Source organism: Lathamus discolor, chromosome 5, assembly GCF_037157495.1.
Source record: "Lathamus discolor isolate bLatDis1 chromosome 5, bLatDis1.hap1, whole genome shotgun sequence".
Classification (NCBI taxonomy): Eukaryota; Metazoa; Chordata; class Aves; order Psittaciformes; family Psittacidae; genus Lathamus; species Lathamus discolor.
In genome coordinates this window covers 13,411,222-13,483,310 of record NC_088888.1, presented here as the reverse complement: position 1 = coordinate 13,483,310, position 72,089 = coordinate 13,411,222, and the positions used below count along the sequence as shown (strand labels likewise).

The 72,089-nt window shown below is 41.4% G+C and overlaps 1 long non-coding RNA gene across 1 annotated transcript; it reads right to left on the bottom strand.

Moving 5' to 3' along the window:
- Positions 1–39,293: 39,293 nt before the first annotated feature.
- On the bottom strand, positions 39,294–56,241 carry LOC136016016 (uncharacterized). Its single transcript, XR_010613462.1, has 3 exons — positions 56,157–56,241; positions 44,877–44,970; positions 39,294–39,365 (listed from the first exon to the last, which is right to left on the bottom strand). It is a non-coding gene; the product is annotated as an uncharacterized LOC136016016 (long non-coding RNA).
- Between the last annotated feature and the right edge of the window lie 15,848 nt (positions 56,242–72,089).

Genomic DNA, 72,089 nt, shown 5'->3' with positions numbered 1-72,089 from the left:
TCTCCATGGAAAATGGAAATGAGAAAAAATGGCCAAAAAAGCATCAGGAGAGATTGATCAGCTGAAAGATGGAGTGAAAGACCCAGATTCCTGGCTGCTGGACCTCATAGAAACCAAAAGTACTAGCGAATTCTGCAAGGGATGAGACAAATTTATTAAGGATAGGTCAAGCAGTGATTCTTCAAAGTGATCGTCCATGTGTAACCTCTACCTCAGGAAATCCAAAACTATTGCTTCTCAGAAACTGGCTGAGTGTAATGGGGATGAATCACTCTGTGATATGTGCCCTAGTTCTTCTGTACTTTCCCTAAACATCTGTTCCTGGATAGCAGGGCAATTCTTAGTCACATACTCAGAATACTGGACTCTCCATGATAAACTAAAAGGTCAGAGTCCACATCTCCTATATTGACCAGTTTCTATTAGTGATGTTACCATGGAAAGTCCTTTCGTTTTGACTTGTGTGATGAGTGCTGTCTTCTAGCAGTAAAATTACAGATGAGGATAATATTAAGCAAAACTAAACAAGCCCTAATGAGACAGGCAGAAGTTTACTCACACTCAAAAAGCAATCATTAATATTTATTTCCAAATGTGGCAAAAGATATCTTAGTGCTTTTATCAACTTTTAAACATACATAGACTAACTCCTCCTTCCCTGGGAACTTCCAATATCTAAACCAGCAAACACAACTTTTACTTACGAGGAAAGAAAAATAATTCCTTGGGAAAATCTACCGGTTATTTTTAAAAATGAACCCTAAGCTTTGTCTTGTATGTCAGTTATGTCAGCGCGGATGTTTCCAATTTGAAGATGAAGACTGAGTTTTGTCTGAAGGCAAAGTCTATGAAGAGCCAGCTCCTCCTTCCTTTTATAGCAAAGAAGCTGGTCTCCAGTTTGCAGGGAGAAATCAGAGTCCAGGAGGGTTAAGAAGAGATCAGCTTAGGTTCTGATTATGAGGAAGGGATTTGATGCAGCTGGGAAACTTAGGAAAGGCTTTACAATGAGGGTAAAAGAAGGATGCACAAACGTGATCCTCATTGTTAGAGAAGCCTGTCAGATGTGGAGAGTAGTTAAATTAGACATTGTGATATTGCATAAATGGAGTCCAATATTCTGAGATCACGAACAAGGACTTAATTGTCTCAGAATAAGGATGCTGGTGTTCACTGCCTAGGAATAAATTTGGGTTCCTTCACGGCTCAAGTTGACCGCAGAGGCATCTCTATGGTCTTCAGCTATTAGTGTCTTTACACTGATCTCATGTAAGAAAGGAAAAAACTCCTGAAATTACTGTGTATAAGCTACCACTAAGGCTCTCTGCTATCAGCAGTGTGGGGCATTGTTGAAGGGGACAAGCTTTGCACATTTGTATTGGTCTTCTGAGATCCTGGGAACTCAAGCAAGGTAGAGCTTTCTCCATGGACTCAGACCACAGTCGGTTGGCCCAGGACCAGAGAGTGCATTGCTAAGCAAGAACTGCCCCTCCAGGTATCCAAAGGTTGTGCTGTGGGCCACACGGGACCACTGCTAGTGTCCTGTGCCTGCCGACTGCTGTGACTGTGAATATGGTTGCCTATTAGAAGGGGAGATAATGATCTGCATCTTACGTATAAAAGAGCTATTCTCATAATAAGAAAGCAAAGAAAATGCATTTTTCCTCTTCAGCTGAATATTCCACTAATTTCTTTCTGCTCTAGGGCTTCCAGCTTTCTAACCTGATGAGTTATGGACAGTCATTCTTTCCAGCATTAGCTGAATTCTTTTCTAATTATACATGTTCTGAATAGCACAAAGCAGACCTGCTGGTAGAATATTTGGTGCAGAGAGCATAATAAATTCCACAGAGAGCTTGACATGCCTTGCCATAGATGCAATATTCATTTTCATCACTACAGAAGAGATGAGATGCTGAGCCAGAGTTTAAAAACCCGTTGTGCTCCTTTACTAGGATGTGTGGGTGGGATTAACATCGGCTGTTCAGTTAAAAGGGCTGCATTGTAAGACAACTTCAGTAGAATTAATATCTAGACATTTGTAAACCATATTTTATGAACGCAAAAAGAATGAAGATGCAATTAAAACCAGATCTAGAAGATACAGAACTGTCATAATTTTAGCACTGTTTTTATTTTGGGACAAAACTGAAAATAACACATAGAAAGCATGAACTATGTCAAGAAATGATCTTTTACTCAAAGATCTCTCTGGAAATTAGATTGTAAATGCTTAGGGTAAAAAACAATTCTGAAAAGAGAGTGGGTTTATTGTCAGGCAATGATTTACAGAATGAATATATTCAGATTTAAAGTAAAAACATTTAATTTTTGCAAACACCAGGCCTGCAAATCCATCTTGGGACCTCCAAGCAGATTCTTTTCTTGCTTCTCATCGATAGTAATAAAGTTTCTAAAGACCATCTGTGGAAAAGGCCTGACATGTCTACAGACTGTGCAAGATGAGTATTCAGATTTTGGAAAAAGGTGGAGAACATATACATAGACATGGAAATTTCCCTTCTTTTTACAGATTATCCATTATCCCCAATTAATAAGATGTTAAGAGAATATTTACTGGAAAAACAGGAAACCAGCAGCAGAAGGAAAGAAAGGGAGGTGTTGTTTGGTCTCCTGCTCAATGCATTAGGACACTTTACCTGGTACATGTACAGTGGGATGTTTGTTTTAAGGAGAGTCAAGGAGATGGAAAAGTTGCAGCTCTTCCTCCCTGTTGTTTGCTGGGGTTTCCATGTATCATGACAAGCTGCTGGTCACTGGGAGATTGGAAGATGTATTGCCGGTGCACAGCTCCTACCTGCTACAAATGAAAGGGTGCTGTGGAGTGAAGCTGTTTGAAGACAGCCTTCTCGTTCTCTCCTGGAATGAACAAAGCTGCTTGGACAGACAAGTCCTTGCTGCAGTGGCACAACTGGCAGGCAGTGTGCACTGCTAGTGCAGAGTCAAAGGCTGATCGGAGCTTAACAACTAGGGCTGGGCTTTGATGCATCTTGGAAAGATGACAAAAGGGCTCCTGATACCTTAAGTGTGAGTCTCAGTAACCACAAGCTATTGCAATCTAACAGCAGACTCTCCCAGAGAGCCCATCTAAGCCCCCATACCACTGTACCATTTGCCCCTGGTGCTGTGGACACCTTCCTGGTGACTAGAAGTGTCCAGGTGTGCCCGCCTTTCCTGCTCTGCAGTGCAGTGTTGCTTCCCTGCTGCTTCTTTCCAAACATCCAAGATAGCTCTCCTGGCCAACCTGCTCCTGCCTGCCCATCTCCCCCTTTTCAGGCAGTGTTGCTTACCTGAAGGAGACATCCCTTGTATTGGCTGGATCCTTTTCCCTCTGCCCAGATGGCAGACATGTATTGATCACTGTATAACTAGATAAAAACTCGTAAGTGAAAAGATACTTTACTTTTCTGAACCACAGCATTTGTGCTGTGTGATTCACATGGCTCCACTCTGATGCATCTCTGCACTTTTATCATGATTCTGTGGCCAGGGATGCTTGAGGCTGGCAAACAATTTCCTTTCAAGGCTGCTATCAGGAGGTGGCAGCCACATTTCATCCTCTCACAGAGATGCTACTTTTGTTCTCTCTTGCTTTGTTGTTTCCCTTTATATGTAATACAAGTCATTCAGTCAGCGTAAATGTTTGTTCAGAAAAGGGCATGTAAAAATGTAAGAATAATTCTGGTAATGGAAGTAGAATATAAACAAAGAGCTTAGAGAAAGTGGAGAAGCAGTGGAGAGGTTTCCTGTTTAAAAAAGGAAAATGGAAAAATTAAAATGGCTACTTATGGAAATGTAGAATAAACCTTCCACAGTTTAATGAACAAGGAAGAATTTGGATCTGCTCGCAGGTCCACAAGGGATTTTAACACAGTGGCAAAAAAAGATAATCTTGCTTCTGCCTGGAAAATGACTTCTGTAGTACTTAACCCCACATGATTTTCATAGACATGAAATAGAGCATAAGTGTTTGACGGCGCAACGTAGACATAAAGGTGTTGCACCATTCTGACAGCACTGGAGTGGGGAAGGAAAATCACCGTGCTTGTTTCAGTCCTTTCTTATTTTAGTCCAGTTTACTGCCAGGAAGGAGCCTTTTAAATACAAGTATGAAGGTAATCAGTGGCAGGATTCCCACCATAGATCCTCACTTCCTCCCTGAGATCCTAACGTCCTAAGACCCTCCCAAGACCTAAATCTTGCATCTCACCAGGCTTGTGGGACACTTGTTTTGGAGGATGAGATGTATTTCAGAGCTTCACAGTCACCCTGATGCTGCTGTGTTGACTGTTTCTAATGTGGTAAAGGAAAGAATATTTCCAAGGATTATTTTTTTGCTGAAGTGCATGTGTTTCACTTGTTATTTCAGATTTATTGCTGTTTATTTATTGCTGAATAATGAGCCTGAGGGCAATTGGAATCTTAATAGGCTAAAAAATTGGAGCCAGTGTCATCAAAAGCTTCCTGTTCTTTACTGGTGCAGTGTTGCCACTTTATTTGCTTACTCTGGGGACAAATGTGTTTGTTGCAACGTTTTGGCTGAAATCCTGATTCACGCTCACAGTGGGGCTGGGATTCCATCCTATGAGCTCTCTGTCTGCCTGTGGGAAAATATGAGGGAGATGGCTGTCACTCAGCCCCACAGCACAAAGGGCTGTGTGTATGTGTCACCATGAAGGTCCCAGGGTGTGCTAAGTGGTCGGTGACACTGAGCAGAGCTGAGCTCTTGTTATCCTGACAAAAGCTGGCCATTTAGGTGATGCCGGTCAGGAAACATGGTATGAGTTGTGGGGAACCCCTGTGATGCTGTGGGGGCATGCAGAGGGGTAGGTCATGGCTCAGATGTCCCTCTGTATGATGCAGCCGTGGCTAAAATGTCACATGTAGCCTGCAGATGTTCATGTGGTCAAGTCAAGGTGAAACTCAACAGTTTTGGTGGTAATTTTACCACCTGGTATGGGCAGCTGATCAACATTTCTAGAAGCCATAGGATAGTTCGGTTTTACTGCTGCCACTGGTAGCTAAAGACCCTTGGTTATTTTAGCTATGGGTGTTTCATGGAGGACCACCACTGCCTGAAGAGCGAAAGACTACACCAGCTACCCAAGAAATGGAAATGACTTCTTGCAGCCTGCATGTTGTATTGTGTTTCTTTGGGCTAGCTGATACCCCCAAGATGTGGGTCTCTCTGAAGAAGTTTCAACCCAAACCTGTGCCTGTGGGTGCCAAGCAGTGCAGGCTGATCTGGTCATTCGCGTTTGGTGGCAGACAGAGAAGGGCGAACATGTATGTACAGTACTAAGACAAAAATTACTTTAACCCGATATCTTTTTAACACATCACCCAAACTCAGTTCTCAAGCCTCTCTGTTTTCAAGTCTCTGCTTAAAAGAAGGTCTTCTGATGAGCAGCAGGAGTGCTCTGTAAAGGAATTTGCAGACCAGAGGTGCTCACCATCAATTTCCTGCTGTCTACGATTACCATCATTGCATTTTTGAGGCACTTTTAAAATAAACTATGCAATGATGTAATGCACACAAAATGGCTGGGGTGGGAGTGCAGAGCAAGGAAAAGAAGCAGCATCTGGATTTTGACTGGTATCTTCTATAGAGCATCTTGATGTCTGTAATTAGTGTCATGTTATGAGAGCTTAAAAAAATAAAGGCGCCAGAGTTCCAAATAAAACATAAAATGGCTTTGATAGAATAAATGTTACTATCATTGTTTAAAAATGTTGTGACCTGTCTGCTATAGTTTCTGAGAAAGATATTTTCCAGTGCTGCTGCTCTTGCTCTGACTCTTTTTAAAATTCTATTATTACAGATAAGGACGGAGGAAAATCCTCAAGACAGACTAGTTTTAAATCTCTGTAACACAATGCCAGCATTGTCTCTCCTCAAGCTGAACTTTTAAATTAAAATAGGCATGATCTTTAACAGAGCTCTGAAACGCTCTGTTCTACAGACACTTTATCCCCTTTATTAGAGAACATTAATAATTCAAATGTTATGGCTTAGGTTAGGCAGACCCATTTGTCTGGTGTTGGAATAATTCAGCTGTACTCCACTGTTCAGAGCTGTTTTGATACCCAGTGGGCCAAATTCTACAAGCTCTTTAAAAGTCATGGGAACTTTACCTGCATCTTGGCTACGTACTGGGGAGGGAGACACAAATAAGAAGTCCTAGCAACCTTTTCCTTGACCTTTAGCATGCACAGAGAATGCACAAACATGCACTCCCAGAGCAGTTTTCAGACTGCATAAGGCAACATTTCCATTTCAGCCAGTTGGATTTTTGCCTGAGCAAGGCCTCTAGTTTTGGGATCTAAAAGCTCTACATAAACACACTTGCAAAAACACATATGCAACCCACCTCAGCACTAAAAGATTTCCCCCAAGCTTTTATTTTGCCATGTGTGAAGCAGGATTCCTTCACTGCAGCGTGCACGTGTGCCTCTGAATGCATCACATCTTCAAATCACAGGGATTTACTCTGACTTTTTTTCTAGACTTTGGGAACTGAGCCACTTTCTACCTACAGGTTAGATGTAGAACTCATTAGCAGCAGTGATTCCTAGGCCTACACATCCATGAAGTTTTTTGTTTAAGATCAAGTATATCAGCATGTAGTGGCAAACAGATCAATATGTAAACATAGTTTTTCCAGGTGGTGTAATTCTTTGACATGAGACCAGCTCTACATCCAAATACTGCCAGACTTGAAGTACTTAGGATATGGAGCTGACCTCCATGGTCTGACCAAACACTAATAAAACACAAGCAATGCCCTGAAGAGGTTTTGTTTATCTCTTTCAGAAGAAGCAATATAGACAGTAGAGCAGGAAGAAACGCATTCGGATCCTATTCTACAACTTGTCTGAGATGAGAGGGCTGGTAAAGCTCTACTAGTCTTGTCTGGCTGCTATATGAGATGGTATGAACACCACTTCCATATGATGTTGAACCTTGCTTTCTGTTGATACACAGTTGACACTGAGACATTAACCTTGTTTCAGGTTGCCATTATGAGAGAAGTAGAATCCTTATAAACAAGGGATATTAGCTATTAGCTATCTGGACATAGACAACACACAGATTATCTACTATATAATTTTATGTTATAATTTATAATTATCTATTGTATAGAGTTATTTAAAAATGTTGGATGCTTAGCTTCCACCAATGTCAGTCCCAGAGCATATTAAACAACTATTATGTGCAAGAAAAGCAATCAGACAGACTTTCTCATCTATGTTGGGCTTCTACATTATGAAACACTATAAGAAACATGCAATTAAATTTGAAAATGAGGAGGAATGCAAAAGTAGACTTACTTATTATTGCACCACTGAAGACAGTCTGCCAAATGCAACTTACAGAGAAATTTTCTCTGTAATTGTTTAGTAGAAAAGCAAATAGGTTTTCAGTGCCTTTTGCTGAGATATAAGAAAACAGCATTCAGCTCACTGCTGAGGTGGGGTAAGCTCATTAATAAAAGTTTAAATAGTTGTCCCTGTCTTAGACCTGGCATAGGAAGGGAAGCTCCAAGTTGCTTTATTGAAATAAAGGTAGGCCCAAGGGTGTTCACATGCTTTCTGGCAGCGTTTGAGTGAATGAGGTTGTCTGTAGCAGAGCAGTAGATTAAATAGATAGAGGCTACCAGTTAGTTTAAGTGGACTAATGGACTAATTGATTATTCTGTGACTTTTTAAGTTAGTGTGGTTTTTTATCTGTTCCTCTGACGAGCATCAACTCTTCTCTGTGTGTTAATACTTGTTTTTATGTCTGGAGTTCAGCTGGGTTCTTTGGCTAAGTTACAATGAAGGCAGTAATGGCAAAGGGCCTCCTGTTGACAGAGGCCAGCAGCCCCCATGGTGACTGCTGTCCAGTGGCCCAGGCATGTCCCCAACTTGCTCCTTACCATCCTATGATGCAGCCAGGGTACTCCTGGAGATAAACTGTCACTTGTGGCAACAACATAGATGATCTTAAGGACCTCTCCAACCCTAACTGTTCTATGATTCTATGATTCTATGCGTGATGTGTCATAGAACCATGGTTTGGGTTGGAAAAGACCTGAAAGTTCATCTAGTTCCAATCCTTCTGCTGTGGGCAGGGAAGCTCTGGGTGAGAAGTGATATAGATAGCAGTGCTAGTGATATAGATAGCAGTGCTCGTGATAAAGATAGCATAGCCTGGAGAACACGAAGAACTACAGAGCCCTGGGAGAGGTAGTTAGGGGCTCTGGAGCTCAGACTGCCTTTTCGTCAATACTCTAGGATAAAGGGGAGGACCCCAAAAAGGCTAGGAGGATTGGCCAGGTTAATAAATGGTTAGAAGGGTGGTGCCATAGTCAGGGGTTTGGGTATCTTGAACCTGGGACCCAAGTTTGTAGGCCAGGTCTACTGGGGGCTGATGGAGCTGTGAAGAGAGGTTTTGATAGGAGGCCTGCCAGACTGGTCAAGGATGTTTTAAACTAGATGTGTTGGGGGAGGGGGATATCATTCCATCCCAACACACTCAGTCAGTTGCCAGCACCTATAATAAATGCTTGGAGCAAAGTAGAGATATTCCAGCTGCTCCAGCCAGTGAGCCAGCTTCATTTGGAGCTCAGCTCAGATGCCTCTATACAAACGCCCATAGCATAGGGAACAAACAAGAGGAATTAGAGTTGTGTGTAACACATCTACGGGGGTATGATATAATAGGCATCACAGAAACATGGTGGGATGGCTCCTATGACTGGAGTGTTGGCATGGAAGGTTACAGGCTCTTTAGAAAAGACAGGCCCAGTAGGAGAGGAGGGGGAGTTGCCCTTTATGTTAGGGATAGGCTGGAGAGTATGGAACTCTGTCTGGGGACAGGTGAGCAGTCAACAGAGAGTTTGTGGGTCAGGGTTAAAGGGAAAACAGCCATGGGAAACATTACTGTGGGGATTTGTTACAGGCCGCCTGATCGAGGAGATCCTGTGGATGAAGCACTCTGCAGACAGATAGGAAAAGCCTCACGTTCACAGGCCCTTGTTCTCATGGGGGATTTCAACCACCCTGACATCTGTTGGAACGATGGCACTGCACGGCACAAGCAATCCAGGAGGTTCCTCGATTGTGTGGAAGACAACTTCCTTCTGCAAGTAATAGAGGAGCCGACAAGGAGAGGTGCCATGCTTGACCTTGTGTTCACCAACAGGAAAGGGCTTGTTGGAAAGGTGATGCTCCAGGGCAGCCTTGGATGCAGCGATCATGAGATGGTCGAATTTGAGATCCCCGGGACAGTGAGAAGAGCGTGTAGCAAGCTCACTGCCCTGGATTTCAAAAGAGCCGACTTTGACCTCTTCAGGAGCCTGCTTAGTAAGGTTCCATGGGATATAGCCCTGGGAGGCAGAGGGGCCCAAGACTCCTGGTTGATATTCAAGGATCACCTGTTACAAGCTCATGAGTGCTGCATCCCAACTAGAAGGAAGTGCGGCAGGAGGGCCAGGAGACCTCCTTGGATGGATAAGGAGCTACTGAGGAAAATTCGAAGGAAAAAAGAGGCTTACAAAAGGTGGAAGCAAGGACAGGTTGCCGGGGAAGAATACATGGATCTTGTCCGGGAAGCTAGGGACCAGGTTAGGAAAGCTAAGGCCTAGTTAGAATTTAACTTGGCTAGGGATGTTAAGGATAACAGGAAGGGATTCTATAGGTACGTAGTGAATGAAAGACAGACTAGGGACAACATAGGCCCCCTGAGGAAGCTCTCAGGAGAACTGGCTACACAGGATTTGGAGAAGGCTGAGGTTCTGAATGACCTCTTTGCTTCGGTCTTCACAGGTAAAGGCTCTGACCACACCATCCAAGTCTTGGAAGGCAGACGCAGGGACCATGAGAATGAAGACCCTAGGATCTGATTCGAGACCATCTTAAGAACCTGAACATGCACAAGTCCATGGGACCTGATGGTCCTGGGACCATCCGCGGGTCCTGAAGGAGCTGGCAAATGAAGTTGCTAAGCCACCAGCCATCGTATTTGAAAAATCATGGCAGTCAGGTGAAGTTCCCGACGAAAGGAAAAAGGGAAATATAACCCCCATTTTCAAGAAGGGGAAAATGGAAGACCTGGGGAATTACAGACCAGTCAGTCTCACCTCTGTGCCTGGCAAAATCTTGGAGCACATTCTCCTGGAAGGAATGCTAAGGCACATGACAAACAACAAGGTCCTTGGTGACAGCCAGCATGGCTTCACTAAGGGGAAATCCTGCCTGACCAATTTGGTGGCCTTCTATGATGGGGCTACAGAACTGATGGACAAGGGTAAAGCAGTTGATGTCATCTCCCTGGACTTGTGCAAAGCGTTTGACACTGTCCCACACAACATCCTTCTCTCTGAATTGGAGAGACATCAATTTGACGAATGGACCACTCGGTGGATAAAGAACTGGCTGGATGGCCGCACACAAAATGTTGTGGTCAATGGCTCAGTGTCCGGCTGGAGACCAGTAATGAGTGGTGTCCCTCAGGGATCAGTGTTGGGACCGGTCTTCTTCAACATCTTTGTCGGGGACATGGACAGTGGGATGGAGTGTGCCCTCAGCAAGTTTGCCAATGACACCAAGCTGTGTGGTTCGGTTGATACGCTGGAGGGAAGGGATGCCATCCAGAGGGACCTTGACACGCTTGTGAGGTGGGCTGATGCCAACCTTATGAAGTTCAACCATGACAAGTGCAAGGTCCTACACCTGGGTCAGAGCAATCCGAGGCACAGCTACAGGTTGGGCAGAGAAGAGATTCAAAGCAGCCCTGTGGAGAAGGATTTGGGGGTGTTGGTCAATGAGAAACTTAACATGAGCCAGCAGTGTGCACTTGCAGCCCAGAAAGAGAACCGTATCCTGGGCTGCATCAAGAGGAGCGTGACCAGCAGGTCGAAGGAGGTGATCCTGCCCCTCTGCTCTGCTCTTGTTAGACCTCGCTTGGAGTATTGTGTGCAGTTCCGGTGTCCTCAACATAAAAAGGACATGGAACTGTTGGAACAAGTCCAGAGGAGGGCCACAAGGATGATCAGGGGACTGGAGCACCTCCCGTATGAAGACAGGCTGAGGAAGTTGGGGCTGTTCAGCCTGGAGAAGAGAAGGCTGCGTGGAGACCTCATAGCAGCCTTCCAGGATCTGAAGGGGGCCTATAGGGATGCTGGGGAGGGACTCTTCATTAGGGACTGTAGTGACAGGACAAGGGGTAACGGGTTGAAACTTGAACACTGAAAGTTTAGATTGGATATAAGGAAGACGTTCTTTACTGTAAGGGTGGTGAGGCACTGGAATGAGTTGCGCAGGGAAGTTGTGAAAGGTCCATCCCTGGTGGTGTTCAAGGCTAGGTTGGACAGAGCCTTGGGTGGGATGGTTTAGTGTGAGGTGTCCCTGCCCATGTCAGGGGGGTTGGAACTAGATGATCTTGAGGTCCTTTCCAACCCTAACTGTTCTATGGTTCTATGATTCTATGATAAGGAAAGGGAACAACTGAGGCACTGGTATTGAGATGTGAGAGAACTGGGTCCTGGTCCCAGAAATCCTGGGCATGTTTAGTCTGTTTATTTCATTTTTTCATCCCTCAAATTCTGATGAAAAAAGCCATTAGTGTATGTGAGATGCTGAAAGCACATGGTTATCATGTGTAAGACTAAACACAGAGACAGTAGGAGTAGGAGCCTGGTACTTGCATATGTGACGTATAAGTCTCACAAAAGAGCAAGCATATACAGTTCTACTAAACCACTGTGGCCTTCAAACCTGTTTAAATGAAACCTCTCGTAGTCTGCTCAGCTGTTCCTCATAAATCATAATTTTAGTTAGAAAATGAACTTCATATTTCTTCTGGGCTTTTGCTCTCCCATAGCCACATGCCTGGAACTGTTGCAGCCCAGAGGTCTACGGGAGTCTTCCCCGAGAAAAAATATCCTATCCTTGGACCTGGGGGCTGGAGTCAGACTCTGGAAAGGACTCAGAACTGGGGGAGGAGAGCACTGGGGAGAGGGAGAGAAACTGGAAGGACGTGGTGTTTTTACACAGTGTGTAAAAAGTGTGTTTCCTGTTATCTCCTGTGCTTGTCTCACAAAATGACTGTAGGTAAATGGTAAATTGGATGACTGGATGAGAAGCAAGGCACTTAAAATAGTTTGAAATTCTTCCTGTTTGGAAGAACTAAGTACATTTTACAGCTTCTCTCCCCCTCCGATTTACTGTTTGTATTGCCTGAAATGCCGTGGTTGTTTTTTGATTGCTTTTCCCATGTTTGCACTTGTTTTTCTCTCTCAATACTTTACCCCGAATTTATTCCCTGACCTGGTGGAGACACACCTGCATCTCATATTTCTGCTCAGAGGCCCAGTAAACTGCCTGAAGAGCCTCTGGAATACTCATTCCTCAGCCAAGGAGAACAGATTAACTTCCAGAGTCTTCGGGTTTCTTTGTGCACATTTACCAGGTTGCCAGCGCTACTGTGGCTCTCCTTCTGCTGTGCTGACTGTGATCTTTTGAAGCGTGAGATGTGTGCACAAATCACTTTCCTTTTGGTCAGTCCGAGGTCTTCAGTTTTTGTCTCTCAACCCAGGCTGGATGTAAAGAGATCAAGTGATCATTGTCCCTAGGGGGATCAATACACCTTGCTGTGGAAGATTACAGGACGTAGCAATGACTATGAAACTGCATCAGTAACAAGACTTTACAAAAGTCCTGGTATGCTAAACTGTTCGTGTATGAAACCCAGTCCTAGTTTTACAACCATGATGTCACTTGTCCCCCTGGATTTCAGCAGGTCTGAAGGTCAGAACTGAATGTGCATGCAGGAGCTGAAGTGCAGGCCTCCTTTGGGAGATGATGGCCAACCAGTTGTCTGGAGGAGTCCACATTTGTTCATTAGTATCAGGACAGGAGTTTCCAGAAACCCTAATGTGGCCCCATTATTTCAGGTGCTCTATCCATGGTCAAGAGCAGTCACTGGTCTAAAGAACTTACAACCATGGTGCTGCAGCCGTTTTTCTGCTTCATGTCACATTGGTAATATCAAATGATGTTCTGTTTTTTGTAAACCTGCCTCTCCTCCTAACCAATGCCTTCCAATGCTGCTTTCCAAAATTGAAGGTCCTCAATTCCTGAATGTCGAAAGATGGGTCTTGGTGTGAGTCCAGGCAATGAGAGCTGGTCAGATGCTTAACTGGGGAGAGTTGGAGCAACTGCCTTGCAGCAGGTAAGGAAAATCTGATTACTTACTTCTTTGACAATCTTACAATATTACTCTTTAAGAAGATATGACTTTCTGGGGAAACAGAAGTAACATTCATCAGCTATACCAGTAGCTGAAAAAGAACCAGCTCTGGCCCAAACAGAGGTATCACAAGCATGACAAATGCTGCAATTATGTCATCTTCTGCAATTTCCACAGCTCTTAACCTGCCCTCCTAGTCCCTTGAGCTGCAGCCCTCGCCTGTCCTTCCCTGCAGTAATGTCTGACTTGCCATGTTTCAGAGTTGTTTCTCTTCAAACACACCATGAGGTTTATTTTTTGCATTGCTTTTGTTGTTCCCTGTGTCCTTTAGCCTTCCAGCTTGACTCTGTAATATGAAGAACTCAGTTCATGGGCCCTTCTCTATTTGTGGCTCTCAGTGAGAAGATACTAGCCAGTCTTGCAGTTCTTAGTCCTCTGCAGCTTTTTCCATAGACCTCCCGCTAAGCAAGTTTCCTCTTTCTCTATTCACCCCCAAATGTTGCCACATATTCTTAACTAGGTGCATCTGAAAAGCGTATGTTCAGCAGGGACTTTGGTCCTATGTTAAAGGGCGAAATTCTTCATGACAGAAAGAGTCCTTAATCTTTGCAGGAAGACAAACACTGAAGAGTGGGCCTGTTTGCCCATTGATATCAAATAGGGCTGATATAGATAGAGGAGTTGGTGACACTTGTTCTCTGATGGGGGCAGAACCTTCAAGCTCTCTTGATCAGTAACAATTCTTACTGGTGGACTGGCAATGGCAAAACAAGATCAAATCATACAGAGGTGTTGACCAGCCTTGGAGGTTTTCTGTAAGGGCCCACCAGATTCTTCCAGGCTCAAATATTTGGTATTACTTAGGAGAACTCTATGACTCCTAAAAAACTATATATTCTTCAGACTTGGTATCTTCCTGGTAAGGATTCAGCAGGAGTGAACAAAGATGACAGCTTAGTATTGGCCAGGACAGGTGGCAATGGCAGACTGACCAGGAACACAAGGCTGTACAGCAGCATCACTAGTATTTCTTTATCTACCAGCCAGAAAGACTGAACTGTGTATTTTTCTTCTTCTGCGACATTCAGACTCATGCAACAAAGTGCTGTAGAGTTCAGACCTTGTTGCATATGGATATAAAGCTGTAGCAAGACAGAGCTACCTCGCACTCCTGTACCTTGTTTCTGTTTGGAGGTAAGAGTGCAAGCTATCTAGAAGAGAAGTCGCCACGGTCTAGACCATTAAGCCTCCTAGACAGATGGATGGGAACAGAGACTAAGAGGCCGGGTAGGGATAGTTCGAGTATTGGCTTTGTGCTTCAAACATGCTGGCTAGTGGAGTCAAGAAGACACAGGGTGGCACAAGAAGGTAAGGTAGGTGGTGAAGAAATTCATTCAGCTTTGTGAAAATGGACAGCTATAATAACCAAGTTGTTCCTCCCTAGACTGCCCCATACTTGCAGAGACTCACCAGACAACAGTCCTCAGAATCACTTTCATTTATCCACAGTTGACTCTAAGAGAGCAGGAGGAGTGCGAATTGACACCAGTAGGAAACATCATCAGAAGATGTGGAGGGGGCATCTTCTGGGGCAAGGCATTACCAGGAATGAATGTCTGGCTTTTTTGACCTTCGTCATGTTACAAAACTTCTCTCTTTGCCTTGGCTTCCCTTGAAAATAAGGTGGAACAAGGAAGGCGAGAGTTTTTGTGGGTCAGAGGGAATTCCTTTTTTCAAAGTCAGCATTGGATCCATGTAGATATTTTCACTAAAAAAGTATGCTTTTAAAGATCTACAGGTCCCACTTGGAGAGTTTAGTGGGTGATCTATACATTACAGTTGTAAAATTCATAGCTTGATTTTTCAGCCTTTGATGACATGAGTGGTCCTACACAGCATGGAGGGGCAAAATCCTGGCACTCTACCCATTTTTAGCACCCGAAGAACTGGCTGTATGTATGGTTAAGAGACATTCTGCATGAGTTAGGGCTGTGAAATCACCTCCCAGAGAAGCCTGGGAGAAGCCTCTTTCCAGCCTAAAGAACTTTCCTTAGATCAGGTAGGAAAGCAGCGAGGGCAGAAACTCCTGAGCCCACCCGCAATCACATTTCCTTGTCCAAGAACATCAGGTTTTTGGGATATAGGCTGAAAAATAAAAACATCCTATAAGGAGACTGTTTAATAAGTTGGGGCAGCCAAGTATGTGAAAACTCCTGTGATCTTCTCAGGCCTTGTTGGGATTGGCAGAGAGGTTTCCGAAGCACATGGAGGTGGTCAGACACTTGAAAAGGACTAAAGTGTCAAGTGCCAGGTGGAAAAAAATATCTGCTAAATGTTATCACAGTATCTCTTCTTGGAGAGGTAAATTTCCATGCACTTGTGACACACTGTATGGCAACTTCGCGTGCTGATTCAGGCCATAAACAGCCTATCTTTATTCAGTGTATATATGATATTCCCCAAACACTGTCAGCTTCAGGAATGATCTCTGCATCATTTCAATCAGTGCATTGTGGCATCTCATTCCTGAAATTAATTGTGTAGCAGATAAGACCTTTCCTGTGCATGCATTGACATGATTTTTCTACAAATGTGTACAAGAATACCTCTTTGCAGCTTTTGTGGCTTTTTAAAAATAACCACAGGCTCCCTGAAGCTAATGTTGCCTTAGATGAGCTGAGCTAAGCAGAGCAGTGTTCAGCATAGATGTGGTAGTACAGGATTAACCTCATCAATGAGGTAACAGATTCCTCTTCACCTAAGAGTCTCCATGCCCTGCACATCAAAGGCTCCTGTAACTTTGGGTCAATACTGGCATTGTCAGGTAGTTCGGCTCTAAAAGCCTAAGTCCCAGTACAGGTACTACAGAAAAATCTTTGTGGCTTGATCTTACAGTGCTTTTCTTTTCCCTGAAGGCTCTACCTTAACTCAAGCAAGATTTAATTAAGGGAAGTCCTGTGGTCAGTGTACACGAGAAAAATAGCCTCTAATGACTACAGCCTATAATTAACGGACCTATGAATGTTTGTGAGGTTGTCTAGTAAGTTGGAGTGGTTTTGGTATTGGTGTTGGTGTAGACACACAAACTGTTTCCTCATTTTACTGCAGTCTATACTGGTATGCAGCTCTACTGGCAAAAACACTGCTCAGAGAAAAAAAATTATAAGTAAAGTGCTAAGAATCAGTGATGGTGCCTATGAAGATTCAACTGGAGTAAGTAATGAATCAAGGAATTCAAGAAGCTGGGAAAGTTGCTGGCCTTAATGTGTATGTTATGTCTATGCAGTGTTTTCTAGTTTCATAATCCTGAGCTTTGTGCTAATATTTCTCATGATTTTCTTCTGCAAAGATGAGGCCATCTTTCTGAGAAGGATTGTGGGCAACATAATTCATCTGGTTTTGAACATATGCAGAAATTGTACAAATTCAACAGTGATTTAATAGTATTCAAGTCGCTTCATGAGCCATACCACATTAAGTTTTAAGGTCAGGTTTCTCTGGTTCAGTGAAGAGTTTAAGAGCACAGCACACCTCTCTCAAGATACTTGCACTGTCAGGATGATACATAAACTGATCCTGCTCATAGATGATAAAACTAGCTTTGTGGATCACAGTAAAATTCACAGGCTTGAATGCCATTCTGGTATTCAGAGGCACCGCTGCTGGAGATCCGACCTTACCATGGAAGCCAGTGTTTGCTATATTCAAAGGGGAAAGTCCGTGCTGTCTAGGGCTTAAGACATCTGGCTTGTTGTTGTAAACCTTAAAATTCCAGAGAGTAAAAGCCATTTTCAGGTACTCAATCACAAATCAGATTTCGGGTTATCAGTGTGTACATGTAAGGTTTAGCATTCCTTTTAATCTATGTAAACAGTGCGCTCAAGAGCTGCATGTATTTATGTAGAGATCAAAGAGGTGGCAATGTCTATAGAGAATAAGCAGCAAGAAAAATCATAGGGATGGTAAATGATCAGTTGTGAGAAGGAAAACTTGAAAAACTTAGTTCTAGATACAGCAAATAGGTTGCACTCGGACATGGCTCTGACATGTACACACTGGGTTGGTGCGTCACCCACTGCTTGTAGCCTGCCATTGTAGCCTCTCATTACCGAGTGACACTGCGTTAGGTCCTGGGGACACAAAGCAGCTTGGCTTCCAGCTTTTTCCTACCAGCAGCTTCCTGCTTTTCCACCAGTTGCTGCCTGCAGCACCATGCAGAGACACGTCACATTCCTACATGCCAGGGCTGGAATCCTTTTCAAGATCAGCTTTAGTCTTCTGTCGCAGGAGCATGACCAGCTGTACAGTCTCTTCCCTGAGCTACCGCTTTTGCTGCTGTCCTGTCTTGCTGTCTCACACTTCGAACCTGACCAAATGCGTGCTGAAGTCGGTGAGGAATTTCCTCTGGGCCTTGATTCCCTTCTCTGATGGCTTTGTGCTTGTTCTGTTGTGGCCTGAGGGTGTCCAGCAAAGCATCCAGCAACCTTCAAGGCCACAGAGATCAGAAGGCTCCCCAGCTGGCACAATAGTGGAAATCAAGGCAGCAGCACTTGGCTTAGCCCTATATAGTGTTAGGAACAAGGACCAGGTCCAGTGAAACCAACCCCATCTACCTCCATTTGGGCTGTCCACTTGCTGGCTCTATGAGAAGTGTCAAATTGAGAGAACAAACAACTTAGCTGAGGAACAAGAATCTTTGGTTAATGGCTGCTGCTCCCCTTAAACTGAGTCTCTCCTTGCACCCACTTAAGCCAGTGGGGAAGAGTTCTGCTTGCTTTATCACAGTCATTTGTGTGATTCTCCATTCTCCACGCTGCTAGAGGTCTTTCCTAGCAGCTCCTTTCACAGAAAGCTGAGGGTGGCAGGACAGTGTGATGAAAAGCTGCTGAAATATACTTTTTAATGAGAAAATGAAGTGTTTTCCATTGCAGTATGATTACTCTCCTTTTTTCTCAAATTCAGCAAAAAAGAGGAAACAAAAAGAGGAACATGTTCATTTGTTGTAACTGTAGTTTGTGAAACGAGGTCTTCTTGAGAAAGATACCAAACATTAACTTCACAGAATGCGGACGTTTTGGCATCCAAATATTGTAGCATGTCCAGAATATAATTAGCTCCTGAAGTGGTTTGAACTTGTAAATATGTCTTTAGATCATAAACTGGTCCAGTAGCTATGCAGAGTTTTAAAGCTGACTCTTGGAAAAACAAGGCTTGGAAGGAGAGCTCAAGCCACAATAGACACACACTAGGACCTGAGAGAATTTTTCACATGCATATGGTTCATCTATTTACATATTTTACTGTAACCTTTTCAAAAGCCTAGTGCCTCGGGCAGTGGATGAGATTACTATTAGACCAACATAGGTAATCGGGGATGGTTTGAGCTGTTTAGCTGCCAGTATATATTTCATCCACAATTTAGGCTTTAATTTTCACCAGGCAAGAGGGGAAGAATGAGAAACATCTGCATCTATGCAACCATCAGAGTACCTTAGATGCATCCCGGAAGTTAAATCTCACAACAGGCAGGCAAGTGAGGCTGCAGAACACATTCTGTGTTGGGTAAGCTAAGATAGAAAGAGGTGGAATGTTTTCCTACAAATGGACTCAGTGGCAAAAACTGAAAGAAGAACCAGAAAGACGAAAAGGATATTCCTGCTTCTCTCTTCTGACTTCCCAAATACACTCTCCAGGCACGGGAGAACCAATGCAGATCAAATTCGCTGATCCAGACCATTGCCCAAAACCTAAGTAGTTAAAGTCTGCATAGTGCTTTCAAGCTATAAAGTACACTGTAAGTGCTAAGTATTATTATTACTTTGAATCAAACAAAACCCAAACCTGCTCGAGAGGTTCAAAAATATTTGCTTAACTTTTATGTATTTATTTTAAATTCTGGCTTGACTCTGAACTTCCTGTTGTCTCCAGGGACTGAAAACGCAGATACTCCAATGCCACAAGGTGGCTGTGCTAGCAGTATTTCTGACTTGGCTGGAGACAAGGCACTCTGGAACACAAGAAAGGCTCCTGTGTGACTTTCCACAGACAGCTTAATCCACCTGAAAAGTGACAGCAGGAAAAGCCCCTGCTAAAGTCAGAGTGTGCTGCTGAGGGGCAGACAGGATGGTGTTATACCTGCCCAGCAGGAGCTGAAATGTTGGAGATAGCTCTTTCCAGAACAGGAAGATGACACTAGGGCTTCAGAAGGGTCTAGATGATTTAGGGACACAGTTACCTTTGACTGATTCCCTGCATTAGGGGGTTTAAGATTCTCATGAAAGCTGTGATCAATGACTCCCTTCCAGCCAGCATGCTTTTGGAGAAGGGGTGGGAAGAGTACCATCTGCATGAGACAACCTCTCCTGCAATTAGTCAAATCATCACAAAGCCTATCTGTTTTCTTCATTTGATAGCAGTCTGTTCGGTCCACTTCTGAGGTTTGCATTGTTGTTTGAAGTCGGATGGAGTCTCTTAACCTCTTAACTGCTTCTGGCCCTACCTGGCAGAACTACACACTACACTGACTTTGGTGGAATGCCAGTAAAATGTTGGCAAAGGAACAGATGATGTTGGGACCCAACAGAGAAGTGGTTAGCTGCATGTATGTTGTTCAGCGCAGCAGCCTGAAAGCTCATATTGTGAGAAGCACTTTTCACCATGTGTAAAGTCTGACACATATTTCAAAGGAAAGCCTTTAATTACAGTTGGCAGGTCTGCCCCCATGGCTGAAAAGTGACTTAATTTTTGACCCCTGCAGCAGAGGAGTCTGTAAATCAGGCTGCCATTGCGGTACTAATTCACATAAAGTGCTGTGGCTTTATTGCCAGCACAGGACTGCTACGAGGGCTGAGTGTGGCCCACCAAAATGACTGTTGAGCTATGGATTATAAGATAAGTGGTTTAAAACAAGTCACCTTGTGCCTCAGTTTCCTCGTTTGCAGAATAGGAGAAACAGTATGTCCATTCTTACAAGCGCCTTTGGACCTAGGGGTGAAACCCCCTCCCCAAGCTATTATTAATTACAGTATTCTGGGTTGGAACTAGACGATCTTAAGGTGCTTTCTAACCCAAACCATTCTGTGATTCTATGGTTCTATGATGGGGACCACAGACATATCTTAACTGTGAATCTGGGTCCAGATTTACACTTAGACAGTCTCTGAGTTCAGAAGTGTTTCTAGGTTTTAGTTCAGCCCTGTGATGCTGCAGCCAGGATTAAAGCAAAGTCTACTTCACCCAAAAGATAGGAAGTTTGCAGGAGAATTCGATAGAGGATATCACTGCTTTGGGACAAGGGACAACTGTTTTGTAACAGGTAGTACAGCCCTCCAGCTCTTCTACATGAAGTCCTAACTGCACTGTTGCTCAGAAATGCATGTTTTCTCTCAGTTTGGCACCTCACTGCACTTCATACTTAGGCTCTAGCAAACTCATAAGAGCCAGGCACCTCATGAATAGCATCATGCTAATGAGAACTCAGGCCCATTTTCTCAGACACAAATGGAAAACCAACTTTTGTATTATTTCACTAAAATAAGCTGAAACAGAGTTATTGGAAACTCAACTCTCTTTTCCCCTTCTTTGGGTTTTGCTTTCTGTCTCTGTCTTATTCAGAGCACCACCCTTTTCCTTCTAACAGAATTGGAAGAATGAATGCTGGAAAATGGAACTGATTAATCAGGAAAACATTCAGCTAGGGGAAAAAAAGGGTAAGAAGAAATTAGTTCTGAGAAAACCGCAGGTGCCAGCACCTTTGGAAGTAAGCGCTTTTTTAAGATCCCTGGCTAAGGAAACCAGAGAGTTCAGAGATTTTAGACAAGCCATACATAGACTGACAGACAGCTTGCTAAAACTAGGTTATGGTATGGAAGGGGTCTAGGAGCCCACCCTATCCGTGCTCTGGCTTGCCCTGTAATCTACACACTGGGCAATCAAGCACTGGAGCGTTCCTCTTGCCCTCACACAGAGTGTTTAGTTTAGACAAAAGGAGGGATGTAACGTAGTAAATACAAAGGGACAAACCTGGCAAAAAGTAAGAACTGGCTGACAGAGAAGGGGAGAAAAATTCCTCCTAGTGGTCATTGCAGTAGTCCAATATGGTTTTGTTATTATCTCAGGAAGGAAGTAGCAATGCATAGAACAAGACAAACTGTCCAGCTGTAACACCTGGACACCACAGTAATTTTCAGCAATGATTAGAAGAGAAAGTGAGCTTTCAAGCTACTGCCAAGTATCTTTCAGACCGTTGTTCCTCCAAGACAAAAAGACCGGCTTTGCAAGAAGCCTGCTGGGTGATTTCATACTCTGACAGTGGTGTACATACCCTTCTGTGTGCTGCACTAAGTATGTACACACATACTCCTCAGATACAGGTTTCCATAAGTAAGCCCCTGTAGGCATTCCACTTAAAATGTTGAGTTTGCACAACAAGCAGCTTAGCTCACAACTGTGCAGGGCAGGATGGCTAGCTTACACAAGTGTTGCTGCAAGATGGATTACAGCACGCATTCACTCTGGGCCCGGTTTGTCTCTTTTTTTTTCTCTTCCCAGAACAACCATGCCAATAGGCACCATCTGGTCCTGGTGGATTTTAAAAGGTGTCTGCAAGGAGCTGGGTAGACAACGTGATTTGGCTGTTAATGGTAAAGAAGTGCCTAAACCTACAGATAGTTTTAAAATCCCTTCACTGGGAGCACTTTGGGGCAGAAACTTTGCTTTTGTTTTCCCTTTAAGTGTGGTGCTTCTCAATGACTAGGCCAGTTAAATGGTCTCTCAGCAGAAACTAGAGGGCATTCCTCTGTACTGGTTGCACGAATACCGTAAGGAGGAGGTGGAGGACACCATCATAGATATTAGTGATAGATTCTGCACTATGACAGTATGAGAAGAGTGTGAACTTACTTAATTTTGTTAATAACAAGCTGTGAGTCCATGTGAGAAAGAAGAAAGTCTTTTCAGTTAAGACAGTCCAGCTCTGCATGGTCCAGTTTTATTACTATAATCACACTTTCACTGAGTTGATTCCATGGTTTCTGAAATGTGCTAATACCTGAATAAATAATCTAAACCAAATCAAACCACTTATGCCTTGCTGAAGGTTTCTTGCAGAAGCTGATGCCCCCCAAAAAAATCCCCATTGAAAGATTCCAGTAAAAAATTGCAGCGAAACAAGAAATAAAGGTCAGTGTAGACAGCAGCCCTTTAAACCGCTGCACCATTACTGTTGAACACCCTAGATAAGGGGTGGGTACTAAAAATAAATCGGACCTCCTAGAATAGCATGTAAATGACTTAGGAGAGAAGCTACATTTAATAATGTGTTTATTATAACAAATTCAGTATGACGTCATACTAAAAAGTTGTGTGAGTGTAATTCTTCTCTAGCTGGACACTCTGAAGTTTATATAGAGAAGCTGAGTTTTTTGGGTTTGAGCTTTCATCATTCCACAAGCAATTGTAGCTGTGCACTGACACCACTAGGACAATAACAATGATTTAACATGGTAGTAATAGCAATATAGTCAAAGTTTCGTCAGAATTTCCATTTTCAACTCTGTTTGTTTAGAAATAATATTTCAACCAGTTAAAACTGCATCAAGCACAAACTTGGCATTTGTGGTCAGCCTGGATGCCTGGATGTAATTACTTTCTTCTATACAAAAAAAAAAAAAAAAAGTTACTTGATTTTGTCATTATTTCAAAAGCATTTCATTCTTTGTTGTTGTTGTTGCTGTCATTGTCCAGATGAGAAAAGTTTAATCTTAAACAACATGGTTTTGCAACCACACTGTCCATAAAGAAAACAAATTGCTCTCAGCATTAAAAACAGATGAGCAATTTAGGCCTGCATGAGACTGATCCTGTGGCCTGGAGATCAATGGAAGCTTTGTTATCTCCACCACTAGATGCGAGAGCAGCCCTGTGCTGTGGGACGTGCAGGAGCTGAGCCCCCGGTGCTCATCCCAATCCATGTGTCACACCCAGGGGATGGGACTGGGAGCACCATTGACAAAACTGCCAGCCAGGAAATAGGAGGAACCTCCCAGCCAGATGATGACTTTGTCTGCACATTGATACCTCACCCTTAAACAAAATGGGCAGTACATCCATGATTGGAAAGCATTCCTGCTGCTCTTCCTGGCCCTGCCAAAGAAAGGGTAATCCCAAGCACAGGATGCAAGCTTGGAGGTGTCTTGGCTATGGGGTCCAACTCACAGCATTATTCATAAGGGGATAGATTCTAATTCTGAATTGGAATTTGCTGAATCTTTTGAGAAGTTCAGAACTGTCCCAACTTTTTAAGCATATATCTATGATACCTTCCTAGACAGGAAAGAGAGCAAAACCTTACATCAAAATGAAGCCAAGACTGAGAACATGTATCCATCCATATTCACAGAATAAAAAACCCCAACATGGTCATGTAATTAGCCTGACCCAAGCATTGTAAACCCCAGCCAAGGCTGCACTCACAACAAATCCAAATGCACCAAGGGAAAAAAGGAAGGGCAAAACTACCCAGGCAACATTAATCCTCTCCTGAAAACAACTCAGACTGCTATTTCAGAGTTTATGACCTTAAATAAGAATGAATTGACTTTTAAAACCCTCATTGCTTTTTTTAAATTCCACCCCCTTTTCCCTTTCTGTGTGCCTGGACTTCAGGGAAGAATTAAGACTCTTCAGGTGCCTTGAAAGTATTTACTACCTCTGAAGCATAGCTTTAGTTTTGATTTACCAGACTTTTAAATGTCAGTTTAGGGATGATTGCAACAACTGTGTAAGGAAATGTACAAACTTTGAGCTCAGATGACTCATTTTTATGCTTGATTTGTGATTTAGCAGCAGCATATTAAAGTGTTGATGCTTCTAAATTGAACTGAAATATTTTCTTTTTGTAAGGTTGTTTAATATCTAACAAAATGCCATGGAAACAAGTGGGAAGCTTGCCTCATTGATTTTAATGGGAATTTGTTTCCCAAGAAGAATTTGCTGGTCCAGTATTTTCCTAGTTGTGCAAAACCAATTTGCACGGAAAACAGATTGGACTTACTTGGGCTTTTGATGCCGCAGAAAGAGTGAAAAACATATTTTAGGACAGCCCTTGTTCACTGCTTGGAAAAGTGAGCAGTCCTTTGCTGCAATGACCACAGCATTTGCAGAGTTGACAGCATGTGCAAATGTAAGCAAGTTTGTCAGACAGCATTGTGGGACACACAGTAGGACTTATGTTCTCAGGAGGAGACAACACTGCCCATTTCTCACACAGCTGGTTAGCCTAAGGCTGCAGGATCACAACTAGGAGGAGCTGGGCATGGATAAGAAGAGCCAAAACATGTTTCCATTCACCTCTGCCCCTGCTTGACCACACAAATCAGATATGAAGCTGGGTGGAACCTGAGGCATCAAAGGGACCTTTTCTCTCATTTAAGACCAGCCTGGTGCATGCCTGTTCTGACAGTGCTCTAAGACTTGGGACTGGGGATGAAATACTGACAGAAGCTGCTGAAAACTTCTCAGGGTTTCCAAGGCCAAATTTTCATAGGAAGAGAATATAATTGCTCATCAGCATGACACTGCATAATATTGCTTAATGCTGCTTGGAAATAATCCTCCTCTCAGCTCTGAATGATGTGGTTGCTGATGTGTTTGGTGATAGTCTGTAGACAGCTCTGGCAAGTCACACTGCTGCTTCTTCTAACTAGCAGGTCAGGCTCCATCCTGCTGATTTCTGTGGACTTATTGCTTCCATTATCTCTCTTTTCCCTCCTGCCTTGAAAGATAGAAACACCACCATGACTGTGTCCCGTGCCTACAACACATCTCACATCTCTCTCTTCTGCTCTTGTGAGACCTCACCTGGAGTATTGTGTGCAGTTCCGGTGTCCTCAACATAAAAAGGACATGGAACTGCTGGAACAAGTCCAGAGGAGGGCCACGAGGATGATCAGGGGACTGGAGCACCTCCCGTATGAAGACAGGCTGAGGAAGTTGGGGCTGTTCAGCCTGGAAAAGAGAAGGCTGCATGGAGACCTCATAGCAGCCTTCCAGTACCTGAAGGGGGCCTATAGGGATGCTGGGGAGGGACTCTTTGTAAGGGACTGTAGTGACAGGACAAGGGGTAATGGGTTAAAACTTAAACAGGGGAAGTTCAGATTGGATATAAGGAGGAAATTCTTTCCTGTTAGGGTGGTGAGACACTGGAATCGGTTGCCCAGGGATGTTGTGAGTGCTCCATCACTGGCGGTGTTCAAGGCCAGGTTGGATGAAGCCTTGTGTTGGATGGTTTAGTGAGAGGTGTCCCTGTCCATGGCAGGGGGGTTGGAACTAGATGATCTTGAGGTCCTTTCTAACCCTAACCATTCTATGATTCTATGATTCTATCTACAGTTTTTCTGGTGCCAACTGGCAGCAGTTTCCTCCTCAATTTACTTACTCATCCTTTAGCTGAATAAAGACCTCAGGTCAACATCGAAGCCTGGTGGAAGCAACTTTCCTTGGTCACCAGTGGACCCAATCTCCTCATCATGACACTGACATCACCTTGTTGCAAGCTTTAGTTTCATGGGAGCCCTGGTGTTGCTCCTGCCCATTGAACCCCCAATCCAGGCAGTACCTATGCATACTCAGGACATCAGCATGGTCCTCTCCATCAGCTTTGAGGACAAGCCCACCATGTAGAACGATGCTCCTGCTAACAGCACCACTCACAATTTCCAAGGGGTTGTGCTTTCAAGAAACTCCTCCTTTCTTTGTAGCATCTTTCATTTCATTTTAGACTAATGATACTGTTGTGGTAGATGGTGGACTGAAGCAGAAAAGATGGGTAGAACTTCATAACCTTTGGGCTTCTTATAGATTTCCAAGTTGATGAAAACCCCAGGGGAGTTTTTCTGTATTATTTTCATACTCTGTGTAGCTGGAAAAGTGGAATTCTTCTGAATGAGCAAGATGATGAAAATACTTAGCTCTGACGGTGCTGGGAAAACTCTGGGGTTATTTTTGTCTACACGTATAATTTCTGGCCAGAAAAGAAAAAAAAGTATATGCCTCAAGTGTTCTGAGTATGTGAGTTTCTTATCTTCTATTAGAAAACATAAGCACTGGCAGGAGAAAGCAGACTTTCTTCATTAGGTGCCAGAATATTTAGCATAGGTTCCTCAATACTGGAAAAAGTAGTCAGAAGAAAACCAAGAAAAGTCATTATCTAGTTTTTTTTTTTCCCCTTTTAATAACCTTTTCAGTAGCACAATGCATTCAAAGCTAGGCACATTCCCCTTCAGTGCAATACAGTCTCAAGACATGATTTAGATGGAAAATTTAAGTAAGATTAATGCAATTTATTATCCGCCAGGATATCCCTACAAACCACACTGCTTGGCTGAATTTTTGATTCTCAATCTAATATTTCAGATGAGATTTCCAGACGGGTGTCTTATTCCTCTATTAGTTTAGTGAGGGTGATATAGAGTTTGTAAAACAGGAGAGGTTAAGCTAGTTTTAACACTTGATTAATCATTTAAATTACTTTGTTACTGTTTGAATCCATTGACTTTTGTTTACCAAGCAACTCCCTGAAACCCAAAGCCAACAAAAACGGCAGGCAGCTTTCCAAGTTGTTAATTTATTCAATGAGTTCTTCAAAGGAGTTCTAAAAGGGGAAAAAAGGAGCAAATTTATAGTTTCATTGAAAGGGTAGAGCAATTCTTGCTCATTGCTTGCTAAAAATGTCTAGGTTTTTATGACTCAGAAAAAAAGCCAATATTCAATTATGCTGGTCAGCTCCTGGAGACGTATATTTTCTGAGCAAATCAAACAAGTACTTAAAGGAGCCTGACTGCATGTTCATGCAAATACTGATAGAAATAAAATCTGCTCGTGTGACAAGCCACACTTTTCTATGCTTTTTATGTGCAACTGTGACTTCATGTGAAGTGAAATTCTGTTTCCCCAAAGGAAAATGTGAACACTCTCAGCGGGAGCAGGATCAGGCCCATAGGAAGTCAAGTCAAGAGCACAAGGACAAAGCTTTTTCAAAAGCAAGTATGAATGGGTGATTAAAAAGCCCCCTTCAGCTACACAATGTACATGTGTACGGTTTGCAATTGTCCACTGGGGAAAGGGGGGAAAAATCCCAAACCCTAAATCATGAAAAAAAGGCCAGCTTTCTATTCTGCATATTACAAAGTCCGAGTTTGGTAAATTGATTACAATTTCTTTACAGAGAACTATCAGGAATAAACCACTAAGTCTTAGACATAAATTTGAATTCCAGAGTCTCCAGCTAACCCAGCTCATAAATGAATTCCTAAATGCTGACTGTGCCAGAAGACCCAGCACTGCAAAACCACTTGGCAGAAGCCATTAGTTTCAATGAGATGAACTGCTCTATTTAGCTTTCATTCAAAACTTTACAGAAATGCCAGATTTCCATAAACACAGGTTTCCTTGAATTTCCAGGGCTTTGATTAACTGGTAGATGAGGGTGTCTGACAAATATAGATTTGTATGCAGAGTTCAGCTCAGAAAGCATGAGAGACTGGAAATGGACTATAGGCTTTTCTTTCTTTCTTACTTTCTCTCTTCCTGACCTAACAGAAAGCAGGAAAGCTGCTTTAGAATGTTTTGGAGCTGAGGCTTTAATAATTAATAATTATTCTGTGGTTTAACACTGTTGTAGATCATTTTCCTGTCATTTATATCATCGTGTGTTAAGCTTTTTATGACAGATTAATATCCTTCAGCTTTTATAGTATGGTTTTAAAGTCTTGCAATGTGTGAAGCAATGAAAGACTAAACGAAAAAGACATTAAAAAACACCTCCTTGGCTTTTTCTCTTAAAAATACAGAAAATATTTGTAAAATCTATTAAAATCAAAGTCTACCTTTTCTTGTCAAAGGACAGCACCTTTATTTTGCTATTTTTGCCTCTATTTACCTGTACTTTTTGTGACACATCAGTCAATCACGTTGAGACCAGCAATGCTTTTTGATATATTTAAATTTATGGTCAAACTGGTGAGGTAAGGAAGAGTTTTGGGGTTTCTTTTGTGCATTCAAATTTTTGGGCTGGGCTACGGACCAGTGCCTTTTATGGGTGTAGTAGTACTATAGATTAGAAGATCAAGTCTCTCTGCTCCTCTCATTTTTTCCCTCCACCAGCAAATGTTCCTGAAAAACACATAACCTCCATACTACTACGCGGATTATCATAAATCTATGAATTAATGGTGTTGCTAGCAAAAGTGCAAGAACTGCACAGATAATAACATGCAACTATGGTTTACTAACCTTAAACCCTCTTAAATCAGTCATAGAACCATAGCAGCCAAGAAAACTATTGTGGTCAAACGCCATGAACTCTAGCTTGCTTTTAACACTAGGAATATTTCCCTTCTTCTCCAGCTTTCCTACAATATCTCTGTTCCCAACCAGAGTTTTTATAATAAAAATTATAGTTTATGTGCATGTTTTTTGGTTAAGCACCGAGAGTCTGATTCAGCATTTCTCCTTTTTTTCACTTATTTTTAGGGAAACGCTGGCTGTGTGGGTGCTGAGCCACGGAGCCTGTGTGTGGCCCCGCGGCTTGGCGCGCACACAGTGGAGTCCTGCTACAGCTGGCAAAAACTGCTGGGATTTCAGAGCTGTAAAGCACTATGTTAGGCCTTTGGCATTACCCCACCCTTCCTGAGCGCTGCCTTTGAATAAGCCCGTATCCTTCGGTCATTTATGGATAACGGGCTTTCCAGTGCATTCTGTTTGGCCAACAAATGAAAAAGGTTAATGAAGCCTGTACATGCAGAAATAAAAGTAGTCTGAGCTTTTCATTGAGTATTCCTCTCATTTACCATTGGCTTTTCCTATGGGACTTGCTACCAAGAAGCTGGGTTTGGGTATAAGTGATTGATTGACGCACATTGTTCTGTTGACAGAAGTGAATTCAGCCAGTGAGGAGAATACTGCCACTGGAAAATGTAAGCAAAGCAAGCACAGTGAAATCAATGCAAGTCTGAAGGCAAAACTAAAGAGTATTAAATTAACCAAACTATGCAGACAATGCTAAAATGTTGAAGACCTAACAGGAACTGAGCCCAGCCCTCAGTCTTAGGGAATAACAAATGGTGCTGCTGAAACCAAAAGCTGAAATGCAAGGATTTTGGGAACTCCAGAGATGAGTTTGAAGAGTTTGATCTCAAATAGGATGGAAATATAACATTTATAAAGCACTTTGAGTCATGACATGTTTTGGGTACAAAATCCATATCTCAAATATTCAGACTTCAGGTTGGGATAAACATCATATTGAGTGTAAACTTCAATTTGACTATTTAAATTATATGCTCCTATTTACCAAAGAATAACTGGTGAAATAGGGAAAAAAGCTAAACCCCAAACCCCAAAGATAATTTACTACTGTTGTGCTATATCTCCTTACAGAAAAATGTAACAGGAAGAAACCACTGAAACATAGTTTAGGTCTGAAGAATGATGTTTCTTGAGTATCTGTAAATCTATGAACATCCTGCTGCTTTGCCTGGTTTCTGTGAGCACTAAAGCTTCAGCTTTGCTGAAAGGCCACACACAGATCACAGACCTTATAGGAGAAACTTTGATCTCTCACTTGGCATGACACAGAGACCATCTGCGTGTTTGGGAGATAGTGTCTAAGGCTCAGCAGCCTACCTGGTGTTTCATAAAAGAAACGGGCCATCTTTTCTGCTTCTAAAACACAGTCAAAAGAAGTGTCCTGCTCCAATAGCCAATGGCTGGTACGCAGAGAGCTCAAACAAACTAGGAGACCTCCAACTGAGAGCTTTCCTCACCTGTGTAAGACACAAACCTTTGCCTCCTATAGACCATGACAGCACCTTCAAGAAAGATGCTGAGGTTTCTTGTGACAGTGAGAGTGTGGGAGTTCATCTGGCCGAATAACTAGGGCATGTATAGGGAAAATCTAACCCCTGCTCTGAGAGCTGGCTGCATGGTTTTCAGTGGCTGTTTCACTTATACTTCACTGTTGAAGGCATGCTTGTGAGCATTATCAATCCTTTATTAGTTGGCCAAACTACTCTCTGCGTCATGGAAGCAATGAGTCTTGAGAAGGTCCTTGGAAGAGTTTGAGAAAAGGAGTAACTTGTGTTCTCTGCTGAGCAGAAACGTGCGATACTGTCATCACACTATAGTACATTATCTGTGCCATCCACAGGTAGCATAGATGCTACAGAATTTTCCTAGCAGGGATTTTGTGTCTTCCCATGGTTGGAATGTTTATGGGAGGCTACACAAAGCAGAGGGAGTGAAGAATAAGAGAAAGGCGGAATCAGGCAGGTAAAATGCCGAACAAGCCCTTCATTCACTTTGTCTGTCTTAAATCTTGTACTGCCCGTGCCTGGCCAGCTGCAGACTCTCCCAAAATGAGGGTGCCAAAGTCTGCATGTTCAGCGCTAGGTAGCATCAAAAAAGATGCAGAGAAAATGATCTGAACAAGCAACCAGGCAAAGAGATACCATGTTGTCTGGTTTTCCTACCAAAACTTATCAGTCCCCTCTGACTCCAGGCAGTTTATATGTGGTTTCTGACATGTGCCGAGAGATGCTGGTGATAACAGGTTATTCTTACTGTGCAAGTGCACCAAACCTGGTTGTGTTGCACACGTTATGGGCAAGTATGCAAGCACAGAGGCACACACACTACATACAGAGATGCAAACCTGTCAGTGTAGTATTTGTATGAGATGGAGTCCTGGGATGCATCTCACTGTTTAAGAGAGGAGCAGTGATGTTTCACATGTAAAGCATGCTAAGCGAAAAATCCTTCAGTAAAATTCACACACAGATTGGTGTACTTAGAAAAGGCTCCTAATGAAAAAAAAGGAAGAAAAACATCATTATTATTCTTGCCCATTTGAGTACGTGAGGAATTCTGCCAAGAATCTTCATTTCAGATAACGAATTCCAAGCTCCCATTATCAGTGTGGTGGAATTAATACCCTCTGTTCATGTTTTTGCAAAGACCAAATGTGGAAAATGCTCAAACCACACCTGTTTCAGTTCTACAGCACATACACTTCTGCTTGTCAGCTTGCTAACTGATAAAATTAGTTAGGGGATTTCTGATCCGTCTTTTTTTTCTATTGTTTTCTTTTCAAGACAGTTACAAGGGCATGCGGTTAGCACATAGGGATGTGAGAGGGAGAGCAGAAACATTTTAAATCTCCAGCAGCAGTTACACAGAGGGAGATTTGGCTCTAATATTGAATGTTAGCTGGGGTGAAGGTGTCATGGTTGTGCCACGGGCATTGGCAAGGGGATGTGAGGTTATGCTGTTGAACCAAATGGTTTGCTCAATTCTTCTTTGAGGTATTGTCTGATGGGGTTCAAGCATGGCATCTGAGACTGTCCATGTTGTAAAGTAGGACAGAGGAGAGCTGTTTTGAAAGAAAGGGTCTTAATCAGTTTAATGCTCAGTGGTTGATGACAAATGGTGGTACGTCATTCAGACATGCAAGGGAAACTGATGCACTGAAACATGCAACATCAAGGGTGTGTATTAAATAATCAATTAAATTTTATCTATATTACACTAACATCATAGATTACAAAGCCAGCCTGCTACAGAAATAATGAATAGAAATAGTCTCAGAAAAATAAATAGCTTTCTTGGGAAAATTGTTTTTATTTTTGAAGTTGGGGTTTTTTTTTCTTTAGGTTGCTACTCTGTTTCTGATAGAAATACTCAGCTCTCTTTCACTTTAGTTTATACTTATAATTCCCACAATATTGATGCAGTTCTCCTATGGGAGGAACTTTTCATAATCTTCAAATCACAAGGGGCCTCTTGCTCTTCTCCGCCAAAAGAAGCTTTTCATTTTGTTTGCATTGTAATTAACAATGAAAATAATAAAAGAAGCTCATGAATCACAGGTTATGAAAACTATTAAACAGAGATCTACTTCAAGGTGTTTTATGAAAGAAGTGTGTTAAACAGAGAAGTCTGCTTACTGCCAAACATTGGAGAAAAACCACGGAGCATCAGTGCAATGGTATTAGAATGGCAAGAGAGACATAGCTTTGCAGAATGGTTTTCGAATGCTATTAACATTTGATTTTGAGGAGTTCAGATTTAAAGAAGAACAGGTCTAAGGTCAAACCCAAACCGATTTGTGTTCTTTAATGTTTATTCCTCAAACTAGCAGATTTTTTCCTTTTTAATCTGAGAAACTGAATCCCAGTGTTTTTTCAGTATCTTCCCAAAATAGTTGATTTGGAAACATGCAAAGGAGAGTTTATTTGCCATTGCGGGCTAATGAGGTTAGGGCTGGGTGGCTAATGTTGTTTGCAGATATATAATAGACTGTATGCACATCTAGCTAGGTCTTTTTACTGAAACACAAAGGTTTCTGCAGTCAGACATTACTCCTGATTAATAACAGAATCATAGAATAGACAATCAAAAGAGTTTAGAGCACCTTGCCTCCCTGTCCATGCCTATATGATGAAGATGATTGGGTTTTGGTCCCTGATGCTTAATTGGTTCTTTACACCATTAAATACATTGCATGCACTTTTATAATGTGTAATATTTGAAAGTCTGAATGTCGTCTAGTAGTAGCCAAAAGCCTTAAAATGTCTGTTACGTTTATGCAGTCACTTTTATCAAGTAAGTTTATAATCTCACCAGAGGATGAAATCAGATCTGCCCAAGGAGACTGATTGTTAATAAAACAATGTTGACTAGCATTATTTCTTTCCAGTCCTTTATTTCTTTTTTGATTATATCTTGTGTCAGTTTTATTCCTGGTTCTGCAATTGGAAACCCACAATAACAGTGCTATAACATTTCACAAATCAGCTCATGGTCAGCTCTCTTGTTGATTCAAGCTGTGAGCATTCAGCTTTTCTAACTTTTTTTTCTCTTCTTTTTTTTTTTCCACCAATTAGGCCAAAAACATTTAAGTTATACAAGTAATTGAGGAGTCCTGGTAAGAAATGCATGTGGAATTAAAGCAAGACCCTATGTGCTGGCATACAGAGCTGAGTTATGGCAGTATAACAATTTACTACCTACCCCTTGACAAGCTGTTTGTGCTTGATGTCTGTTCTTTGTGACTGTGATGGGTCTATCCTTAGGTTAGGGTTACACCACATGAGTAGGATGAGCTCTCAGCTCAAGCATTCAAAGGTAGTTATAGTGCTTTGGCTGAGGGGTGGCGACTTACGGTGTTGCCATGACATTGTGTTGAATCCTCAACAAGGAGTCACTTATAAAAATGAGACACTGGCTTCTAATTCCCTTAGGTCCATTGAAATTGTATCTACTGTCTCTTTCAATGATCCAGACACACACACGGCCATATATGCACACACATGCATATACCCTTGTTTCTACTGACACTCAGGCTGTATAGCATAAACCTCTATTAGATTCTTGTATTCGACAGGTATGTCTATAGAGCAGCAAAGCACACACTACACTGACTGCACAACCAGATGGTTTCCAGAGCAATTCTGCATATGCACCACATTTATTAGAACTGTGAAAATCACAGTGGTGCTTCTATTTTTTCCCCTGTTTTCCTTCTTTCCCAGCTATTTATGCAAACAACTTTCTGAATAACACACAGAAAGCTGTTCTTTCCTGGCAAAAATAGGATTTCTTTTTTATATATTATTATTTGCTGTTGGTTCAGGAATGCTTTTGCACTTAACACCTCCATGAACTTTTTTTGTGACAGAATGTCTCATCTGGAAGGTCTATTCAGAGGTGGCTGGATGGCGTGCCAAATGCAAGCTCCAAACCCTATCTTCCCCAGGTGCTAAATTACCTTTCCTGATAGGCTGAGTTAAATCTGGGGAGGTGTTTGGATTAGGATTAAATGGTACATTCAGATCCCAGCCATTCCCTCTTCCGGACACCCAATAGCCCTGTGAATATTCCAAACTGATAATGTCAGCCTTGAAAGTGAGGTGGTCTGAGAAAACACTTTTCACTGCATTTTTCCTGAACAGAGATCAAATACGGACGTTCTAGTGGAAAAATAAAGAGCAGAGATCCATGTGGAAAGTCAGGGTTGTTGATGCACTCACCCCACAGCTGCTTGCTGTGTTTGCACTGGCATTTCATAGACAACTTACTATGACTTGCTATGAGGGGTACTTCATGGCCCAGGATGGAGAATACAGGGGTCCAGCAATACTTCAGCAGACCATGTTCCTGGGAGAGGATGGGCTGGCAGTGGCTGTGGGTAAGGGGAGGTAGGGAAAAGTTAGCCTGCTCTAGCAATGGTAGAATGGTTGGAGAATGCTTTAGCTTTTCTCTGATTAGAGCGCTAAAGGTGGCTGATTTCAGAGAGGGTGTTTTTTGGCCCTCCTTGTCTAAAAAGCATTGCTTCATTAAATAGGAATTGTGTTGTGCTTGTCAAGAAAATCCACAATAAAAATGAGAATTGCAGGGATGTGAAATTTTAGTCATCTCTGGTCTGTGGATGCATTAACTTGTCTGCACGTAAACCATGACACAATGTATTGTGAACATCATGATGTGCTCAAGAAAACTGCATCGCAGGGCTACATAAACAGACACTGTGGCTGAGAGCCAGAGCCTCTTCAACTTTTTCATGATGGCCAGTTACAGATGCCTAAGGGAGTGTACCAGCACATAACAGGTGCTCATTAGTAAGGTATGGGTGAGCTCAGCCAGGATATATCTGACTTCACAAGCTCTGGCAGCATCCTGGTGAGGAGACTCAACTTCCTACCCTTTGTACCAACCCTGCCCTCTGCCTCAGGCCATGCAATCAGCGCTGCTGTCCTTACCATCCCTCTGCTTATCATTGCTGACTACAGCATGGCACAACCACTTCAGGACAAACCTTGTGCCATTTACCATGCCCTTAAGCAAGCAAGTCATGTAGACATCACAAGAACACAGCATGTCTTGGTAGGAAGAGATGTGATAATTCTCCTTGAAACCACAGCCCATCATCAGCTACCTCGTGTTTGCCCTAATTCTCTTGGCAAAAATGAGACTGTTTTGCTTTAATTCTTTGTGGGTTTTGTTCCATTTTTGTTTCACTAGTGTTTCATGCGCTGATATAGATGTATTTCTCTGGAAAAGCTCCTGTGCATCAGGATTTCTGTTTTCATTTATGACCTAAAGGGAAAACATCTGTTGCTGTTGCTCCCTTACCATTTGTCTTCAGCTTTCCTTGTAGCTGTTGTTTTACTTGTGATATCATAGTTCTTTTTGCATCCCCACTATCTTTCTGTACTGTATCTCCCAGTCTCTGTGATAGATCACATGCTGGTGTCAGTATTTTCCAGGACAAAGTCTCATTCTTTATTTTTAGGATGTGTTTAAGCTAATGTCTTGTCTGTTACTGCTCTTTGGGATTCCAATGTTCTATTCTCTTGTCCCAGAGTAATTTTTCCCATCTGAAATAGTCCCAGAGAGATAATCTGCCTCAAAATTGAACCTTCTATTTATTTTTTCTACAATGGACAATTGCTGAACTTTCTCTGGTTTGGTTTTTAGTTTTTCTTACCTGTGTTATTGGTGTCTTGATGCTGTTCATTGATGGCTGTTGTAGGAAAATACTGAATACAAAACAGAGGCCCATATTCATCTACAGTATGCTGCTCCTCCAAGTGTCTTGTCACTCTTTCACAAAGCCTATGGAAAGAGGACAACAGAGATCTTAAGTGAGTGAAATTGTCCTCACTTCTCTTTTGACTAAACCACCACCAGATTACATAGTGAGACCATAGCACAACCGTGCTCCTAACTGAGGCAATTAAGGAAAAGGGCTAGAGTTAGATGAGTAGAAGTCAAACCACAGAGGGAAGATAAAAGCCTTAACAAGGGTGCCATTGAGCGGCTGATCAGCACAATATCCCAACAGATTCTCTCTTCCATGTTTTATTCCAGTAAAGGAAAAGAGGGGAAATGGCAAAGACAAAAGAACATAAAATCACCAGTATCACCAGCTTGAGTCAGTCCTGTGTTACCTTTAAATGTCTCTTATTGAAATTAAATTGCGAATTCGGTCCAATTCCTTGACACCTTAACTGCTACCACTGAAACTTGAGCAAGCTGTGTATACTGAAATATTGCCTGGGTGTTAGTGACTGATAAAGACACTGATTTCTTTTCCAAGTATGCTATGAAGGGCTTAATATAATTAAGATACAATTGCCAGGCACACATGTCAGTGCATGACAAAATATCTGATTCCTGTGGAATAAGATTGAAGAATAATGTGGGCAGGCATGGTACTCTTCTGTTCCAGATAATAAAACATGGGAGTTGGTTTCAGGAGACATAATGCAACCTTTTTGGATGCCCAGGACTTAGTATAAGCAAAAAGACATGTTGTTTGGAATAGGCAATATTGCTACCATAGATCTTTGCAAGATCAAGGGTAATGAAAACGAGCTCTTCCAAGACAGCTCATCTGCTGGTCTCTCCGTATGCCACATTCTCTTCAGCTGTCTCCTGAGCTCTAAAATTAAAAAGGACACTTGTCCTCTTCTGATTACAAGGTCCTTCTATAAGTCTCAATTTACAAGCTGTGTTATACCTGCCCTACAAGGGGACTTGTCAAGTGTCTCACTGCAGTGGACTTTCACATCTGGATGACATGTGGGATAAGATTAGGATCTGAGCTTTGAAAATGAGCAAAGGCTTCAATGGAGTTTAATTTCTATTATGCTCACGTCTCAGTGGCTCCTTTCCTTTGAGATCAGCTGCCTTCCAAGGCTAGTCTTTGTGTTATTTCCATCACTAGAAGCTGCCTGCACTCTGCCAGCTCCCTCTAGTTTTGAATTCCACTCAGGATTCAAAGGAAAGGAGTAGATCCAGATCTAGAAGTTCTCATGTCAGTTCCTTTATGCCTCCAGTAATGGGAAGGAAAGAATTGCAGATGCTATTGCTGAGAACACAGCCTGTCTCTAATGAATATATACATATTTATATATATATTTATATATATATGTATTTATATATATAAGTATATAAAATGTGTGCCAGTAGTTCTAGGGATCTCCCACAGCCTTTATACACAATGTTTTCCAAATTCAAGCTTAAGTTGTGAATGAAAATACTTTTCTGGATATCCTAGATTCTTAGAGAATGGAAAAAAATCCTCATGTAAATCTCTGATAGCCAAGCCTTTCCCCTCTTGCACTTCCACAAGATTCCATCTGAGTGGTGCAATACAAAATCAAACCAAACGAACCAACCAACCAAACGAAAGAATCCCAATTTTTCCAAACAAACCTATGAAGCTCTCTTCAAGGATTTAGAAATCTTTAAACGGTAGAGACACCTGCATCTACCCAAAGAGCCCTAGCTGAGTTAAAGACATAGATTCTGTGTTGCAGAAACTCAAGTCAAGTAGTGAATGATGATAAAAAAGCTCTTCATTTAATTTCTTGGCTTCTGCAGTCTTATCAGAGTGTTCTGCCCAGCAGAACTGAGCCCCGTGAAAAATGTATATCCCCAAGTTCAAATGTGCAGTGTAAAACAATATCTAAAATAAGTTAATTCCATTGCTTGTTTCTTGAATAGTTTTCAGTGCGAGAGATGGTTTTATAATCATGTGTCTATGATCAGAGACTTTTGGATAGACACCAAATCAAAACATCAGCAAAGAAAATGGGGTGATGTGAAAAACTGACTTATTCATTCATAGTCAATAAAGTAAGCGTGCAGTAGCTGGATTGTAAATAGCACCGTGGAGAAGATTTATAAGTCTTAACATGGGGAGACAGGTTTATCCCAGTTAAAAGCACATTTTAACTGCAAGAACTCTTCACCATGTTTATAAAATGAGGCCTTGGGTGCAAGGAGAAATCTTAGGCCTGTGTGAATTTGAAATGGGCAAAATATGTCATCTGCAACCATGTTTTTCATCTCCAAAGTAGAAATCTAAAATCAATCTGAAAATGTTAAGAAATAAAGATAAAAATTCTAAGCAAAATAAAACTAGGCCTCAGCAGGAGTATGTACTGTGCTTAAAACTTCCCTTTGCTCCAGATTGCTGTGTTTATAAATCAAAATTATATGTCCAGTGGGGAAAAGGGAAGTAAAACTGTTTCCAAATGAAAAAGGAACAAGTGATTCATTTATGTTACAATCATAATTGAAAATACAGAATGTAGGAATGCTCTGGGTTTACTCTTGTTTGTATTTGTAACATTTGCTTTGTTGCAGATAATATGATCTGACTGAAAAGGGATACATTTACCACTATAAATCTTTCAACTATCTGAAAAATAATATACATTGCAGGCTTTCTGCACCCTCTAAATTAGAGCCTCATCTTTACCAGGGATAAATGCACTTCCTTCGATTTCCTGATAGAACAGACTATTCCAGAATTTCATTTATTAAACAAAACATATCTTTATTGACTGTAGTGTATAAACATCTCTGAAGATACCCTAGTGAAATCTAATGAGGTATTTCGCTTTGCAGCATGACAAGGTTCAAGTATGTGCATATGTGTAGTAAAGGAAAATAAAATTGACTCTGACAATCACATACCCCATTGAGCTTCTATCTTTGCAACAAATGTGTTCTAAATTCCAATGTGCTTTGACAATCACCGTTTATTTCAATGCATCCTCCCCAGACACTAATTCTTATGGGCCAAATCCCTGTCTCATGGAAGTCAGAGGGAGTTTTGCCATAGGTATCAGTGTTGGAAAGATTTGACACTATCTATCTATGTTTAAAAGCTATCAGATGCAAAATGAAAGGAAATGAATGTGTTTACCCCTTGAAGTTCCAAGGACATGGAAAAAGCTTACAAAACCAGTACTTTCAGTTGGAAGCTCTTACATGACAGAATATCAACTGCCCTTCACAACTTAGCCAGATGCCTCTTCAAGGCCTTCATGAGCCATTTAGGGGTGCCAACAATTATCTGCCTTCTGGTACAATGAGTCAGATTCAGCTCCCTGAAAAAAGCACAAAGTAATTGTGAGAAAACTGTGATCTTACTTCAGGCAATTCCACAAATTAAACAACAAAGAAAAGCAAAAATGCTCGCTGTGCGTTGGTCACATAATCCTGGAGAAGAGTCTCTTTTGAGCCAGTGCAGCTTGGATACCTGTGAAGACATGAAAAATAGAGAAAAATCAGTTCTTGACCTTTAATACAGAAAAAGGGCTGGAACAACACTTGAAATCCAGTGGTTTACTTTTGATTTTTGTTTCATGGTTCTCATCAAACCTGAAGTGACTGTCTATGTGTCTACTATCGCATGAGACATGTAAAAGGAAACTGTGACAATAAAGGACGAAAGTCTCCGTGTCTCAGAAATTGTGCTAGTACTTCCAAGCATCATCTTCAGTTGAGGCCTTTGCTATTTTTGGTTCTATTCCAGCTGTTCCTTAAAATGTGGAGTCACACTTAAAGCAAGGTGACTCCAAGGAAGGTTTGTATTGCTCCTCCAGCTGTTGGTTTTATTCTCCACATTTTAACAGGGGCAAAGAGAAGACATTGTGTGGCATAGCTCCAGTATGCTTTGTAAATACATTTGCGAGGAGCTGTAAAGCTGGGTAAGGGCTTCTGCTGTAATTTCTGCCACAGTATTTTCTCACCTAGCAGAATACCGTGCCCCAACACTTATCTCTGACTAGCTGTGTAATTACTACACGCCTGACAACACTTCCCTTTTCCTAGAACTGCTTGAATTAAGACTAATTTTCTCTTCATAAAACCAGGAATATAAGCAGTAAAACTTCCATTAGGTTGCTACTGCCTACCAGGGGAACATGAGCCCGTTGAATGGGAGATCAGGACTACACCAGTTCCTTGTTGGTGCATACAAATTGCTAAAAACTTTTGTGGGTGAATCTGGTTAATCAGGTTGCAATTTAACGTGCGGTTCACAAAGAAATGTTAATGTCTGTGCTGTGGATCAGGGTGCCCTCGGGAGGTGTGACATTAGAGATGCTTTTTCAGAGAGATAAATAATCAAAAATCCTTCATTTTTTTCACATACTTAAGGCTCAGATGAGGAACTGGGTGACGAAGAGATTGCGTGACTTAGCCAGGGTCATACAGGAAGAGTGTGTCAGTGCTGGAAGCTGAATGAAAAATTTCCAGCTCCCAGCCAGCTCCTTCATTATTTGATCATCTTCTTCCACAATAAAAAAAATTACAGCCATTCCTCACATAATTGCTGGGGATCCTGAAAGATCATTCCAAGTGTACATAACTAGATTACAAAAGTGTAGCTTTCAAAAAGATATGCACCTTAATTTGTCTTTTCTTGTCCTTGGATTCAAGTGGCTTAGTTGTAAAGGTATTAATGCATATCAAAACCCACTGGTGAGCATACAAAAACTCTGGAATACTGCCTTAAATATGTTCATATTTTCCTCTGTAGAAGAACAGTAATTCCTGTCCTTACAAAATTGTGGTATGCTTTTTATTTATGTCTAGCAACCCTATCCAAATAAATGATTATTTCTTATCTTCTAGCTTAGTAAATAAACCACTCAAAGAGTGAGAGCTTGTGTCACTTCTCTCAGCTTCACAGGTGAAGCAGTTACTGCTGACTCCAACCTTAGCCAGCCCTTATGTTATATCTTACTTTGCATTTCCTCCTTGATGTTGCCACTATTATTTTCATTTTACTTTAACATCATTAGTTATGGTTCTCAAAGACGAATCCATTCCTAATGTACTTGGTGTGGCTACCCTTAACATTTGCCAGTGGTTTCGATAGATTTGAGTAGATACCATACAAAAAGAATGGATCTAGTTTGACCTTTTGTGAAGCCCAGACTACAGAACTTCATGTACTCGATGAGTAATACTGAAGTTTCAAGTTATGTTTTGTTTTGGTAACCAAGAAAGCCCTGCAGGCGTACTTTCTAGTCAACTGTCTTACCCTATCACATTGTTTCTTGCTTTGCCTTTCAGTTTCACAGTTGTCTTTGCAATGAAATAGCTATTAATAAACAACGCACAAAAGCAGGAGAATATCAGTTGAAAAAGGGTCACTAGCAGTAGGACTGTGATATATGATACTCCCAAAAAAAGTCAAAGTGATTTTGGGAAAAAATGGCATGATGAATTACAGGAAATAGTAAATTACAGAAAAGTGTATTCTTTGCTGCTTTGTCATAAATCCCTTGAAACTATTGTCATGAGATGATGATTAGAAATTTCAGTAACACAGTGGTAGAAACAGTCTGACTCGAGAGACTGTATTTTTGGTTTCGTCTGCTGAACTTCCATCATTGTATGTGTGAAAGTGCGAGAAAGTGTATATACATGAACTAACATCAATCCATGCAAACAATGAGTAATGTTATACATTGTCATTTATCTTCAGATAAATTATTTGCAAATTACAAGCCAGATCTGAGGAGCTGTGCTCATTTAGAGATCAGATCTGGCCTCCTATTTTCATTATAAACCACAATTATAGATAGCTGAATAAAATTGTGTAAATAATTTGCTTTCTTATCATTTCCCTTCAATCTGCAAATATTTCCTTGAGCACAGTTTTATTACATAAGTGTTCTTAGGATCTTGACCATCTAAGCACAGTTGCCAACCAAGATTTATACAGTGCTGTCAATCCAGTCTCTCTTAATTTGCCATGCTTTTACCTACTGTTGGGCCCTTTTGTAAATTAGCAGAGTTTTACAGTTCAGCATTTCCTTACTTGATCTACTACGCAGAAATGAACTTAGGTAGGTAGTCCTTAAAATGCACTGCTACTGATGTCTTACGTGCACGACTACTTTATGTATTTACATGGCATAAACACCATCTGCTTCCTTCACAGAAGAGCTCCTATAATAAAGGTGTCCTTTGGGTGCAAGTGGATTCCTTATTTTCCCTCTGTTAATTTTTGTCCACCAGGATTTTATACAGTGCCCACTTAGACTGGCACTAAGACAGCTATTGACTATATGGGCTTTCTGTCATGCTCCAGGAAAATAAGGAAGGCATATTGATTTTTCGGCTTGCTGTTAAGGCACATTTTGCAATGTTGTGGTTTTGGCTGACACTATGGACTTGGCAGGGGCTTAAACCTGCAAAATTACAATCTAAAACTTGCCACTTCCCCAGCTCACTGCTGTTCATTGCCCATACCAGAAGTGCTGCTGTGGTTCTCTGACACAGCAGCCATCAGCCTCCTGAGGCACATTTTTAGCTCTGCTGGACCTAGCCCTACAGCCTCCAACCCAGTTACATCGCATCCAGTATGACGGGAGCAAGTGTGTGGTCTGTCACAAACAAAAAGTAATTTTAATGCATTCTCCTTTTGTAAGGGAAGAGATCTCTGGTATTTCTTACAGAATATTTCCAATTAGCTCCTAGCTTCTCCCAAAACATTTCCCTTCACTGACTATGGAATTTAATGACTGAGCACATGATGATGTTCACATTAACATTTCTGAATCTAAGTGACAGTGCTGGGATTCTGGAAAAGGGTTATGGCAATTATACCCTGAATCCCCCATTCCCAGTGAGACACGACCACATAGCTTTCATTTCTACTGGAATCTCACCTCAACTCCATGTGTGCCAGTCACAGGCAATAGCCTCAAGTCCAGCACTTCACTCAAGGTTACGTTTCACTTATAAAGTTATATGAGTGCTCTGGCTGCAGGCCCTGACATAACTCGGGACCCTTATATCACCTGGGCTTTTAATGCACTGGCGAGCTGGGTCCTAATTTCAAAGCCAGGCAACCAAAGAAATGAGAAGTATGGCTTCCAGAAATGCTTCATATTGCTTAAAAATAAAGCTACTTGCATGCATGTTTAAATAAGGATTAAGGTGGGTTGCTACAGGCACCAAACTTTGGAGATGTTGGCCTAAATGACTTGGATAAGGAGAAGTGTTTTCTATGTGAGGTGTTAAATAAACCCCTTGAGTTTCAATAAATAAACACAGCTATTTAGGAAGTGGTGACAATGTGCAATCTGCAAAAACGGGAAGCCTAGGAGGTGCTGTGGTAATAATGCAGTTACTTGAAGCACATTTAAGATACAAATATCTCTGTGGTTTTTTATTTGCTTCCACTCTTTGAGTCATTCTGAGAAACTTCACAAAGCTGTGCACATTCCAGTTATGGCTGAAGCGTGATGCACTCCTCACTGTGTACTAAAAACTTTACCCAAGAGAGCTACAGCGTGGGCTGAGAACAAATCTTCTCCAGGCACTGGAAAATGCAGATTTGAAGCTCAATGTAATGGAGAACTCTGTTTCATGTGTGTAAAAGAAGAAGAAGAAGAAAGGCAAATATTCTTGGCACGAAGAGACAATTAAAAAAAATAGGGAAGTAGCTACGCTCAAGACTGAAGCATTTCTGTCCTAACATGTGCTGCTGCAGTCACCAGAATGTGGGGATGGTGTGGCTTTGTCCCCGCTGAGGAGGGGCTGTTCTGGTAGTAGTTGAATATTTATTACAAAATCACAAACATAGCCAGTCTCTCAGAGGGTTTACCTGAACTAAAGTCAGTTGGTGAAAAAACCATTCAAAACAATTTCTCATCCCTTATTTTCAAATCAAGGAATGGATCCAAGTAAATTGGTTTCCCACAGCTAGACTATGGTAGCACTAGAGAAGAGTTCATTTTGTCCTAGAAGATTCAAAATCAAGAGAAAACCAGATCCAAATACCTTCAAAAAAAAAAAAAAAAGCAAAACAGCCAAACAACCACTGCAATTTAGTTCATATTGTTTAAAGAGAGGTGATTTATTGGTTTGTTTTTTTATGCTCTGGATGCACTGTGAAGCAGTTATCTAGTGATCAGGATTCCTAGGTTATGGATCCAGATCTGCAGCTGTTATCTGCAGAGGATCAGCTGCCAAATCCTCCATAATACCGCAGTTTACCCATGCACTGAAACAAGTAAATACCTATAAATTTACCCAAGAATCTCAAATTAAATATTCAGCACACGTAGAAATGCTCACAATCACTATTAAAAGACAGCGTTTTCTTTGCAGTTTACTGACGTCCACAGGACTATTCGAATTTAGCCAGGGTTTGCATTAGAGATCTGTCCATGCCTGCTCCTGTTCCTGTCAGTTATTCAGGCTTTTTCCAGCTTTCCCAAGAGAAGTTGCTAAACATTTCCAATCAAGTCTGACTCTTCCCTCACTTTTTTTTGGAGCCATCCATCTTCCAGCAAGCTTCATGCTGATAGGTCCCTGAGGTCGTGCACAACCCCAGAAAGAGTCCGAGGCTGCCGTGCAGATAGAGGAATCTGCCTGGGGAAGGCAGGGTGGTGTTATCGCAGGATGAGGGCCTCACAGGTCATTTAAAAGACCAACTTGGGGGAATGCGTTTTTACTCGGGAAGGAAACGCGCTCTCCTGTAAATGCAGATTAATATCTACGTTTGCAGAGGGAGCTCAATTCCCCAGAATCTCATTGGTAGCAGTGCTACGCATGACACAGTATTTCAGTGAAAACCCATGAAACTTCTTCAGATAACAAAACCCCAAGCCTAATATTAAATGCTTGCTGGGCCAGGCCCAAAAGCTGAAATAAAGACCTGACCCCTACCACACACACGTGTGACCCATTCCTCTAACTGCTCATAGAGGAAAAGGTTGGAGGTACTGAGCACGTCAACACTTACCTAGGCTTGGAGGGCAGGGTGCTTTCCCATAATCAGAGGGAAGTGTTGGAATGTATTGTTGCTATGTTTTTTAAGACCTTTTGAAACCGTGGCCCTAAGGAAATGAGGAAATACAGAGGATGAGGTTACACTGTTATTATTATTTCACATTTTTGAACACAGGATTATATGGCTGGATTCATATTATATGAGCTTTCTAAACCTTTAAAAACACAGGGTTTGCAGTGCAGGTTTGATGCTTTATTCATTAAGTGAATGTATTTCTGTTTAAAAAATCCTGCTCTCTGCTTTTCTGCTCTCTGTCTCTCACATACCTCTTGAAAAACTCTTGTCTGAAAACATGTGTGTGCAAACTTTCTGTTTCTTAAATAAAAGATTTGCTTTTTGGGCAATAAATCAGTGTTTCCTCCTTTCCTCAATTTTAGACTCCATGCTGACAGCCACTCTCTGACCAAGTTCCCCAACACCCTCACACAATGAGCAGCCACTGCCTTAGAAACAGGTGGGATCAGTCCCTTCAGAGAAGGAAGAAGCTGTCCTGTTTTCCAGAGAAGTATTTTCCACACATGAATGTGTTTCCTGGTGTTTCAGGTAAAAGGTAAGAGAGGCAACGTTCATGTTTCCCCTGAGATGGGGAGCCTGATCCTGCACATACCACAACTTGGGTAACTGTCAAGTTGGTTGGCGTCAGTGGAATTGTTCCTGATGTATCCCAGTATCAGGAAGATCAGAGAAAGGCTCATTAGTTTGCTGATCCCTAAATCCCAACATGAGAAAGGTTACAATATTGCATCCACAAGAAACAATCTGTTTGACATGATGACACTGCATTATCTCAGACCTTTGGTGTTTCTTTTCCATGCAGATGTTAAATGTTCCTATACTGAGTTCTGAAATAGTATCTTCATGTATGTGTATATATATATATATTCAAATTTTTGTGTGATGTATATTGTATAGTACATAACAAGAAAGAGATGAAGAATTATCTCACTAATACTAATTAGCCAGTTCTGCAGGGTTTCTCTTCAACTGAAGACCAGACTTGGTTGACCTCTTTACATCATTTCATCAAATACTATTGATGTACCTTCAGGTAGCTGCACAGGTAAATGGAAATGACAAGTGACAAATGAAATCAGATCTTTCCTCTGATGGCAAGCTTAGGAGTTGTTAGAAATGATCACACTGCCTTCAGATGTACAGGCTTGTGTGGCCAGGAGCCTTGCCCCTTTGGATATCTCTTCCTTCTTTTCTCACTGTTGTGTTATCCTCCTGACAGTTGTATTTGCCCTTATTTGATTCTTTTTCTCCCTTTCCCCAGTTGCATCACTAGCAAATTGAAGTTTCCTGATAGCTCATCATCTGCCCCAGCAGAAACACAATTTTCCTTCAAAAATCACCTCTTTCTTCTCCCATTTTCATGGATGAGTGCAGGCTAATTAACTTCTAACCGCCATCACAGTATTTCCTCAACAGCCCTTGGGCAGTTGCTTTTTGAAAATGCTGTAAATAGGAAAAGAAATCATTAGGATGTTTCCTTCTAGACTGCAAATAATTGCACAGTACCACAAGTCCTGTTCAAAATGCCACAAGATACATTCTGTATTGCTGAAACATGAACTACATGCACAAATCCGTGCTTCTTCCTAGCAGAATTTCCTCTGTAATACATGGGAAATTTCGCAACATCCAGAGGAATCACTTCTCCACTCCACTGCCCCTTGAATATCTACTAACTAAAGTCCTTAGCTCATCATTTTGAATGGGACAAAAAGGATGGTTGAGCAGCACTGGTGTGAAATGCTCTGCCAGGCTCCCTTTACTCTGTGTCACAATGGCCTCTAGTGGATTAGCAGCAACTGACAGAAAGCTCCGTTTTCCCCCCGGGGCTTGGCATGGCTGCAGGGCCTGAGGCACCCCCATGGGGTACATACGATCTGCTCCCAGATGGTTATAGCATTAGCCTCTTGCTGTATCAATACAGGATAAGTGGTTTAATAATTAAAAAAAAAAAAAAAAAACCAAAAGGACGAATTCGTATCTACCAAACAAGCTTATTTGGCTTTGACCTTGTACTGGTTTTAACTTAAACTAACGCAACGTTGTTGGCATTTCTTCTTTATTTGTTAAGAACAATGAGTACAAATTGAGAGACAATGAAAAATTGAAAGGAGAAAGCATTTTGAGTGCAGAAAATGGCTTGCACAATGCAGCCTTTTAAAGGTCTGCTGTTATGTTTGTGTGGTTTGTTCTTCCTCCTTCATAAAATACGCTGCCTTATTGCTGAAGGTTTTGTGCTGCTGTTTGTCTGTGTTACTGTCAATGGCGCAGCAGTGAAAGTGTTGCCAGACACAGACATCTTTAACTTTTACCTGTTAATCTCTTTCTCAAGAGTCGGCATGGACTCCTTATTTAATGGTGGATCATCCATCAGAGGCATATGTGAGCTAAAATGCATGGACCGACACTTCACTCATGGTGCAGTCAGCACCATCCCCACATCCAGAGAGCTGCCGTGAGAGCAAATGAGACTGAACATAAATAAATGAGGTCTTGTCTAATATAAGTAAGGGAAAAGGATGGCGACTTTTCAGAAAGAAGTCAAGTGAGCAAACCCTTCTTCGGGATCCAACCTGATCAGCCGCTGCAGGTAGGAAGGATTTTCTCCCTTCAAAGTGCAGCATGAAATTCCAGTGTGCCACATACACTTAGGTAGAAACTGAACAGAGGAACCCTGGTTTGTTAAAAACGAATGCTTTACCATTAGCTTCAGTGAAGTCTGGATTTTCCTGCTCTTTGACGGCATGGATCAGTCTTCTTACAAAATAGCAATGTGACAGGAAGAGAGAGAAATAAGCTTATGCAGCATCTCGTTTCTTTAGCCAGGAGGTCTCTCAGCTTGTTCTTAAAGGCTTAATGTACAAGTAAAGGTGAGACATGGTCCTCTGAAGAACTATGTGTGGTCCCTCCTAAACCACTTATCACAAAGATCAACACCATGGATCTTGTATGGGGAAATCTACCATGAAACTGGAAGAGAGGAAGTAACTACCTCCTTGGGGAACACCTGGAGCTTGGTGGTGTTTATACCTTTCAGGCACACTCAGATGGAGTTCAGTCTTACACAAGGCCTTGTGCATTGTTCGGATTCATGGAATCATGTACAGGAAAAGGCAAGCCCTTTATGAAAAACGTCTTTCATCTCGGCATCAGAAGCGCCGAAGAGCAAGCAGTACACCAACAACTACTCCTGTTCCACAGCGGTGGTGATGAACATGGGACAGGCAAGATGATTCCACTGCCTCTCTTCCAGTTTCACTGGCTTGTAAAAGGCGATTTGCATTCCCTTGCAACATGCTTGGAAGCTGTAGGAATTAATATAATCACTTGTAGATCAAGCAAATCACTTGATATAGAAACCTCTTACAACAGGTTCAGTGGTAGTGAACGTTTTCATACATGTAGGTCCTTGGAGAACTTGCTCTAGCACATATGTTCTTTAGTTCCAAACATCCTGGGAATTGCTAGGAGCACATTATGGCTCTGCTGTGAGTCAGTGTGAGACCAATGTTTGGACTCTGCATAGAAGGCTGCTGTGCAACGCAACTCCTTTAGACACTTCAGACACCTTGCAAATGATAGTTTAACTGTTATCAGTTGTTACACTCCCATGTTTGTCTGATTTGCTACTGCAACAAGTTCTGTGCCCTGCTTTACCAAGGAAATAAAAACCCAATGCCTAAATTTTCTATCAGAGGGCCTCTGCAACAAAAAGATAGAAGAGGAGAAATAGAAAACACACAACACAAAGGCAGGCTTGTGTCTTTGCTGAATATTTTCACTGTTTTCCCTGAGGGGCCAGTGGGTTTTTACACACAGCACTAGCACATTTCATTTTGACAACGAGTCAGAATTTCCAAGTCACTACACCTTTCACAACACACTGCAAACTGTCAGTGTGGTAACTTCCTTAAGTTTAATGAAGTTACCTTATGAAATCTCTTGACAGAGCTGTCCAAAAACAAAAACAACCAACCAAAAAAAGGCATAAGGCTACTCAGAAAATAAGAGGAGTACCCAATGAAACGCGATACAAGCAATCTGGAAAACCTCTGAGGGGAGAAGGAAGAGTTGTGTGCTGACAAATGGTACAAACTCCTGGCTAAGATTAGATTTCTGTGGGCTGGATTTAGATAACGGGCCCAATTTTCCAATGGACTGAATGCCTGCTGGCTTCCAGTATTGGCCATGCAAGCCACAGGCAGATCATTAAGCTTGCAAAATCCAGGCAGTAAGTTTGAGCGTAAATAAAGCTCCAAGGCCAATAGCTTCTAAAAGACTCAAAGAACTATTGCCACTTGAAGTCTAAGTTTTTGGAATGTCTTTTTGCAGAGCCAACCTAGAGAACTGTTCTTAAGAACCCATTTTTTCCAATCTAAGTCAGTTTTCTTTTTCTTCTTTATGGTGGCCATATGATGAGCTTAGCAATGTAGCTTATCCTTCACTGTACAGCTGAGGGAATTCCAGGATAACAGTCACCAAAATTAAGGCATGTCTGTCAGTGACTAAGAGCAGAGACACACACTTAGACCAGATTAAAAAAACAGCTATAATTTAAGGATTAGCAGGCTAGTAGAGTTGGAAGAATTTCAAGCTCTTTACTGGACTCAGGAGGAAATCTCTTTTAATATTCTATTTCATTCAGAAGTAGTCACGGATTAGTGGTTTAAGAGGAACAGGTCAATAGTGATGCATGAGACCTCTGGGGAAGGTGGGTACTGTTTGTCCCGAGTGCTGTGGAAAGGAACAGGTATCACATCTTTATCTGCATTGTCTGAAACCAAAAAGAGGATGTAACAGGAAAGGGTTTTTTTTGTAAGCTTTGTTTTAGCTGGATCACCATTAATGTGCAGATGCCTACACTGAGACAATCTCCTGCCTGCTATTCAGTCTTCTGGATGAATTCTGTATTATGCTCTATTGCAGTTCTCTTCTGTAGCTTTAGTGTAGGGTATTCCTACACAAAAGATCATCTAGAGAAATCCTAATTTTGATCACTGCAGGGCTGATCCTGTTCCAGATCTCCTGTTGCCTTCAACAGTAGGTCCAAGGCCCTGGTCATTAAGAGTTAGCTGAAAATTTTTGGTAAAAAGGAACTTTGAGACAAACTCAGTCCTAGGCGGAGTACTTGAGGTCCCTACTAAGTGAAAATGGGTTTACTTTTCTGGAGGTTTTTGTTTTGTTTTCAGTAATTCAAACAGCAGGATTTAATAGGTGATGTTTTCTGTTCTTTGACTGTGAATGATTTTACTGAAATAAAATAAAGTCTGGTTTGTGGTGTTTTTTTGTTTAGTTTTTTTTGGGGTTTTTTTTGTTTGTTTGTTTGTTTTTTTGTTTGTTTGTTTGTTTGTTTTTTTTCCCAGAGAGAAAGAAATTAAATTTCCTGAACAGCTCTATAAATGATTGCAGATCCTGATGTGGGCTAGAGAAAAGCCCATTGGACTAGTCAGACACAGGCAGAGAACTGAGCCTTCTCCCTGATAAAGTCCACTCAGATCTTGGCAGCTGCTCTGTGTACTTGGAAATCAAGCTGGTCACACTCCAACACTCCCAAGACTTCACACACCAACAAGTGAAACCAAGAACACAGTTTCCCTTAAAAATTACTGTCCTTACTCTTAGCTTCTCTTACTGTAACAGCCACTAGGAGGAGAAAGGAGAGGTTAACAGATTAGCGCATATCAAAGATGGCTTTTAAGAATACATCACTGGAGCTGCTGAAGCTAGCAGGAGCCCAACTGAGTGGGCTGAAGGTTACAGTGTTAAAATCAGGATCAGCAAAGTTGAACTTCCCTGTGCTTAGGAGGCAGAGAATTTATTAAATCTGGGGGAAAGGACACAGAAGAAATTCTGTAAGTTTCTGAGTAAGGTTCAAGCATCGCTTTTCAACTCTGTTTTTTTATTGCTTGAATCTGTGCATTTAATTAATATAAAGGAAAAGCTTCAGGTGAAAACAAAGGTGAGACAGCTTTCATATCGGCATGTATCTGATGGCAGGTCTGGTCTTCACCAGCTACCAACTGAGGATTTTAAAGTCCATTTCCAATTTCTAGGTGCATGTCTTCCTTTTGATCCTTTTCCACAGCTTGCTGACACCAGCAGCATGGGGACCAAAAACTCTTAGGGGTTAGGGTGAATTCTCTTGGCAAGCAGTCAGTAAGCTGGCTTTTGTGACACCGTTTCTGTGAGCTGCTCTGATATTCTGTGTGGAAAAAGAGTCACATTTTTGCTATTGAAGCAGCAATGAAAAGGTTGCCTGTGTACCGGCTGGTTAATATTTGAACAATTAGACTCTGTATTTATCTCTTTACTAAACTCAATCAGACTGAATATGATGATAAATTAACCCTGATGAAATATTGCCTCATTTGCTAAGAGCTTGTTTTAAGTATAGAAACGGCTTTGTCAAGTGCTGTTTAAACACAGGGTAAAACTCCCATGATGGCAATATTTAAACTAACTTTACATTCCCATTTTTTAATAAATATCCTCTATTTATTGTGTTTACTCACATGTAAAGGACCTCATTTTATAACTTTGATTTTCCATAGAAGATCACTGAATTTGAACCCAACGTCAAGGTATGTCAGAAATGTGACATGATCAAGCTGTAACTCAACACGACACATAATCTTGAGCATAACTGCTGTGCTGACAGTACTGAAAAAGCAAAGAAAAGAGAAAATAGGTGCCCAGGGGACCACTTGTTAGGGTGTGCAAGCTTCCACATCACATGGCACTGAGTCCATAGATACTGCTGTGATTAGAACTGTGTTGTGAGTTGTGCTAGGTAGATACTGGAGCAAAATCTGGCATTTAAAATACATTTTCTACAGACTGGGTACAGACACCTTCATCTTCCCTAAGATCATTTGTTCTTTCTATTTTGCTTCACTAATCCTTCTATTTTTCTCTCTCATTATCTGAATGAATCCAGTCCATGCCAGTGAAGTCTGGCCAAATGGGTTAATTCAAAGGGACATGAAACTATGTATGACTGTGTTTATTTGTGTGCAAAAGTCTCTGTCCATAAATTAAAACCCTCTCAAAGAAGCATGTGCAGACACGCATGCACTCACACACACTTATGATTTTTCACACCCTGTACAAGAGAATCTCAAGCACGTTACAAATCTTGAAGAGTGCATTGTACTCCCATAAGATGAGTAATGACTGAGAACACATTTGCAGGACCTTAGTTTGGCCTGCATCACACATCACATTTCCGTGTCTGCTGTGGGAATTGCCCAGTGGGATTCAAGAAGTTCATTTAGCCCAGTAGTACATCTCATTGCCAGGACATGATCCACTGGCCCTTTTGAAGTACAAAGAAGTGCAAAAAGCAGCAACATTCTTTGTTCCTTATATGAGTTCTTAAAATTCTTCATCGTGTTTCTTTTGTATTAGCATTCCCCTCCAAACCGAACAGTTTCACAGGTTCAGCCCTTCCTATTTGGAAGTCATTCAGTAATCCCTGCTCTGAAGAATGTCTACATATTCAGCATCAAGTTTATCTTTACTGTGATGTGAAGGAAAGATCATATTAATAAAAAATGATTAAGAAGATATTTATTTGGTATTCGAAGTCAGTATTTATAGGGCATGTTGAAGAATTCCGTAAGAGCCATGAACTAAGGGTGTGCAATTTTAGCATTTGGATGTTGTACAAACCAACACTTTTTCAGAATCAATTTGCCAAATATCTAATTGATGACTTTTGAAAATCTGGACCTAAAAGACTGCCTACAGAGTGACACAGGAAAACTGTAACAGAGCCTGCAATAGATTCCCAGTCTCTTCTATTCCACTTCTTACTCTTTTGCCAAAGCATATGCAGCTCTGAAAGCCCAAACTGTGATTGAACTCTCCCACATGGCAGCATTTGACCGTGGGCTGGCCTCTTCAGGACAAAATAAAGATGGGACATGATGATCCTATATATCTGAGCCCAAAATGGAACTTGTTTTAGGTTTTTTTTTATTTTTTAAATTAATATTTCTTCTCTCCAGAAAAAGCCTAAATGGAAGCCTAACTCTGTCTTTAAATACTTCCAGGATAGTTCCATTCCATCAGAGTAGGTGGAAAGTTTCTCAAGAAGAGCATGGAGTTAAAGTGACATATTTATGAGGTGAAAAAATCAATGGAGAGACTGTCACAGGGATCTCTGTTTATTAAGTAAGTGTTCTCACGCTTTCATGACACCTGACATTCAGGGCTGTCTCCAGGAAACAACCCGAATTCAGAATCATGATGCACTCCTGTCTATTACGAGAAATCAGTTTACCAAGTCTTACATTCAAAATAAACCTTTCTTATTGTTCTTCTTGGACTCAAAATCCCAAGGGACTTCAGCAGGTGTTTGTTCCATAAATGTCAGGAACCCCTTTATATTGAATCTGGAGGGAAAGATCATGATAGAACCAAAAGAAAGACAAAGTCAAGACAAACCAAGCTAAAATAGACTTACTGGTGAAATGCCAATGTCCTAAGAAAGATTTTAGTGATGTAACCCAGATGTAGGTGCTAATAAGTACCCATAAACCAAATTAGATTAGATTTAAGATGTTTGGCAGCATGAGGGCTTTGAACAGCACAGATGGACTTCCATGCGGTGTTTTGATCTGCTAGACTAAATGATGACATTTGTTATTGAAAGTAGCTTTAAGGAGCAGTTTTGTAGAACAGTAAAATTTAGATGTAGTTTCTATATGCAGCTTCTACAGCAATATCTTCTCATGCCTGCACGTGTGTGGCCACCACTGACTTTCAGTGAAAGTACCATCTGTATACTTGTGAGGTACCATTTGGTTTATGCACATCATATTACCTTAGCTAGGGCCATGTGGTGCAAAGTTCTAGGCATCAGGAGAATTGAGGCCATTCAGTAGTTTGCAAGAGAGAGTGCTAAAAATGGAAAGTTACTTTTTTTTTGCCAAGTGGCAGGTAGTAAATCTGTGTTAGAGAAGAAGTCCTGCTCCCCTTGTGTTCAGAACACTCTGAAATCACCCACACAGCCCTTAGATATGCCACATAAAATACGCATTCATGTTTGGATGCTTCTTTACGATTGAGTGCAAAGAAAGATACAACCATTTACATGCACTGCAGTGCAGAAGTGTGAGCAAATTCAAACCCCAGAATGTACTCTAAAGACCTCATCACTTGACATTTCTTGCCTTATTTCTTAGTCTTAAAATACTGCAGATCTTCTTTTTCATGTCACTTGCATTGGTCACATTACACGTTGTAAATCAGTTATTTACCACAACAGCCTCTTGTAGTGGTAGGAGCATCAGTTTCCTCACACATTTGTAATTCTACTTTCTAGCTTGTCTCTCCTTGCAGACCCCAAAGAGGAAAATGGCCCTGTGTTCTTACTACCTAGAAACCTGACAAGTCACTAATGAAGGATAAAGTCAAGGAGCCAAATGAAGATCTTATTAAGAATGAGACCTGTAGGGTAGTGTATAATTTTTTCTAGGGAAAAATACATTCCTGGGAAATAAAAAAGGATTTCAAAGGAGCTTAGTCACTCATAAAGAAAGCGTTCCTATCTGATGAAAGGTGATCTTTGCAGCAGATGTGTTACGAGGGATAGTGAAGAGACTTCCTGTGTGTATTGCTTAACAGCATTTGGATGTATGTGAATAGGTACAAAACACATTTCAGATTATGATTGTTATATACTTTTGGATAAAACAGATGAATAAATCTCTTGTGTCTGAGTCTGATCTTCCATCAGGTTTACACCAATACCGGAAGAGCTACTACTAGTTTTCACCGCCGTGGGAAATAACAGAAATGCAGTCATATAGCAGTAGCCAGAGGTCTGGGAAAAATACTCATGGAAATTCTCATACAGTATCTGAATTCATTCTATGGCCTGTATTTCAATTATATTAGCATTCAAAGTTGTTTCTGGAGTCTTCTTGTTTTACATTACTTTTAATGCCCTACTGTCTGAGACTGAGCTGCAGGGGCTCCAGCTCTGGCCACTTGAGTGGTGTCTGCCATGGGTGCAAGGCACCCAGGGGAACCTCATGGCAACCTATAGGGCTACCTACCCTACCTCTTAGGGTGTTCTCAAGTCAAACTTGCAACCTTACACTTCAAGAAGTCGTCTGATACTGGACTGTCATTGTTTAGACCCATGCAGAAGGAGTGAACCCATATGGTGGGTTCTTTATTATTATATCATTTCCCTTTTGTCTTGGCACATCAATGTGAGCCAGTGTCATAAATTTCTGTCCATTGTTTTTAAAGTGGCAAATGTCTGGTAGCTGTATCTGCATTCATACAGATACTTATTTCTAACGTAATCATATTTTCCTATAACTTCATCATAAGACTTGGGTTCACTTCCAGCAAGAACTGAAATTTGCATACTGCAGTTTACCAAATGAAGTTTAGTCTCTTCTGCTTCTCTGTTAACCAAGTTTTCCTACATGTAAGTTCAGTAGAAACAAGTTCTGTGGTACAAGGGAACATATTTTTTTTTAATATGAGTGCAATTTCTTAAATTATGCTGCAACTCAGTAAGAAGAAAAGATTCTTTAAGAAGAAGATAAAAGCTACTGCATAAAAGATCAATATGTGCAAATGTTTATAATCTAGGATAGCATCTGCTTTTCCTTTTTTTAACTTTCAGTGCAAACAGATGTCTTAGGAATCCCCCTTTTTCATAATTTTCAGCAACATGTTATAGATACTCTATGTGCAGTGTGTGGAAGAAAAGCAAAATTGACTTTTGGCAGGTTTGGTCTATCAAGTTCATAAACTTTACTGTGTCTGTCTAGTCCAAGATTAGAGACAACCTGCTCCAAGTCCGTTTCCCATTTGCACTTAATTAGGGAGTTCATTTTAGAGGTCAATGAAAAATAGCACAGGACGTTTTCATAAGAACTCTCCTCACAATAAAATTATTTCACAGGCACTTCTCCAATTTTCTCTGGAACAAGGGCAAGAAAAGTGGGGACACAAAATAAAGTTATTGGATACCTTATCTGGAACTATCCAGCATGTTGTCCACTATCCAAGGAACACATAGTACATTCTGGATCTGAGGAAAGAAGCCAAACATTGCATCTTTTCAGACAGTTTTTCTAACTGTAAAGCTTCATTGTCTTCTAATAACTGGGACAGAGACTTTGAAAATGTTCTGAAAGATAGGAAACAGTCTGCACAAGTGGTTCCTCAGTATCACACTTACATACATACCTTTTAATTGCTGTGGACAACAAGATGCCCTTGTGGAGGTAGTACTTGGATTCATGAGGAAACAGCAGTGAAGGGAGGGTTGAACAACACTAGGGCTGTTTCATGCTCTATCAGGCTGGTGGCATCACCTGCAGGAGGAGGAACAGTTCAGAAGATGCCCATCAGTCACATCATGAAATTCCTCAGAGGCACTTTCAGCATGAATTTGCTGTTATGAAGCAGCTGAGAAAATGCCCAAGTTAGGCTCCATGCCTGAACTTCTCCAGAAGTTTAAAGGTGCATGGATCCTGGATTTCGAGCTAATGTCAGCTCTATTTTGTGTTTTCCTGAAGCTTGGCTGAATCTAAACTATTTTGTAGCATATGAAATATCTTCTCAGAAGAAGACATTCCCAGCACTTCTTGGTCAGCCAGATTCCAATACACATCTAGTGAGCAGCAAAACCAACAGGGTGCGGAGACTTAAAGTACTTTGAATCTGAGATGAGCTTGGGGCAAGGAATTAGATGCATTCATGTTTTACTATAATAAACAATCAGCTGGTTACAGATTCTAGTATATGGAAGTATGATTTCTTGGGCCAGAATCTGGCCAAGTGGGTATGATCTTAATTTATCTGCTGTGGATCCTGTAACCATGAAGAAACAAAGAATGAGCTGAGAAAAGCCTATAGTCTGTTGGTCAACAAAAACTCATGTAAAAGTGAGTTACTATTTTCATACATATCATGCTTTGACTATGGATTATGTTTCTATTTGGCATTACAAGATATATATTTGACCTGTGCAGAACAATTAATACCTGCTCAGACAATCTCCATGCTATCTAGATGACTGACTTTTGCTAAATTTGGTGCCTGGCCTCTCTGAAAACACACACATAACAGTACCTGATTTCTTGTTCAAAGTCTCACCTACAGTGGGCAGGTCCTGGGAGCTATGGTTCAAATCAGTTCATTAGACAATGACAAAGATGACACCAAAACAGCTGGCTTTGGTTTTGTATTTTAGATGTCTTTCTTTCATTGACTGGAGGAAAGGTGCTTTGTTTTCCACACAACAGAACTGCTTTCAAGAAGTGAATCAAAATACTTTTTAAGATAATAGTATGGCATGTCAATACCAACAGCCAACTTAGAAAGAAATAGTTGGGTACCCATCTCAACACTCTTTAGGAGTGACCTAAAGGTCAGGTCTTTTGCTTTTTCATCTTCTTCTTCTGGAGGGTACAGTGAACATGTTATAAAGACATTTCCTTGACATCTTAGAAGATATTCTTTTTCTAAAGAGCTAGGTTTTGTACCATAAAGGGCACGAATCCTAATTCATCTAGGACCTCATTCTCTCTTTCTTTATGAAGACTCTAGCTGAAGCTTCCAGCTTCCTGGAAGCACATAAAATGTAGAAATTAGTGCAACTTGGACCACTGTCTCAGGCTCCTGCCTGACAATAGTTTGCTCTAGGACAGAAACACTATACATACAGAAATTCAGCAGCTGCAAAGATAGACAAATCTCTTGGGAACGAAGGTGGCCTAATGAACAGTGGTTAGAGGAACTTAGTTGGTAGTTCCTTTTCTTTATTTTGTTTTGTTTTGTTATTGAATGAAACAGAACATAGTAACTTTATTTATGACACTGAATCAAGGAAGGGCATAACTGTGGTAGGTGCTTCTCTAAATCAGGTTTCATTTACTTTTTTGGCTTACTGTCATCCTTCTGAAAAAAGGAAGAAAGATGTAAAGAGTGGTTCAAATCATCTTGCAACGCCATATCACATTTCAGATCATTTGCACTCCCTGTCATGTCAAGCAAACAGACATCTCAAATTGATCAATGCAGTAATTGAAACAGCAAGAAGAACTGCAGGCTATTTTGTCAGCAATAGTGTTCTTTATGAGACTGAACATTGATGCCTTAAAATGGGATGTATCCAGGGAAAGCAAGCTTCCTGAAAATGTTGTAGCCATTACTTTAAAATAATATTATTTAGCCTCTATGCTCTATCCCTTGTGGGTTTTCAATTCCCTAGTAAACGTCCTTTCCAGCACATCTTTGATCCTGGTCTCAAAAACCTGACATTTTCATTTTGCAAAGACTGGATATACAAATGGACTAGTCAAGAATAAGGGCCAGATGCCCCAAATTGGTGCAAATTGGTTCTGCTCTATTGCCCTCCACACTGATTTACAGAAGACAAGAATCCAGCTAAAAGCCTTCCAAAACCTTGGCTGCTTTGCTTTGCTATTTCATGTAAACACTTACTTCAAGTTTAGTCCTGCTTCCTAAGGAAATGGAGTTCATGCAATCCTGTTCTCTGTGTGTGTACGCGTGAGTGTCTGTGCGTGTAAGTGTATGAGTATTTGTTTTCCCTTTCCCTTAAATAGTTTTGAATGTGACAGTTATCTCAGACTGTAAAGCAGGAGGTTTAAAAGAGAGGAAACTCCTGCAGACACCATGCTGGTGTTCTTACTGAGAAAAAGGCTAATAAGCTGATTTCTTGCAAGGAAATTTGCACTGGCAGAGATTGCTTGGACCTGACCTGATTGGTTCTGTTCCTCTTGGATCCACTGCTCAACTATTTACCGCATCAAAACTTGAACATCCAAAGCTTGGATTAACCCTGTTAAACTGGACCAGTGTTTCTGAAGAGCTAGGTTAGCCTGGTTTTCTCTATTTGCTTCAGAGCATAAAAATGCTAATTATCTCATTGGTTGAAATCCTTAATTCTCACCTGGTATTAATAAGCTTAACATCACTTAAGTTGTTTTCTTCCAGCTGTTGAACCAAACAAATTCAGGCACAGCATTTCCCATGGTTTTGTATTCAGTTCCACTCATATTGCTCTGTTCTTGCCAAGGGTCTCTGACAGAGAGATCAGAGGGCAAAGGGAAAATTATAGATGCTAATTCACAAACAACCTCATAAAACTATCCTTCTTAGTCCCGTGAAGAAAGCAGCAAAATAAAATGATGACTGTTTCACTGCTGAATCTTTGTGATAAATGAAGTGATCCTTGTGGGGGAGGTGGGTATACAGATGTAGCAGGCTTCATTTCTTAATGGAGTGATGTGTTTAGCAAGAGTGAAAGAGAACTGCAAGGAAAATTATGTGAGAAAAAAGCCTTACCATTTGCCAAACCAAATAAATAAATAAATTATGTTTGTGGTTGGCAAAAACCCACACCGCACCAAACAAACAAAAATGAGCTGTTAGTTAAGCTTTGTTTGATAAATATGGGACAAGGAAGTTATGACAAAAGACAAAAATGAAAGCCTAAGATATACTTGAATAAAATATGATCTGGAACCGAGCGGTAATCCGGTATTCATATGTTGTATTTATGAGATTTAAAAAGCTGTGGGGAGAAAAGTGATTTTTTCCCCCACTGAAAACAGAAAAGCAGGTGGTGTTCTTCAGCAATCTTTTTTATTTACTTAAGGAGATAGTTTATGTGAAGAAAAGGAAACACAGAGAGCACCCTGACCCACAGTAGTACAAAAGGCTATTTTCCTGTGTGCAAGGTAGGTCCTTTCTGTATGAAACAGCAGGTAATGACAAATGAAAACAATGATACTTTCACATCCTGAAGTGGTTTGCTGGATTGGGAATCAGCATCTTACAGAAACACTCTCTGGATCACATGTATTTTTTTAACCTATGGACACCATTAAGTTAAGACTGAAGCACAAATTTGTCCACTTCTGGTGACTGCCTGACAAGAAAATAGGTGGACCGTGGCCAGCTAGCCAGGCTTTGATCCCTTCTGTTGTACCTACCTCTCTATTGATTTAAGCAAAACATGACCAGATCTTTCTCTTGCATAGCAGGGCTTGCTGACTGCTCATGGTGACCTCATCCATGTGTAGTTCTTTTGGCAGACAGTTACAACTTTTTAAAGAGCCAATAAGAGTAGTTTTATGAGGCTGTTTGTGAATTAGTATCATTCTTTTGCCCTTTGCCCTATGGTCTCCTATTTAGCCTGGGCCCCTTGTCAAGTGTTGGACAAAAGGAGGTCAAGTCAGCATAAAACCCTGGGAAGTGCTGTGCCTGCCTTTGCTCTTTGCTACAGATGTATGTCTTCTGCCGGTTACTTGGTGCAGCTTTGTGGATCGAGCTGTGCCTGTTAATATCAGACAAAGATGTAGCACTTCAAAGTATGACACTAGTTTATGAGTACTAACTGTCCTGTATCTTTTGACAGGAACATGGACACGGAGAAAAAACCATTTGGTCTGTTCTGTGTCAGGTGAAATTTAAGTGAACCACTCTTTCTGCCCATAGGTACTCAATACTTCTATAGAAGTTTCATCATTCTCACTGTACAGACAGGGAAATTGAGGCAGAGTGGAGTGAAATGACTTGTTCAGCCTGATCTGTATGTGTGCAGCTCCTACTTCAGAAAGAAGTTTCAAAATAAAACTGAATGCAAGCAAACTGCAGAACAATTATCCTGTACCTCTTTTAAAAATAAGGAAACGCAAGGGTGCAAAGACCCTTAATGTCAAGGGTCTTTGCACCAAAATACTCGAGGATGTGAGTTTTTCACACCCCGGAACCTCAGCTCCCTTTAGGTGTAATGGATGTGGTTACACCGCTGAACCTCACAGGCATGTCATGAGTTCAAATATATTAAAATACTTTTTTTTTACCCTATATTTGAGACCTAGAGGGAATATTTTCACTTAGGAAAAAATTAAGAATACTTCTCCAGATTATCCGTATTACTTGGAACAGCAAAATTGAACTATAAGTTGTTTGACGAACAGACTTTCTTGCAAGATGTCCAATGCTCCCAGGAAGAGGAAGCAAACAGACCTTCCTGTTGCGGTGGTCCTTGCAAAGCAAAGGCCATAATAAAATAGATAAAAAGATTGCTTGCATAGCAAAATATGTTGCATAGCAAAATGGACTCAATTCTTCAACAAAACTCCTTGATTCTCTGAAAGGTCTGTTTAGATGAGAAGAGATAGGATTTAAGCGAGTTAAAAATACACCAAAGAAAGTAATCAGTGCAACATTATTCATTTTGATATTAAACGAGATTTATTTGACACTAACACCATATGCTCAGTGGTGCTGTCCACAAAATGACAATTCCACTTTGCAACAACTGTTGAAGTTCAAAAATTGTTTTCATTTGGCTTTGGAATAAAAACAAAAAGGCCTTTCAGTTCTTTATGGAATGGAATTGGGCTGAAATGGCTGATTTCAGATAAAAAAAATCAGACTTCCCTTTTGTGAGGCCTTTTTACTTCTAATGGGTTCCTTGGTCACCCAAAAGAAGTCAAGAGCAAATGGGCTCAAGTTGTGCCAGGGAAGGTTTAGACTGGATGTTAAGAAAAGTTTCTTCTCCAGAAGGGTGGTCAAGCATTGGAACAGGCTGCCCAGGACATTGGCTGCATCACCATCCCTGGAAGTATTTAAAAGACATGTAGATGTGGCAAAGGGACATGGTTTAGTGGTGTACTTGGCAGTGCTCCGTTAATGGTTTGACTTGATGATGTTTAAGTTCCTTTTTTAAACCATTCTATATTCTAAAAGGCAGGGCTTTGGGAAAAGGCAGGAAGACTGGGCCATGGATAATCTGTAACTTTTCAGAGGCCTATTCAGTATGCTTAATGAATATTGAATATTGACGCTTAATGAAGTGTCAACCTACTAAAAACATTTCCATCAGCACTACTATACAGTTCCTAATACTATTAAGACTTTTTGTATTGGTTGGGCATGACTGTAGTTTACAAGTTTTGTCAAGGATGAGACTGGAGCCTTTTTCTGATGGGAAAAGGGAAGCTGAAGATTTTGGCGACAGGAGAGCTTTGGAAGCACCTAAAGTGAGCATGGCAAAAGCTGTGTGCTATTGCTAAAACATCCACCACTGTGTGCCTCAGAATGTCACTGTTCAAAAACATCAGGATAGTTTCTAAATTCAGTGGATTAAAGGGATGCAGTCTTTTATTCTCTCTGCCAGAGGTTTTCTTTCACATTGATTGTTGGCTAAGAAATATGGGCACAAAAATATGTAAATACCAAAAATTACTTTTTTTTTTTCCATTAAAAATGGTGGAAAAATATTTTCTTTCTCAGAGATACTTGAAAACCCGGATTTTCATCCAAAATACCTCCAAAGGTGAAAACTTTGGCGGGGACAGAGGGGAAAAGAGGAAACTTTCAATTAGGAAATGCTGCTGTGACACCTTGTGGGGGATTAGTTGCCTCAGGTATCCATTTGTGTGAATGGTTCATGGTGACTGTCCTCCCTGAGATGCATACTGGAGGTGGTATTTAGCTGGGGATTCTAAATCCTGAAGAAGAATGGGGCAGCCAAATTACTATTCCTGTGAGGTACTACAACAGCATTTCTGAAGTGAATTTAACTGTTGCTGGTTTTCACCAAAATGTTTTGGTTCTGAGGGTTTTCAACTCTTCAATGAAAGGTAAAAAAAACTGACAAAAAGCACACATTGTGACAAAAACACTGTTACCATACATAACTTCTATTGAAATAAATGTTTGACAGGAATCAGGTTTTTTTAACCATCTCTAGCAAAATAGCTATAAACATCCTAACAGCACCACAAATAAGAGATCAGAAGTAAGGGAGTTAACTAACTCTTGTAGAAGTTATGTGTCACCAATGGGACTACAGCTCTTTGGGCTCTCAGAGTTGTCCCTTGCCTGCAGGATCATGCTCTCCTTTCTGCTGCACATAGGCACAGAGAACCCTGCTTTCCAGTGTACATGCTTGCACCTGTGCTGTATGTAATAGCTATATAACCAGAACAGTTTTACATTCTTGGCTCTAACTGTCTCAAAATCGGGCACATACAGTATATATGAGGCAGCACCAGTGGAAGAGCTCTATTTGCTTTGAACTGAAAGATAACAGGAGCAGAAGCAGTTGTCAAGACAGACCCTTCTAGGGGTCCTGTGTGTACGTGTGTTGCTACTATTTAGAGCTTCTCAGCAAAGCACATAGACAGAGGAAGATGACTGTATGGCCATCACAATGTGCTCCTTCCTGACACAGAACTCCAAGCGTCATTCCTGGGATGATGCCTGGTTCAAGGGTATTAGACAGAATACACTGCCTACAGTACCTAGGGCAGTCCAGCCCTTGCAGGCACAGAGAAGGTATGAAAACTCAGTTTGACTGGCTGAGAATGTGTGTGCATGTGTCCTCGTACTGCCTAATAAATATGTTCATCCAATTAAGTGGAACAATGATTCATTAACAAAACAGGTACTAAAAAAATACTCATTTAGGACAATCACTGTTACTTCCTCAGCTTTTCAGTTCATTGCTGCTTGTGTGAGTAAAACCAACAAACTAAATGGAGCCCTTATGGGCACCAGGGACCAATTAATGCCACGTGACTTCCTCCCAGGCTTCCATGAAAATAACTGTATTATAATGGTCTGTGATATTAATATCGACTTTGGGAAAGTTAGGCAGCAACTCTACAGGGAAGGATGTAGCATGAGCAAGCACTCTGGAATGTGCAGTATTTGACAGAAGAGAAGTGGCATCTCTCTGTATAGGTTGCATCTCTTCTTGCTATTGAAGCAGAAAAGTCAGCTGGGAAAATACAAATGCTTGGGGGAACCTGAGAAGTTTCTTTTATAAATAGATACCTTTCCAGTATCTGTTGGAATAAATCTCAGAGCCTTTCTGCTTTCAATATAACAAGTGTCAATCTACAGACAGCCTAAGGATTAAATTCTGAGGTGACTTTGGGATCCTGAATTTATACACCCTCAGAGTTCACTTTTTGGGTTTTACTTCCTCATAGCTTAAATAATTTTGAGGATTTTATTTGAATCTCATGGCTATGTGGAACCCCACCGTTTTTTTGCTGTGGAGTATGTAGCTCCCATAAAGAAGCATCACCTCAGCACATAAAACTGCTGCCTAAAGTCCCTACAGCTGACAAAGCTATATGGGGATAGCTTTACAAGAACTTATTTTTCCTCTTAGGCTGGCCTGGCTGGTTTGCAACACAGTTCTGCTATTTCAAACTGTATCTGCACTGAGACATGCAAGAGGTGGAATTTATTGCTTTCCTTACACTGGTGGTGTATAGCTAATGATTAAAAGCCCTGTGCGGGACCTGTGAGTGCCAGTGGAGCCAATCTGAGGCAAAAGTAGCAATGTCCCCATCCCAGTCTTCCCTTGGGACCCCACACTTCCTCCCATATTTAGACCCTGGCTTATTTACTAGGCACCATGACTGAGCACTAATACCATAGTGACACCATAGCTTTCTCATGCTGGACTCTTCTTGCAGTGGAGGCACACACAGAGACTCCCTTGCCCCATCACCAAGGCTGGACAGTTTAAGGACAAAGGCATTGGGTAAGACTCACTGGCAATCCAGGAGAGCACCATGCAGCAGTGAGATTGATGGCCTGGCAGGGCAAGCAGCAGCCTGGGTGATAGCAGCCATCCAGCCCATATCTCCCCTGCTGAGTCACATACCTGAGTGCAAAGGATATATAAAATGGTTTAATGTGCATGCCAAGGCACCACGTAGAAAGAGTACAAGGAAAGCAAACAGGAGGAGGGCAAGGTTTAATGTCTTTCACAATGACCCTGGCCTCAATTTCTGCATCCCCACAGTAGGAATCTTAACTCCAAAGATGCATGTTAGTAAGCAAGCGCAGACAGGATGAAGGCAGTCTAATGGCTGAGCATGAATTGGGTTAACTGAAAAAGTGATCTAAATAGTATCACATTTGAAGGAGTGATTTGGGTTAGAGGTTCAGTTCAGCTCAGCATTGGAAAGTTCAGGTACTGGCTAAACTTTGGATAAACTTTTGACCCCTTTTTCTTGTAGGAGTCAGACTAGAATCATACAAACACAGACTCTCTCATGAGCTTTCCAGTACTGCTTGTTTTTGACTGAGCCAGCAACAGAACAGATTTCCTCACGATACTCCTGTACTTCTGCATCCAGACTCACCCAGTTTTTCTTTTCTTTTCCAGACCTGAAAAGTTTTTCATTCTATTCCATATAAGATTTGGATGACAGCTGAGGGCAGGTCTGGCTGATTTTTCCATCTCTGGGGGTAACTGTCATATTTGCTGACCTTTTCCCTATCCAATGTTTTCATCAATAACTGGAGAATTAGTCAGTCTGACAATTGTGCTTTCCAAACATTAACTGTTGCTCTCCTCCTTACCAGAAATGCCCTCACCCTGGGCAGCTCTGCACTAGCTGACACTTTGATTCTATCTCTCTGATTCTCTTCATTTGGAGACTCTTTGTGCCATCTGCTCCTTTCTCTGTGCCCCTGAGTCCTCCCTTCTCATGACACATGAACAGCGCCTACCACCCATTATATGTGTTTTCCCTCCCCGAGTGCTATCTGAAAAGGGGAAGAGGGAAATATCTTCTGAGAATATCAGCACTTTCTTCAAGCCCACTCAGATCATCTGCTGATTCCTGTCCTGTAGCCCAAGACCTCAGCAGTGTAGGAGTTTCAGTTCTGTTTTCTTCATCGGGCTGATTACATTGTCAGCACTCAAATAGGAATTAATAGCAGTAAAAATAACCGACACTTGGGAGTGAAACCAGCCTTAGGATTGATGGTATCAGCTGGTAGGTGACAATTAGAACCAGCCAGAAGCTTATTCTTAAAACTTCAATGTAAATTTCCTCCACGTTAGAAAACACACATTAAAACTCCCTCCCACAGCGTGCAACTTTCCTTGTTCTTTTCTGTATCCTCACAGTTTGGCAGGTCCTGTGTTGGCCACAAAAACAAACAAGAGCATCCAACCCTCACCAAATATTGCTTTCCCATATTTCTGGCTCATACAAACTTGAAAAACACCAGAAATACAATTGAGCCTGAACTTTGGAAATTCTTTAGCCTGTTTTTCAGGCCCAAGAGGTGTAGGAAACATCTGACTGAGCTCTTGGATTCTTTTTCCAAATGGATGTTTCTGTGCTTTCTCTGTCAGCGGGTGCTGCAGTGACTGGGTCTGCATGCTGACATGAGTATCCCTTGCCTGGGTGGGGATTTTAGAGTCAGTGCTCAGCTCGGGGAACCAAGCCCAGCACTGTGCTGTGTACCCATCCCTGAAACCAGAGCCCAAATTCATCTGTGTTATAGCAGTATGGAAGTTATTCAGCTATTTCCATTGCATTCAAGCTGTGTTTGCCTTCAGAGTAGCCAATGTTGTTCAACTGCACAAAGGGGCAGATTTACCTAAAGGGACACCTTTGATGAAGATCAGGCATAACAACTAGAAATACCTTTGATTTTGTGCTTCCTAGTAATTTTCCTTCCCTTCTTCCTCTATGCAGATTGCAAAGGGCAAGGCTCAGTGCTGCTGCTGTTGTCTGGAGCAAGGAACACATTCAAGTCCTGCAAGCAGGAGCAAGATGTGGGCTCAGGAAACAAGTGTAGCATCTTTGCCATTGCGCAGGGAACAACATCTTCAGAACAACTTGGTGTTGTGGCTTTGATGGTTTCTTCAGATGCTGTGAGTAGACTGACAAATTGACTTTCAAGTGAAAGGTCATTGACAAGAATTGCGGATAAAAGCATCTGGATTTACAATTGAAAAGCTACAGAAGTTTAGTTTACAGCTCTACTGGGTTCTGTGCGTAGGAGTTTCTATCATATAATTTGGCAGCTTCTTCTGCCTTCTGATTGGGGTTGTACAAAATAAAAATTCCTTGTGGTTTCTTTATTTTTTTTTCTTTTTTAAACACAGAGGAGAGTTGTGGTGTTTTGGCAAGTCTGATACAAAAAAGTATTGTACTGGCATTGTCTCATATTGTCTCGCAGGTGACCTCAGGCCTGAACTATACAAGGGTAAAAAATAGGTCTCTGTTGAATAGAGCGCACATGTGCTTGAATCAGATTGTAGAGAGAGTGTGAAAAGCAGAGCATACACATGATTCATATAATACTGATGTATAATTAAATGCGATGCCCAGTTCTCATCTCATCCCATTGGTGTAAACAAGGAGCAGTCTTGTGTCATTAAGGCTCACTTTGCTCTGGTGTATGTGTTTCCTCTCTGTATCCCTCTCCTTAAGCCATGCAAAAGGGCATTTGAAAAACAATTAGGTGGCTGAGATTACTTAACATGTCCATATACACACAACACATGACTCCAGTATGTGGCTGCCTTTCAGAGTGTTTGTGAGAAGATGCTTATGGATCACATTTCTTTTTTTCCTTATCCCCCTTTCAGGAACCAGGACGGGAACGGTAATCCTGGAAATCCTTTCCCATAAGGGCAAACACTACATGCAGAAAGGCTCACTCTCTCTGTGTGCCTCCTTGGCCCTCCCTCCTCCCTTCCCCTTCTTTGTGGGACATAAAACTAAACTAAACAGAGATTTGCCCCTATCAATATTGACTTGACTGATTTCCCTTTTCCTGACTTCCCTAATGCTGTGGTAGATTTTCTGTGACATTTGTTTCCGGTAGCAGATTCATATGAATGTTAAGTCTAGAAACAGAACATTTCCAAACATCTATTAAAAAGCAAAACAATGTGGTCAAAGAAAATAATGGGGGATGTTTTTCTCCTCAGTTTAATTTCATCAGTTTCCGGTATTTTCTTTCAACTTCAAAAAGTAGTTTTGCTCCAGAATGTAAGGGTTTCCTTTCATAATAAAACAGACTCAATAGAGCTATTATGTAAAACAGTGCACTAAGCCTTCTTGCACTGTCTTCTTTGGAGGAATTAGTCACCTAATATGGCCCAGAGAAAAGACGCCATCCACAGCTACCTGAAAGCCCAGACTGCAGTCATTAACAGAAACCTCACAACCTTCAGTTGGGTACCTGTGGTGGCCTGAGTCAACTGCACTGATTTTCTCTTTCTCCATCAAAAGTTTGCTTTGTCCTCAAGAGAGAAGACAGGGATCTGCCCTGGGTTTCCTTATAGCTGCTTCTCCTGGTCTTTACACAACAGGAACAAGTTCTTGGGGCAGAAGTCATATTGCTGGATAAGAGCTGTCCTAGTCACACTGGGAACCTCATGGTGTTGCCAAAGGAAGATGGAGTGAGGGAAATTGTATTCTCAAAGTGCCTCCACTGAGGGCAGATGAAATATGCGCAAGGTGATCTGCAGCCACTAGAGTTAGGGTGGAAGGAGCCTGCCTGCTCCCTCTCTGAAGAAATATGTGCAATGACCCTTCTCTCCTGCTGTGATGCATCCATATTGCCCAATGTGTGTTACATCTGTACTATACCCAGACTAAGAGAGAGGGAAGAACCAATGACAAATTTTGAAGTGTCAGCAAAGAACTAAGCACAAATTATATTTTTCTTTTAGCAGAACATCTCCATTTCTCTAGCGAAAAGGGCAAATATGCCCAGAAATGGAATACTCCCCATTTCAGGGAGCTCAAGCTTCAGCGTGCAGGACCTACACTGATAAAGGCAGAAGGGAGAGCACTGAAACTGAAAATCCTTCATGGGCCTGGAGCCTGCATAAAGAATGCTGATTGTACTTGGGCTGAAAGCTGTACATGGCTTCTGCTGCCGACCTTTACCATAGACACGGTGTTGTAGTCATGGCCTTTGGCTAGCTGCATACTGGCAGCATGGGGGAATGGTCTCTGCTCCCCTGTGGAAGAGATCCACACAGGAGAATAAAGTTTCCACCATGTGCCCTGCAGATACAGCCCTCAGAGAGAATCTGGTGGTTACTGAGGGCCAATGGCTTTGCTCCACATCATTCTCTCTGCCAACTTATCATACACAAACACCGGGCTGAGCCCAGGTTTCTGAGGAATGAAACAGGTAAATCTTACCTTTCTGCTCTAAACCAGCACTGTTGGGAAATGACGCTGTCAGGCACAGCACATGTAAGTCATCTTGCAATCCTTGACAATTACAAATTCATGTGTCCACTATCAGGATGCAAACAAGCTCAAGAACTTTGATCCTTGTAGGATAGAATCATAGAATCACAGAATGGTTTGGGTTGGAAGGGACCTCTAAAGGTCATCTAGTCCAAAACCTATGCAACGAGCAGGACACCTTCAATTAGATCAGATTGCTCAGAGCTCCATCAAACTTGTCTGTGAATGTCTGCAGCTACAACCTCTCTGTGCAACTTGTAAAGACCCTTTTATGCAAGACTTCTCCCCTACAACAAGTACCAATGGTTCCTTCCCAAACAGATTTCTCTAGGAAGGCAACATGAGTATAGATCTTCTATATTTTGATAAATCTCTAAGGAAATACCCTGTACCTTTTTAAAGATAACTGGTTCTCATTACAGAGAAATATACAGACAGATGCAGATGAGGTGCAGCTATTTTTTCTCCACGCCACAGCTCTGAGGATTTAATTTTAAATCATTGTTACTACACATTGCTATAAGGCCATGGCCATGCTTTCGTCCAACACGCTGAATATGAATAAAAACTGCAGCAAAAACAATTCTGTGGCCTTGGAACTTGCAACTTTGGAGACAGAGGTGGCCCCTGGCAGCAGCATTTGGTTGCTGTGGCATTCCAATGGGACCTGTGCAGGGGAGGAATATATGTTAGCACAGGGGCTGAGTGTCCATCTCCTCTTCCAGCTACTCTCTTTCCCTCTGTATTCATACCAAACTTCCCACCCCATCCTAGGGGTGGAGAGTCCTGGGAAACACACATCCCGCTCACAGGACAAGGGCCACTGAGTGAGATGAGGAAAGCAGAAGAAACTTGACTTTTTGACTGACCTGCAAACTGAACACTTTCTTCACAGAGAAAGAAGTTGGAGTATCACTTGGGTGGACAATTGCTAAACTTTTTGTTTTAGTTTGATTTCTCCCCCTCCCCCTTTTACTAGTTTTCTTTTAACTCTGCTTTCCAGTGTCACTGAGTTATTATTATCCAGATCCAAATCTCAGTTTCACTGAAGGAGAACGTGTATTAAAATACCAGATTTACCAGAAAACATCTGCAACTTGCAAGCCCATTGTATTACTATTATATGAGCAAGCCATTGTAAATTCTTTTAAGTCTGTAACTTATTTCACGTTAACACACTGTGTGTTTTACAACACCATTTCAAAGTTTATGGCCTTTTTTCTTTAGCCGCTTGTTCCAATTGCATCTTATATTTCATCAAATATGGTAAAGAAACCATGAGAATAAATTGATGCTCCATATGAACCCCCCTATAAATGGATGTTGCCAAATTGCTGTAAAATGATTTTCCTTTTTAGTCTTTCAGAATTGTTAGTAGGTTTCTCAGGCCAAATTCTACAGGGAAACGTTATGACCATTTAAGGCCTCCAAACTTTATGCTTCAGTACAAAAGGCCTAAGGGCGAGGATTTAAAATGGATGAAGTGGAGAAATTTGCACTTCCTTAAGAAAACACACAGCATTTCCTTCCGCGTGTCAGAAATGAAACCAGAAATACAAGCTAATTTGTCAGGAAATTTTCCTTCTGTAATTCCTTCTTCAGCCCTTCCCTCCAGCTCCCAACACAGCCCCACAAGCCTTATTTTCTCCCCCTCCTTGTCAGCTTTACGGCTGCAGGTCCCAGCTCCAGGAACCATGATGGACGACGCTCTGCTCTTCACCTCGTGCACAAGAGCTCTGCTGTAATGTCTCCTCATGTTCACAGCTTGCTCCTGCCACCCTCTTCCCTGCTCACCTCCCTCATGCCTGCAGACAATCCTTCAGGAGATAAGTACCGCCCGGGGATACTGGCTCAGCTGCGAATGACTGTTCGTCATTTGGCTCTAATTGGACGCTGGTGTAAAGTGAAAAAAACACTTGTCATATTTATGAGTTACTGTGAGTTAATAATATGCTGGGATCCATTAGTTAAAGCACATTTGCTCCAAACATGTGGCTTCAGCTTTTCGTTTTTCATTCAAGCAACGTTTCTGCAGATGAAATGCTGTTGCCGGTTTTCTCCCAGGCGCTCAGCGAGCCTCAGGGAGTTACAGCATCAATTATTTTTCTCCTCATATGTGGAACAAAAAGTTAAAGGAGCATCCCAGCCAGAGAAGCTGGAGTTATTACCCCAAATAATAATAAAAGGATATCAAAACATCCAGAAATCAAAAGCTGCAGCCAGCTGAACAAATGTAGTCAAAATTGAAAACACTAAAAGTCTGCAGAAGATTCTCTTGCAAATAAAATGGGCTCTGCTCTCCGTATTTTTAGTAATCTTCTGTCTTGCCTGAGCCAATTCTTTTTCTGTTAAAGCCTGTCTACTGGAGTCAATTTTCTTTGACTATGTATAGAATGATAAATTCATTAGTGCCTTGCAGGTGGATTTGCCTGAATTCAGAGCCTCCAGAAAGGACTAAAATGATAAACAAAAACAGAGCATGAACAGAAACTTGTTTTCATACTCTTCCCTCTGAAATGGTGCTGCATTTATGTGTAATAAAAATCAAGATGTTCATCTTTCTTCCTCTCCTCCTCTGCAATATTTTTTCAGGGCTGAAGATGTCAAGAGGAGAGTTTACCCTTCCCTTGATGCCATCTTTTTTTCCCCCTCCTGTTTCATCACAGCTGCATGGACTCCAGCCAACTCAAACTGTACCTTCGCACTTCACTGCTTAGGCTTTGCTGCACTTTCAATTTGACAAGACTTCTTAACGTAGATAACTGATCCGGCAGACTGAAACTTCAAACTGGTAACACCAGCACTTCACACTTCTTTATCATTAATAAGGCTGATTTCTCTAAAATCAGCACAGCAAACTTTATAAAACCACAATCACTCTCATTACCTGTGGCTTAATTTACAGTGCCTTGTTTGGAGGAACAGAGCAAGCTCCACCTGCTCTTTAATTTGAATGTATTTTGCCCACCATTCCTAGAAAACATTTATGGAACATTTTACATATTGTTGCTGCTTTGTTCATAATAAGGCTCTTTTATTTTATAACCTTGAATTAAGAAAAAAGCTCCTTGACTGCTGACTCAGCCTCCAGAGCTGC